The sequence below is a fragment of the Notamacropus eugenii genome, chromosome 2 (genome assembly GCF_028372415.1).
Source record: "Notamacropus eugenii isolate mMacEug1 chromosome 2, mMacEug1.pri_v2, whole genome shotgun sequence".
Taxonomy (NCBI): domain Eukaryota; kingdom Metazoa; phylum Chordata; class Mammalia; order Diprotodontia; family Macropodidae; genus Notamacropus; species Notamacropus eugenii.
The window spans coordinates 73,606,733-73,678,821 of NC_092873.1; the positions used below are offsets into that span (position 1 = coordinate 73,606,733).

Genomic DNA, 72,089 nt, shown 5'->3' on the forward strand with positions numbered 1-72,089 from the left:
TAACACTAAGTATGTGAAAGAGGAAAAAGATGTAAGACCACTTAAAATGTAGAAAGGGGGCAGTTTATGAAGGTTTTAAAAGACAGATATAGGAATTTTTATATGATCCTAAAGGTAATAGGGAGTTAAAGGAGTTTGTTGAGTAAAGAGTGACATGGTCAGACCTGCACTTTAAGAAGATCAATCAATCAGATGAATAGAAAAGGGACTGGAGTGGGGAGAGACTTGAAGAAGACAGACCATCTAGAAGGTTATTATAAGAGTTCAAGTATGAAATGATGAGGGCCTGGACCAGAGTGGTGGAAGTGTCAGAGCAGAGAATGGGTCATAAAAATGAGAGATATCATGAAGACAAAGTTGACAGGACTTAGCAATAGACTGGATATGGGCAATGAGAAACAGAGTGAGAAATTGAACAGGACATTCAGATTGTGAACCTGGGTGACTTGGGAGAGTGGTGATGCCCTCAACAGTAATAGAGAAGTTAGGAAGAGGGAAGGATTTGGTGGAAAAGATAATGAATTTGATTTTGGACAAGTTGAGTTTAAGATATCTACAAGGCATCCAGTTCAAGATATCCAACAGGCCACTGGAAATTTCACGTGAAGTCAGATGAAAGGCTGAGGCTATAAATCTGAGAATCCTCAGCATAGAAGTGATCATTGAATCCACATTGCTGATGAGATCACCAAGTACAATAGTTTCAAGGAAGATAATAGAACTCAGTACAGAATCTTGGGGGACATTCACAGTTAAGGGGCACAGTCTGGATGAAAAATCAAGGAAGGGAGACTGAAGCGTAGTCAGATAGGTAGGAGGTCTACCAGGAAAGAGCAGTGCTATGAAACCCTCAAGAGAAGAGTCAGAGTGTCAGAGACTACTGAGAGATCAAAAAAAAATAAGTCCTTAGATGTGTCAATCAAGGATAATTTGGAGAGAACAGCTTTACTATGTAGAGTTAAGAAGAGAGAGAAGGGAAAGGAAGTGGAAGCACCTATTTTGAACTCAAGAAGTTTAGCCACAAAAGGGAGAACTTTAGGATTGTTGTCCTTTGGAACAAGTACAAAGATGAATTACGCTACAGGTTGGATAACACAAAACATACTCCTTTGGGTATGCTTTACTCACTAGATTTAGAATCTAATGAACCTAGATTTGAAAGTGACTTTAGTGATCATTTCACTCAACTCACATCACCTGTGTGGTTTAATGGAGAGCAATGGCTTAGAGACAGGAAGACATAAGTTCAAATCTGACTTCAGATACTTACTAGCAACCCTGGGCAAGTCACTTAACCTCCATTTGCTTCAGTTTCCTTAAATGTAAATTAGGATAATAATAGCACCTACCTCTCAGGATTGTTGTGAGGATCAAATGAGGTAATATTTGTAGTATTTAGTATAGTCCCTTGCACTTAATAAATGTTTATTTTTTTTTCCTTCCCCTTCTTCTCTACAAGATCTCTGACAGGTAGTTCATCTAGGTTCCATTTAAAGTTTCAAGAAGTGTTACTGAAGACTCATAACCTCCCAAGGCAACCTATTTTATCTCTGGACAACTGAGATACACACACACACACACACACACACACACACACACACATCACTTTATTCTATTCTCTCTTTATTTTTCATCAATTAAGAAAGGTGTTCCCAGTTTCCTCTGGAACTATTTTGTCATTTCTTATGGCAAGATAATATATAAATGTATATGTTTGTGGGTGTAGACATATACCTCTAAATGGACATAGAAAGATTTCTATATATCTAACTATATATAATTTGATTATCTTCCTTAGCATAAACTAAAACATGTAAGCTATACTGCTAGTTGGTGAGGTGGATAGCATTCCTGACCTGGAATTGGAGAGACTTCAGTTTGAATCCTCTTTCAAACACTTACTCTGTGAATTGTCATGTTCACAAGGCAAGTTATTTAACCTTTCTCCTCCTTAGTTTTCTCATCTACAAAATGGGGATAATAACTGCGTCAGTTTTGGCAAAGATTAAGTGAGATAACGTATGTAAAGTACTTTGAAAATCTTAAAGGGTTATATAGAAATGATAGCTGTTATTAATAATGGAAAGAGCACTAGATCTAGAAGAGTAAGAAGACCTAAGTTTGAATACTGCCTCTCTGTCATTTACTATCTGCTTGACATCGGGCAATTCACTTAATCTCTCTGAGTTTCAGTTTTCTCATTTATAAAATGAGTGATTTGGAAAAAAGAATTTTAAAGAAACCATTTCTTTTTTTAAAGAAACCAGAGAGGAATTTAGAAGGAGACAGGAACAAACTGGGCAGTTTTGTTACTATTGTGTTAAATTTAATGTACACTTTAAAGACTAATAAAATTCATCATTGCATATATAATCCTCTTTTTCTATCCTTTGTACTGTGAAATGTTCATATTTACCAATTTTTTGGGTCAAGTTTATCATGAAAACAGAAAATTAAAACAATAAAAAATGAGTAGATTGGACTAGATTATTTCTAAGGTCTCTTCCTGGTCTAATTTATGATCTTATGAAACATACCTAGGAATGTGTATGTTATATATGTATAAGAATATATATGTACATGACTGCATGTGTGTATGTGTATATATATGTGTGTGTATGTGTGTGTGTGTGTGTGTATGCACACAGATAGAGGGCACAGGATAAGCTGAATATAAGGGGAGAATACCTCAGAAATAAAATTTACTGTTGAGTGGAATGTACTAGGAGTAAAAGAAAGGGAGAGGTAGAATGTAGCAAATTATCTCACATAAAAGAGACAAGAAAGAGGGGAAGAGGGGGACGATGAAAGAAAATAAGTGAGCCTTCCTCTCATGAGATTTGGCTTAATTTTGTGGAATAATTTTGACTTATTTGTGGAATATCGCTAGGAAGCTTTCATTGTTTGCTCTTGGTTCTTTTCCTGGGGTCAAGCAGAATAAATTTAATTTCTCTTTCAAGCAAAAACTCTTCAAGTATCTGAAGACAGTTCCTTTGACTCAATTTCCATATGTTATAGTCATTTCTCATGGTTCACAGCTTTGAATGAATTATATATAAAGCAAAGACAAGAACATAAGAAAGCAGTTTCCCAACAGACATTCATGATAATATAGATAAACTGCATTTAATGTGTAATATTTACTTTTCCTCCCTCACTGCCTGAAGCCCATGTATGCTATATTTCACATCCATCTCTCCAAGGGTTCTTTGATACTTAAAAACCAAAAAGAGCCTATACATCATCTTCCAAGAAATTATCAAGGAAAACTGCCCTGATATTCTAGAAGCAGAGGGTAAAATAGAAATGTGAAGACTTCACAGATCACCTCCTGAAAGAGACCCCAAAAGAAAAACTCCCAGGAGTATTGCAGCCAAATTCCAGAGTTCTCATGTCAATGAGAAAATATTACAATAAACCAGAAAGAAACAATTCAAGTACTGTAGAAATATAATCAGGACAACACAGGATTTAGAAGCTTCTTCACTAAAGGATTGAGAGCTTGGAATATCATATTTCAGAGGTCAAAGGAGCTAGGATTAAAACCAAGAATCATCTACCTAGCAAAACTGAGTATAATACTTCAGGGAAAAGATTGGACTCTCTTTTCAGAGTGGAAAGTGCACTGTCTCAAGCTTCAGAAATATTTCTAGGGACCTTTAAATTTTTCATTTTTCCAAGTTTGTATGAGCAAAAGAGAGGTGTTTACTTCTCTCTTTGTGTGTACTCTGATCTGTGAGTGACCACATGCACCCTTTTCTGCCTGGGAACTATGAGAAAGATTCCCTCTTCCCCACTGCACAAGCTGCACCACACCAGTGCTCCCCCCCACCCCAGGACCACCACTTGGGACTGCTGCCTAGATCCAAGAATGGACAAAGCAAGAGAATTCTGCCTCAGTGACAGCAAAGAGATTTCTGCAATCCCCCTCTGATCAGCCACTAGATACCCCTACTGCTTGTGGATCAAGAGGTCTGGAAGCAGCTGCTGTCACTGCTGCCACAACCTTGGGGATAGGGCTGGTGCTGGACCATGCTCCTCTCTCACCTAGGTCCTACGGACCTTTCATACTGACCTTCTAAATTGTCTTTGATGTTTATGTGTTGAAAAATCTGGAAACAGTCACAGTTGCCAGTGATTCCATCCTCTGAGGCCTACTCTGTGTATTGCTGGGGCCCAGTCTGTGCTGGTGTGGCCCACACTGGAACTGTATTTGTCTCTCCACCCTGTGCAACAGACCTTTCTGATCTATCTTCCAGGTTGTCTTGCGCTAGAAATTTGTTTCTCTTTGTCATTTTGTAAGTTGTGTTGCTCTAGAATTTGTTTAGAGTAATTTTTTACAAGCACTTGGAGGGGTTTGAAGGAGAGCTCAATGAAGTCCCTGCTTTCACTTCACCATCTTCACTCCGCTCCACCAATTCTACTTTTTAAGGAGTTGTTATTTATTTTCCATTTTGTCAATTGTATTTTAAATTTCTTCTTCTACCTCTCTTATTTGCTTTTTAAAATTCTTCTTGAGCTCTTCTAAGAAAGCTTTTTTTGGGCCTGATATCAGTTCACATTCCCCTTTGTGGTTTCAGATTTGAGTATATTGACCATATTGTACTCTCTTGAATTTGTGTTTTGATCTTCCCTGTCACCAAGATATTTTTCTGTGTCATAACTCTTTTTATTCTTCTTGCTCATGGTGTTTGCTTTTTTTTTCTTCTGGCTTTTAAATATGATCTCTGCTTCTGGGACCCAGGATCACTGTCTCAGACTTCTTGTGCTGAGGCTGGGAGCCTGGTTACTGTTTTTTTGTCCTGGGGCCTCAAGTGCTGGCAGTTGGATGTTGTAGTGGTTTGGTAGTTTACCTGGTGCTGAGCTAGAAGCAATGTGTGCCTGGTGTTGGCACTTGCCTGATTCTCCATCCTGGGGCTCAGGATCTCCTGCTGCTCTGCTGAGGTGGGGCTTGCTGTTGGCTTGCTAGAATGCTTCCTGTTCAGTACAGGTGCCCTTCAGCCACAACAAGAGGGACCTTTCTCGTTAATCACTTTAGACTCTTGAGCTAAAAGGGTGCCATACCCTGTCTTTCTGCTGGCTCCATTATTTTTCTTGGAGCAATATTCTCTGGGATTTTCAAGGTCAATAAGGAAAAGTGAAAATGCCTCACTGCTTACTCTGCCATCTTGGCTCCCAGAAGTTTAAATAGATGACTTAAAAAAATTCAGTCTGTGGGCTGATAACCCCTGGAGTAGCTGTTGTCACTTCTGCAGGCCCTGCGCAGGACTGCATTTCTCTTTCACCCAGTTCCATCAGACCCCACTCCTGCACCATGAGGTCTGGGAATAGCCACTGCTGTCAGTGATTCAATCTGCCAACGTCTGCTCTGGCTTTGTTATGGTTGAGCGTGTGCTGGTGCAGCCTGTGTGCTAAGCTATGCCCCTCTCCCAGCCCAGTGAACAGATCCTTCCTATTAACTTTCCTGGTTGTCTTGGGCTGGAGATCTGCCACACTATGTCTCTTTGTAGATTCTGCTGCTCTAGAATTTGTTCAGATTCACTTTTTAGAGGTATTTGAAGGGGTTTGTGGGAAAGTTCAGGTGAGTTTCTACTTTCATTTTACCATCATAGTTCTGTCCCTGATACCAAAAACTTATCAAAGAAATTTGATACAAATATATTCCCCCTTAGACTATTTCACTTCTTTTCCTAGATATAGCAGTGTTGTACAGAAGTTTTTTGATTTCAATAATAAGGATTATCCATTTTATCTTTTGTAATCACTTCTATCCTTTGGCCAAGAATACATCTCTTAGCTATAAAATAATCTGTTTTTCTTTCAGTTTTTAAAAATTGTGTAATCTTTAATATTAATGTCACATATTCATTTAGAATGTGCTGTAGACTGTGGTGTAAGATGTTTATTTAAGCTTACTTTCTGTCAGGTTGTTTTCAAGTTTTCCCAACTGATTTTTTAAAATCAAATCAAGAGTTTTCCTTGGGTAATTCATGTTTTCCATTTTATCAAATACTTCATTATCCTATTCCCCCTTTTTTGCTTCCTTCTGGTGACTGCAGAAAAGATTTGTGTTATTCAAATTTCCTTTCCTTTATATTTGAATGTCTTTCTCCTGATTGCTTGCAGAACTTGTTTCTGAACTGAATTTTTTTATTTAGCCATCATATATCTTGGAATTTGAAGTCCCCTCTCCCCCCTCCTTTTTTCTCTGGAGGCAATCTATGCATTCTTCATTGGTATTTCATTTTCTGTGTTTAAAAGTTCTGGACAATTCTCCTGTATTCTTTCTTGCATTATGATGTTGAGGTTTTTTGTCTCATTGTTTTGTTCTGGGAGACCTATGATTCTTATGTGGTCTCTATGCATCCTGTCTTCAAGATCAAGTTTATTTTGCTTGCATAGTGAGCTTACTTTCTTTGAATATTATTTTTGCTTCTTTTAGTTTGCCCTCATTTCTGTACATTTTCATTCTGAATCCATTTCTCTGGTGACTCTTGCCATTATAAATTGTAGTGTTTTTTTTTTTAAATTTGGCCCATTCTTTTTGCTGTGCAGGCCATAAATTCTGTTCTCATTATTTTAATTTCTCTTTTAAAACAGGAACATCATTTTCCATGCTCTACACAAATTCCACAGGGTCCTCTGCTCATCAAGTGATACATATTTTTCCTGAAGATCTGGTAGCTATATTTCTTCCTGCTGTTAATATTTTCCCTTGTTGATTTATTTGTTTATGTTGTATGTCTTTGGTTTTTCTTCTTCCTAAAATTTTCAGTAATTTCAATATTTTCACTTTTGTTTTCCTCTATTGCTCACTTTCAAACTCTGTCCCCTCTGATAGTGGACGGCCCTTGGACCTGAATCTCAAAGTATCCCTGCCTCTTCCCACGCTGGGTAATTAATGGTTCACCAGTCTAGTGAGTTTTGGGAGAATGAAACTTGCCGCAGCTGGAAGCTAGGCTCTTTCTATTAGGCATGGTGGAGTAATGTACAGCCTCCTCCTCCCCACACAGTGACCTGTTCCTACTCCCTCTGTTTGTCACTTCTTTGCTCTGACACTGCTTGTGCTCACATGCTTATTTCTATAGTTTGGGTCTCCAAGTTTCTGGGAAGAGGGGGTGTAAGGTATGGAATTGAGCTCAATTTCAAGCCTGAGCGTATGTCCTGCCCTTTTCCCACTGTTCCTCAGCTGTCCTACAGACACTTTTTCTAGCATTAGATGTTGTCATGGTGACACTGCCTGTGTTATCCCAATAAATTTCTCTAGCCTGGAGCATTGCTTTTGTACTGACTGCTTGTCCTGGACTAAGCAAACCTCCAGAGCCTGGAAATCTGTGATCTTAATTTGCCTGGGCTTTAGTTTCCATATCCATAAAGTGGAACCTTTGGATTAAATGTCTTCTAAGGCCCCTATGATCCTATGATTCAGAACTTTTACATAAATGTGAATTATCTAAATTTTGTGTTTTCCGCAGTTGCTGTATATAGGAGCAGAACTGAATACAATCCTATACAACAAGAACTTACTTTGTATAGTAGAAAGTCTTATTGCTGTGCTTTCCTTTGGGGACTGAGAAACTTGGGGAAATGTTTTGGTGGGACTAGACTTGTTTTTATCATTCTCCATTTTCACTGAGTACCATTCTAGAGAAGACGGATTTCAACTTCAGAGAAAGGGATATAGTTTATAGCTAAAGAAAAATTTCCAGGTCTCGAGGTCTGAATAGATGACTGTAATAGCAATTTAAGTGGAAAGATCTTTCCCATTCATTAATAGGTTCATGTGACTTGCTTAAATCACCTGGAAGCCTAAGTCACATGTGGTGGGAGGAACTTACTGAACAGGTGAAACAGGAAGGGTGGAATAGAATCAGGAGGAAGTTAGTGAGAGCAGTGGAGGGGAGGGGGCAAGCAGACATAGCAAGGCTCATAAGTGTTTGCTTGTGGGAAGGCTCTGGTGGGGGTGGGGGTAGGAAGATCTGGGAAAGCCTTTGTCCCCAGTGGTGCAAATGTGTGTTGACTTCTTGGCTGCTATGACAGATCTGAATAAATGTTTTTTTTCTGTCTTCTATATGGAGAGTCTTTTATACTTTGCAATTGAGAACTATGCCAGCATATTCATAGCTGTCCTCAGTGCTGTGAATATTGCTTGGGCGATCCATTGACCAAGTGAAATTGTGATATGAATCACTTTGGAAGCTGTTTATTGAGGTCACCAGAAGATGACTGTTCTTGTATGAGACTGAAAAACAGGTCTATTACCCCAGAATATAGGGGTCGGATTGAACTTTTCTCCCAGTGGAATATTATCTTAGGATAGAATTTTAGAATCATAGATAGAAGCCTAGAATAAAATCTTGGAATCACAAACTAGAATTTTGGAATCATGAGTTGGAAAGAACCTTCAAATACAATCTGGACCAGTTCTTTGCCTTGTATAGATGATTAATGGTTCCCAATCAATAAAATATCCTCTTTGCCTTGAATTCTTAGACATTTCTAGTGACTCTACATTTCCTTATCACCTTCTTCATTGCCCCTGAGACTTCCTTATTCCTCAGGCTGTAGATAACAGGGTTTAGCATAGGTGTGAAGACTGTGTAGAAGACAGACACTACATCATCCTGTCCTGGTGAGTGATAAGAGGGTGGCAACATGTAGGTATAGATGAGTGGTCCATAGAAAAGGTTGACTACCGTTAGGTGGGAGGAACAAGTAGCCAGTGCCTTGTGGCGCCCCTCAGCTGACTTCATCTTAAGCACAGCGATCAGGATCAGGGCATAGGAGGTAGTAATAAAGGCAATGGGCACCAGCAGCACTATCACACCTGTAACAAATAGCACTTTTTCATAGGCAGCTGTGTCAGCACAGGCAAGTTGCAGCAGGGAGGGCACCTCACAGAAGAAATGGGCAATCTTCTTTGAGCCACAGTAGGGAAACTGTAAGGTTAGAATTGTCTGGATGGAAGCATTAAGTGAGCCACCAAGCCATGAGGTGATTACCATGAGGCAACATACCTGCCTGCTCATTAGTATTGGATACCGGAGTGGGTTACAAATGGCAACATAGCGGTCATAGGCCATGAGGGCTAAGAGCAGGCATTCCGCTGCTCCCAAGAACATGAAAAAGAACATCTGGGCTCCACATCCCCCAAAAGAAATGCTTGTCCAGCCATAGAGGAAGCCTACAATCATCTTGGGGACTGTGACTGAAGTGAAGAAAATGTCTAGAAAGGAGAGTTGACTGAGAAGGAAGTACATGGGTGTATGGAGCCTTAAATCCACCCAGATCAGAAAGACCATGGCCACATTACCTGTCATAGCAAGGACATAGATCAACACAACAATGCTGAAGAGGAACAGGTGCATTGGACTGTGGTTGAAAAGGCTGGTGAGGACAAAGCTAGATGTGGAGGAATAGTTCCAGTGGTCTGAGACTGCCCCCTTCTGGGTTTGGCTATGGCAGAAAAGGAGAAAAGTAGGGCACTTCGTTATGTCAGAGAAAGAACTCTGGCTGTGTTTATATACCGGACCTAAACTGGTGTAAAATAAAAACCAATTATGCAAGGGGTTTAATTTATGCTCCATAAAAATGTTTCTGGTTAACCTATCAGTTTCATATTAAGACAACTTAACCAATAGGAGTAGAATTCTTTTAGCCCTTCTCCCTACAGCCCCACCCCTCCCCTGCCCACTTCCCACCTATAAGGTAATGAAGTCAGAATTGCTGAACATTAGCAATACCCTAACATTCTCCCTGATTGGTGGTGGAGTTCTTTCCTTTTTTTCTCTTTGTCCTTTGCTCTCTCTGGCCAAATTCATGATTGCTTGGATGTAGCAACTGTCTCAGTTGCTCTTCACATTCCCAGTGGATTCCTAGCCCTAGCATGGATGCCTCCTTTCTCTCCTTTCACAAACTTAAGACTGAGGTTGCTTGTTCATAAGTATTTTACTCTCACTGAAGATGAATAGGAAAAAATAGAAAAAAATAAACTTATAGAGGTCACAAAGTTCAAGGATCTTAATATTTACATAGCAGATTACAGAATGTTTCATAAACATTATGCCAATTCCATCACAACAATCTTGTAAATTCAGTTGTACAAGTCAGTTGACAATCCATAATTATTTATTAAGCACTTATGTATTAGACACTGTACTACTTTAGGTCATATGATTCCATATCCTGTGTGCTTTTCAGGACACCACAGTTATTTCAGCAGTGCAAATCTAGTCAAAGATTGTTTCCTGGGCTGGCTAGCACCATTCTCATCAAGTCTTCTTGTGCACTTTTGGTATTCTGTTTTCACCCTTGCAACAGTAGTTTTTTAAGAGCTGTGCCATTTTGCTCCCAATCATTCCACCATCTGAGCTAGAAATCACCTCACTCTTATCCAGCAATTTCTCCATCCTAATCTCCCTATGTGGTCAGCTTCCACAGAGCCTCTGAAGAAGTCTAAATATGTGCTTTTCCCTGGTGGAGCTTATTTCGATTTCTGTTACCTTTCAGTATTCAAGCTGGTAGCTATTCTTTGTGGTTAATGTTTTCAGGTGCCATTAGTTTTTGACCTTACCCACAGTAAGGGACAGGAGCAAATCAAATCACACTTTTTCAGCTTCCCCAACACATCCTGCTATGTGTGTGTTTGTGTATATATATATATATATACATATATATATATAGGTATAGGGAACTCTTCCATGAAGAAATTCCTTCTACCACTGTAGATTAGGCTCCTGCGATTTTTCATCTTAGAGAATTGTCTGGGGGCAATGAGAAGGTAAACAACTTGCTTAGGGCCACGTAGCCTGTATATCAGACATGAGACCTGAAGCTGGGTCTTATTTGTACTTTGATATTATTATGAAGATGAAACCAAATTAAAATGAATATTTAGAATACCCTAGAACTTTGAAGGAAGTTATAAAAGGGCAACATGTAGCCTGAAGAAGCGAATTGTGGAAGTGGAAGGTTGACCCTACTTACTTTGGGGTGGCATGGAGTATGATCCTTAAAGTACATTTTATTTATTTTCTTTTTAGTATCAGTTGATGAAAATACTTTCTTCTCTTCCATCTTTTTCTCTTTGAAGCAAGTTGGTTTGTCCCTGGAGTAGCAGAAAGCCCCTTAAAGTGCTGGTCCTTAGGTAATTCCAAATTCCTTAAGGGATTCTTTGCATATCTGACTTAGGCTTCTAATATTGCTGTTTTATTGTTTAGTGGCTGAATGTGATTGATTTATGTAACTGTGAAATCCCCACTGGGCTCAGTTTTTGTAAAGGACCTTGAATAGTATGGAAGCTTAGAGGTGGAAAGAGCTGTAGTCATTTTGTCTGCCTAATACAGGAATCGCTCCCAGAGTATTCTTGGCATATTCAGCTTCTGCTTAAACATCTAATGAAAATAGGACCTTACAATATCATTGTAAGCCAACTTATTCTGCTATGCAGAAATTACTATTAGAAAATTTTTTCTTATGTTGAATCTATAAAAAACTCCCTGTGACTTCTACTTATTGGTCCTAGTTTGTTCCCATGGGGTTGAACAGACCAAGTCTAATTTCTCTTCCAAATGTCTGACTTTCAAGTATTTGGAGACCCTGACTTCTTGTCTTCTCTTTTTTCTGGTTAAACATTTCTAGCTGTTTTATTAAATTCTCATTTAAAATGATATATATCACCTTTCTCTGGAAGAACTCTATCCATGTCTCTTTTAGAATGTGACCCTCAGAATTGGGATACAATATGGGCAAATGTGAGATTTGTACTAAGTGCTTAAGTTAAACATTCCCAAGTTTCTTGTTTATTCTCCAAAGCTTCCACTGGATAAAGAAATTGCTTATATAAAAACTCAGAAATATGCTTTTAATCAATGAGTTAAATGTGAATTATCATATAACTGACAGATAAGTAGTAATTGAATTATCTTTACAATAAATTGGGGGGTTACTATTTAAATTAAATGAACCAAATGCTTATGGAACATATAGCAAGACGGTAAACAACCAGTCTTTATTGGAGAGAGAACAACTGGAAGGTTAGAATTCTTATGTATAAACATTTTACAAAAAAAAAAAAATAGCTGATTATATTTACAAACTGTAGCTATCACAGGAAGGGCAGCTTTTAAAGTCCGATTTAGGTCATTAGCAAAAGCAGTTACCAAGGGGAGTCAAGGGGAGTCACAAAGAGTTAAGTGTAAAGTACAAATAGGGTTAGAGGCTCTGGGTTCTAGTGTGAGTTCTGTCATTTGCTCCCTGTGTGACTTTGGACAAGCCATTTAACCTCAGTTTATAGACTTAATTTAGGGCTCATAGACTTGTAGTTGGAAAGGATCTTAGTGATCATCAAGTAGAATCTCCTCATTTTACAGATAAAGAGATGAGGCCCAGAGAAGTTAATAATTTATCCATGGCCATTCAGGCGTGAAGTATCAGAGCTGGGATTTGAACTTAGACCATCTGCCTCCAATAGCAAGTATATGCTTTCCAAATCTCCCTGTTCTCTCTCCTCATCTATAAAATGAGGGAGCTGGAATAGATGGCCCCTACAGTCATTTATAGTGGTGGTCAACAGTGTATAGTAAAGAGAAACCAGGTTTAGCTCCTTTCTAGCCATGTGACTTTGAGTAAGTTACTTTGTGGACCTAAGCTTTAGTTTCCTTATCTATAAAATGGGAATAATAACATTTGTCCTACTTATTTCACAGGGTTGTTAATGAGAATCATATATCACATATATATGGTGCTTTTAAGGTTTACTAAGAACTTAGCTGGTTGCTTAAGCCAAAACAAAGTTCAAATCCATCCTAGCCATGTGACAAGTCACTTATCTCTCAGCCTCAATGTCTCATCTGTAAAACAAGGGTAATAACAGCACTACTTCCCAGGGTTGTTGTAAGGATAAAATAAGACAGTATTTGTAAAATGATTTGCAAACCTTGAAGTGCTATATAAATACTATTATTTCTAGTGCAATATTTTCACTCAATGAAATTAGGCTCAAGGGATAAAAATAACTTCTCTAAGATCACACAACTGGAAGGTGGTGAAAGCAAGACTCAAACCTAGGACTTTTTTACCTAAGGAAAATGTGTTGTCTATTAGAACATACTGCCTTTGGGGATAAATAGGCTTTGCAAAGTGTAAGGATGGATACAGATGTCAACTATAATGATTAGAACATAGGAAAGCAGGACCATAAGATTTCGAGCTGGAAGAAACCTTAAGTTTACAGGTTTTGGCCTTCAAGTCTAACCTCCTCATTTTATAAATGATGAAATTGAAGTTCAGAAACTTACTCAGGGTCACATAGCTAGGAGTGTCTGAGTCAGGATTCAAACTCAGGTCTTCCTGACTCTGAAGTCAGGAAAGCCATCTAGCTATCTCTGATTCAGGCTGACTGCACAGAATTCAGCATGGAAGCAGATCCGCTCACAAAATTGTTCAACTATCCTTAGAAATGTTTGTGGTTTCTGCAATTTATAAGAACATCAAAGAAGTTTTTGACTTAATCATTTATGCCAGTGGTGCTTATATAGGCATATTATAAGCAGATAGATTTGCATGATTAATAGAAAAATAAGGCTAGAATTCAGTGAGACTATAATTTACAGGTGGAGTGGGGAGGCCTTAAAAATATTTCATAGGAGCTTAGGTCTTAATGATCATCTCGTTCAACCCTCATTGAGGTCCAGAAAGATCTCCCTTCTTAAATTACTGCGCATTTACTTCATAGCCTTGCAATAGAACATAAATTTCTTGAGGGCAGGGTCTGTTTCATTTTTGTATTTGTATCTTTCTCCAGCATTTAGCAGAGAATCTTGTATAGTAGCTATTTAATGATCAATTGAATTTTTTGAATTTTGGTAGCACATTAACCTAGCCATTTGCAATTGAAGACATGACTGTAAGCCATAATGTAAAATTCAGTTGGATAGAGTACAGTGAGTTTTCAGGAGGAATTCACAAGATAAGTTTTAAAATTTGGAATGAGTTACTAAAAGGATGTTTTAGAATCTCTGTCCCAGGAAGGCATTCTTGTGATTAAGACTGATATAAAATATGTAGGAAGAGGGAGATTTCAGCCTTTTATTTTCTCTCTATCCAGGTTGATAAGCACTTACCTCAGATTTTCCTGATTTGAGGCTTCCATCAGGATTCTCCAGACTCCTGCTATTCTCATTCCTCCTCTGTCCATTTCATTTTCTTATTCTTGAAGTTCTTGGCAATTAGTCAATTGATTACCCTGGGAAATCCAAAGGGGATAAAAAGGAGATGGAGTCAATTTCCCTTAATGTGGGATGTTACTGATACCACAACTGTTCTCCCTCTCTTGGTCCCCATGCTTCTTTTTCTTCATCTATCAACATAAATGACAATATAAATGAACCATCTGGAGAAATAGTAGCTAAATACACTAAATAACTTCCAGTATCATTTCTAGAACTAAGATTATATTTATTTATTGTCACATAATTCATCTGACCTAAATGTTCTAACCTTTGGATAAGCATTAGTATAATTGGTATAATTATGTAGAGAAACCCTCATAAGGTTTATGTAGAAGTAAGAAAATTTAGTTATGGGAAGGGGATCCCATAACAGATGAAAGATCTCTTCCTCCTAATGTAGCTACAAAAAGCATGCCCTTCACAGTAAGAAGGAGAAAATTAAATTGTTGATACAAAAAAGTAAATCTTCAATTCCAACAAAAGAAAGACAGAAAAAAGCTCATTCATTCATCCAAGTAAAGAACTATTGTAAAAGAACTATTATATCAAAACAATTGGTTTCTTCAGCTTTTGTTTACACAGGATCAAATAATAAATTCAGGCAATAATCAAATAATCATTCAATTTAGAGGAAAAGATGATTCAAAAGGAGTTTAATTGTTTGACTGAACTTTTCATTTTTCAGTAGTTGTGTTGGAGTCATATTTGATTCTGTTAAAGTGAAAAGCAAAGAGTGAATCTGTTTTTTGTTCATTTAGACAATTTTGATGACACAACTGATTAGTCATCAGGACTAGTTGGCAGAGTTTCCCCTTCCTTCCTCCCTCAAATATCTTTTTTTATGTTACAAAGACATGAACATAGACTGAAATAAGTCTGGGAGAGAAAATTAGTGCTTCTTACTTAGGCAACTTTTAGATTCCTATTTGACATTGTTACCAATGATGAGAAAAGACAGACTTTTCTCTGCTCCACAGGTTGACATAGGGTCCAGTTTTCTAGGCACACTTATGGTTGAACAGAAATTTAGGCTCTTTGTTGTTCAGTCATTTTTCAATTGTGTTCAACTCTTTGTGATTCCATTTGGGGTTTTCTTGGCAAAAATCCTGTAATAGTTTGCATTTCCTTCTCCAGCTTATTTTATAGATGAGGAACTGAAGCAAATAGGGTTAAGTGATTTGCCTCGAGTCCCATGGATAGTAAATGTCTTAAGGCAGATTTAAATTTAGGAAGATGAGTCTTCCTAACTCCAGGCCTAACACTATTCGCAGTGCTACCTCGCTGACACCGGTATTTAAATGCATAACTGTCTTGTAGCAGTTGGCTATCAGTTGAATAATCCCTTATATTTATGGAGCAATTTTTTTGGTTTACAAAATATTTTGCATACACGGTTTCCCTTGATTCTTTCACCTGGACTGTTAGATCAACAGTGCAAATATTATTATAATCCTTTTATTGATGGAGGGTCAAGAATGTGAATGACATGTCCAGGATCATGCACCTGTCTGACAGTGGCACACTCAGGAATCAAACCCAAGCCTCCTAGCTCTAAATTCAAAGTTCTCTATGTTACATCATGAATACATTTTTAAAATGAGTTATAAAATAAAATAAAATAAAGTTACCAAACAATTGAGACCAATTGTCTTAAAAATAACCAGCTATTGGACTGATTTTAATCATTTCCTTCCTCATTTTCACAATATCTCAATGAGGTAGGTTGAGCAAGAATTATTATATCTATTTTTCAGATAAAGAAACCAGAATTAGAGAGGTTTAATGAGTTTCCCAGGGACACACAGGTAATTAATGAACAGAAATGAGATTCATATCCAGATCTCCTGAATCCCAGTCCAGTATTCTTTCTACTATAGTAGAAAGTGGTATATACTTTCCTTCTTGTAGGTAAGTCATTTCATAACGCTTGAATAATAGTAGACTTTTCTCCCACATTTTAAAAAGAAATCATGGAATCTCAGACTTGGAAATGACTTTAAGGGCTAGTTAGTCTCATTCATACGTAAATGAGAATTCCCCCCTATAACATACTTGGAAAGGGGTCCTCCAGCTTTTGTTTGAAGACTTCTGCTAATGAAGGATCCATTAACTTACAATCCAACCCATTCTACTTTGTTTCAAGAGTTCTAATACAATACACAGTCCTTCAAATATTTGAAGATAGTTCCCCCTCCTCCCCCCAAAATCTTTTCTAAACATTCCTTATTACTTCAATTGCTCCTAATATGGAATGAACTTGAGATCTTTTACCATTCTGGTTGCCCTTTTCTGGATGTTCACCAGATTATCATTGTCCTTAAAATGTGATATCCACAAAAGGACACAGTACTCCGGAAGTGGTCTCAGTAGAGTCTCACAACAGAACTGTTACCTTCTCAGGTGGCCTTAATGACACTCAATTAGTTATCTTGAGTGTTTGAAGTTTATTACACTAAAATCATCATGTCTTTTGTTTTTCCAAGTGAATTACTATTTACTTACTTCTCTCCCATCTTGTGTGTAATGAGCATTCAAACTCAAGTGTAATAAATTAGTCTGTCAGGATATTTTAAAATTCAGACAGTCAATATATATTAGCTTTCCTTCAAAGGTTTATGTTCAAATTTGATAAGCATTCCCATGATATCTTTCTCTAATTCATTGATAAGAATGTTGACTAGCACGATGCCAAGCACAAATCTCTGGAGTACTACAGTAGAAACTTTGTATGTTGACACAAAGTCATTTTGAGTCTGACTATTAAACCAGTTTGGAATATTCCTTACTCAATTATAACATGGATTCCATCTCATCTTCTTCATAAGGGCAACATGAGAATCTTTGTCAAATGTTTGTTAAAATGTAGGTAAACTATAACCACTACATTATTTTGATGGTCCAAACTCTTAAGAAAATGATTCATGATTTTGTCAACCTGGGGAACTCCCTCCACCAATCTGTCTATAATTTAATAGAGAAATTTTAGGGCTTTAGAAATTCATAGAAATCCAACTGTTAAGTGTTTGTTTTTTCTTCAAAGTTTAAATAGCTAGTCAGTTTTAGAAGTAGAGTGTATAAAACCAAGTCCTCCTATATCCAAGCCCAATATACTATCCACCATGTCAGGCAGTTTTTGCACTAGTCTTATAACTGTGTCAAAAAGAATGAGTCTAGTGTGGATTAGAAGTATTGATAGTAGCACTGATTGATTGTTAGTATATCATGACCTGTTCTTAATGAAGCCATGCTTTTTGTTATCCTTCCTTATTTATTTACTTATCCATTTATTTTTTTATTCATTCATTCATTTGTTTATTTATTTATTTTGAATTTTCAATAACTGTCATTTTAATAACACTTGCTAGAATTTTGTTAGGAATCAAAGACAATCTCACTAGCTAGTTCTTTTTCATTCTTTTCCTTTTTTTTAATTGGGAAAATATTTACCTTTCTGTAATTCTGCAGTAGCTCTCTGGTCCTCTGGAATCTATCAAAAATTACTAATAATGGCTTAGCTCTTTTACTGACTAATAATATAGTTCATTTGGACCAGGTGAAATGGGTGCATCATAGGCAATAAGGTGTGCTTTTACATAGCTTATAAGAACTGTCTATGAGATTTGTACTGTTCTTTCCAATCCAAAGTTGTCTCCTTGGTGGAGAAATCAGAAGCAAAATAAGACTTAAGCAGCTTTGTCTTCTATCAGGTATCTGTCCAGGTTGAATAGCTTTCCTGTATCTTCTTTGGTCCTTTCTTCTGGACCCAATATAGAAAAAAAAACAACTCTGCAATTTTGTTGTTACCACTTTTCCTCACCAGTCTTGACTCAATTTGTTTTTGTAGAAATAACTGAATAAGACCTCTGAGGAAATCTCTAAAAACATGGAGTATTTAACTCAAGGAAGAGAAAATTTGTGAGCAATTGTTTAACCGTATTCTATTTCCTGAAGGTTAGGATATAAAAGCTAGGGGGAAACTAGTACTTTGCCCTGAGGACTTGAACAAAAGATTCAAACTGTAGCAGGAAGATTTAAGGTTAATGATCATGAAAACAACTTTGGCAAAGATTCTGGCACAGGTCACAACTTAGCAGAACCTTTGGTAAAAGGGTTTTGCAAATAGCAAGATTCTCACCTGTAGGTGTTGCTTTAGAAGGTGTCCATGCTACAGGCAAGAACCTGGGCAGGGTCATATCTTAGGTCTCTTCCAGACAGTGATAGCTTGTTTATAAGCATTACCAATGGAACTAATCAATTCCTTTCCAAAGACAGGTCAAAGAGATGTAGTTATTAGTGAAAATTCCAAGTTTTCTCATATTTTTAGAAAACCAAGGGCTGTGTAAGACTGGCATCTTTATTCATGTTCATTCTATTACAGATATATTCAAGGGCTCCAGATGCCCCCAGTGCTCAACCTTCTATTCCTAATAAATAGGCAAGATGAATGTGGGTTGTGTAGAAAGAAAGTAAGACAACATTCTTTCCATTGGTGTCCAGGGGGAAATGCTCCCTTGTTAGTAATTACTGATGTGATGGAATAACAGTTGCTGCTGCCTCCTCCTCATACTCCTCCCCCTTTGTCCTTGTCTATATCTCTTTATCTTTCTGTGCTAAGATGTTATTATCCTTTATTAGAAAAGATATAGTAGAAAGACCACTTGGCCTAGAGTTTCATTCCTGGCTCTGCTGAATACTAGATATGAGAGTTTAGGCAAGTGATTTTTTTGAACCTCAACTTCCTCTTTGTAGACAGGATCTTAGACCTGGAATGGACAGTATTGATCACCTATTTTAACCTATTCATTTTGCAAAGGAAGCCAAGGCCCTGAAAAGTTAAGTGACTTGGCCAACATCAAACATATTGTAAATAGAAGAATAAGTAAGATAATGTACATATTATTATGAACCCTAGCTCTGCAATCTTATAAAGAATGGGACTGAAGTAGACAACTCTAAATCCCTACAATATCCCTACTTTGTCTACATTTATTAGACTGATCATTTGGCTGAATTGAAGGGTCAGTTCAATGAAAATGATGGTTGGTTAGATGTCTTACCTAATAAGCCAATTTAAAAAAAATATTGTAAACACAGATGCAACAATGCATCTCAGTCCATAGCTATATGAATTGTACACAGAAAGTTGAGAAACCTTCAGCTAGAGTCTACCTTATTAGGGATGAGGCTACTCATTCCTTCACGTGGAAGAGACTCAAATTAACATTTAACTTCAATTTTGTCTCTGATCCAGAATACATGTGTAACTTGGATTTTCAGCCAAGCTTGAGGCATTTTGTATGCTTCTGTGTATGCTGAGCCATCTCCTCCTTTCTCGCCCTGTAGTGCATGGCTAAACTCATTTTGACTTCTTTGGCATCATTCATTTTGGATTTCTTTGGCTTCTGCACTAAGCCCCTAGCAATCTTATCAATGGGATAACTCATCACCTTGCAAGCTCCAATCAGCCTTGTTACTCACACTTCATCAATACTCTCTGCCCTTCTAATTAGAAGGCAGAGCCATAAACTCCTGTCCTCAGGCATCTCATTCTTACTTGGCCCCACTCATTTTGGACTTCTTTGACTTCGTCCTTATGCCTCTGTCTCCCAGCACAGAGTATCATTCACTCTTCACTTTTCAAGTTTCTTTTGTGTGTCTTCCCCCATTAGATTGTAAATTCCTTGAAAGCAAGGACTGTCTTTCTTTTTTCTTATTTGTATCCCCAGCGCTGAGCATAGTATCTGGCACCTAGAAGTCATTGAATTAATATTTGTTTACTATTGACTGTGCACACAGACTTAAGACTTCTAATTGTTGCAGAGAATGCTGATGTGATGTTGAGATGCATAAAGAGTGGAGTTAGTGCAAGAGCTTTTGGGAGACACATTCCTGGAGATGTGATGCCAGACTTATTCTTTTTTGGGGGGAAGGAGTGGGTGGGTGGACTGATTCAAGAGAGAAGAGAGAGAGAGAGAGAAATTTTGTAAGCTGTAGACATGTAGGGGAAGTCAACTCTTGAATACATATCCAATTTCTAACTTGTCTCTCTCTATAGAGAGACCTTGGAGAGAGAAATTTCTCCTTAAGTGAGAGTCTTTCTTGGTTCAAGGTGACATCTTGTTCCCATCAAAAGGGCTCATTCAGTCTTGTATATTTTAATCTGTATAACTTTTCTGGTCTCTGTTTTCTATACTGTTTATGAAATTTCTATAAATATATTAACTCATGATTCACTATATGTGATAATCTTTTGTATAAATAGAATTTAGTGGGAAGAGGGCAAGTCAAAGTGGATAATGTTGGGGTAATCCTCCTCCCTTAAGGACTAGTGAACAGAAAACAGAAAAGTGGCTTTAATGTTGACCGTATTGTCCCTGTAGATCAGCAATATTTAGAGAGCAAGATACACACACACACACACACACACACACACACACACATACATATAATTCTGGTATAGCATTTGACTCAGAGTATAGAGAAAAGAGTGCCTAGTTACCTATAGCTCTTCTGCTCCTTTCAGAGTAGGAATCATAGTGTTCCTTAGAGAAAGGTGATCCAGATTCTAGAGATACCTATTCATACCCTCTTCAAGCTGCATTTGAAACAATCTATATGGGCATTTGTTTTATATGGGCATGAGTATTGTATTAGGTATATTGTATGGAAAGGAAGTCTTCTTTCTCCTTTTAATTAGGTTCAATTCAGTTATATGCCTTACTAGCTGTATGACCTTAACCAAGTCATTTCACCTTTTTGGCTTTTTCATTGGTAAAATAATGATTTTGGACTAATCTTAAAATCCTTTCCAGCTCTAAATTCTGTAACTTTATAAACGAACCTTTACTGAAGAACTTTTATGTACATATAGTGGCTTAAACGTAGTAGCACTGAAATAATGGTTTAAGTTATCCATCAAACAAAGGTTGCATACAACTTCCCTTTCTTCTCTTCCTCCTCATGAATTCAGATTACTATGACTTTTTGAAGAAGTACCATCAAAGTGATATGATGACAAAATATTTTCCCTCTAGACTAGCAATATTTAGAGGGAAAGAAATATTTCATTCTAGTCTAGTATCATACTCAGAGACTTAGAGAAAAGAGTGCCTAGCCACAGCCCTTCTCCTGCTTCCTTCCTGCTAGGGAGGACCTTAGAGATAACTTTATACAAACTCCTGTTTTTATGGGTGAGGTTAAGTGACTTGTCCAATGACATACAGGAAATAAATATGGGAGGTAGGATTTGAACCCAGATCCTTTGATTCTGGAAGCAGTACTCCTTTCCTAGAACACAAATTTGTCCAGGCACATAAAGAGTGATAGACTTGACACTTGAACCTAGAATTCTCATTTCAATACTTTATTATATCACTCTACAAGTACATGAAAGAATATTATCTGTTATGTATAAGCCTGATGTTTACCCCTTTGCATTTACTTAATTTAGATTGTCAGTTGGTCAAATGATAGTACTAGGGGCTTACATAAAGGCATGTCAGATGGTAAGGCTAGGAGAACCTTAGGAGACAGAGGAAGGGCATGTGGTAAGGCCTGATGACCCTCCCTCTCACTGGAATGAATAGAACTGATCATTCACATCTCATCTAAGCCTGGCAGTCTGGATGAACTTGAGAAGAAAAGGGAAGGGAGAAAGGGAAAGCAAAGAAGTTTACAATGTTGTCACCACCCTCAAGGGAAGAGAAAACATACTCAGATAAATAGGATATAGATTAGAGTGTCACAAGATAGGTATACCACAGACTGCTATGCGAAAATAGAAATTACTTTCCAAGTGAAAACTGAAATTAATTAATTGATTAATTAATTAACTGAGCATTTATTCAGCTATTACTATGTGCAAAGTATTCTGCTAAGCATTGGGGATTTAAATAGAGAAGTAAGAGTCTCTGCTATGAAAGAGCTCACATACATTCTAATAAAAAGGCAATAAATATGAAAGGTTTCATATGCAAGTTAAATGGAAAATTCTCAAGGGTCTTGGGATATAGCCTATGTGTATTTACACAAGCCATTTGCCCTATGCAATCCTATAGACTTTATGTTAGATACAAAGTTACTTTTAAGTACAGAACAGAGTTTGTTACTTCTATGCAATGTAATTCTCAGATCCTGAGTCACAGGTAGAAGAGACTAATTCCCAGATAATGTATATAATTTTCCATAGTTCATGCAAATAATCATATTGAGAGGCAGTCTATGTTTCCCAAAAAACCATTTATTCAGTCATTTTAATCTATAAATTGGTGAATTCAATGGAAAGGTGCTTTCTTCACAATATATTCAATAAATATGTATTGATTTGAACTGAGCTATATTTTTAAAAACATTCATCTGATTGATTATGTGAACTACTCAAGCCTGTTTGAATATTCAGAGGTTCCCAAACTTATTTGGTCTAATGCCCCCTTTAAAAAATTACTCCTCAGTCCCTGAAGATCTACTTCCTTTAACTCTTTAATTTTTTTAAAATTTGTGTCATTTCAAAATAAATATGAAAAACTTTTTGAAAAAAGATGCATCACAAATTTTATAATTTTATGCAAATTTAATTTTTTTCCTGAATTGAAATTTTGAAGATTCAGTATTGTGTCAAGTAACTGCATAGTATTGTACTGTAAACAAGTCATTACACCCACATATTCCTGCCTATGCATGCTGGACTTCCCAACAATGGGCAATACACTCATCTGCCAACACTTGCTTGTTAAGACCTATTGGTGGACTTGATCACTGATCAGTTACAACATGCATTTTCTGTGTTTATTTGAAAAGTAATGTGATCACTATGACCTTACCTCTGTTACACAACAAATGAAATATGAATATTTTTCAAAACTTTCTTGTCTTCTCTTCTTTCCTTATGCTTCCACCACCCCCTTATTTTTCTTCAGTGTGCCCCTAATTGCATCTGAGCCTACTACTGTCTCTCTTCTCATTCCAGTGCTCCCTCAGGGGGTGGTATCACACAACTTGGGAATCTCATTTGAACCAAATGCTCTATATACTCAGACACAAATAGATAATAATAATAATAATAATAATAATAATAATAATAATAATAATAATAATAATAAAGACCCACACATTTTCCTTGTTACCCTTTTCTAATTCTGTCTGAATTTCCCCTTCTTCACTGTCCAACCTACTAAGGGAAGGGTGTGTTTTCTAATTCTGTTTTTCCAATGGATCATCAATAATCTCCAAGAAGACAAAATATGTATTGTAGACCATGAGATCTAACTAGAAACTGCCACAGTGGGAATTGTTAGGGGTTGCCCTTGAGACTCATTATCCAGAACTTGAATTAGGGAGTTATAGCTAGAACATTTGCTAAGCACCAGAGTTGCTGCTGTACAGAAACCCAAACATCAACAAATAAGCCACAGACGTTACCAGTCCTTTTCTTTCCATGCATGTCCATTTTGTGATGTGAGATTTTCACTTTGAAACTGGATCTACCTTGGAAGCCATGCTGTCTAATGGCTAGTATGCTTGAGAGGGAGTCTAGATATTTATGTTTTTAATTCTTGCTCTATCCTGATTTTCTACATGACTTTAAATGGTTTATTAAGCCTTTTTGGACCTCAGTGTCTTTCTATAAAATAGAAGTAATTAATCTTCCAATTATTCGTCTAGTTATAATGAAAAAATAACTATACTAAATGCATTAGCCATTTCTAATCATAGTACTAAGAATTTGATTTATTACAATCACAGACAGACTCTTGTCTATCTTTATATATAAGTAGTGACTAAGTGATGGCCCTTTCTCCTTTCCCTAAAATTCTGAAGCTTTTGCTACTCGTATTATCCATTTGTCACTGCTAAATGGCAGCTTGGCATAGTGGATGATCTCAGAGATGTGACAAGTCCTGGCTATGTGATAATGGCCAAAACACTTAACCTCTTAGAGACCCAAGAAACTGAAAAAATTATAGAAAAGCTTTCGAGAAAATTTGAACTCTAGTTGACTTGCCCCTTTCCTTTTGTATTCTTTACTTTGTAGTTTTCCTTTTTAAGTGGAATTCTAAAGGCACTGACTTGAATCAATGAAGGTAATTTCTGCATGAAGAGCTCCCCACACAGATGAAATTAATGTTCAAGCACCCCCACACTCCCCATATATGCTTGCGCTACTTTGTATATATCTTTTTATGTACATGGTCTATCTCACTAACTTGTAAGTTCTAAACAGTTTTGTATCAGTTCTCAACATTTTGAGTGATTACACTCTTAAAAATTATTTAAGACCCCTCCAAAGAGTTATCATATATTTCAGCTATGTCTATTAATATTTACCATATTAGAAATGAAACGTATCTTAGTATTATTATGAAAACAATTTTGACTTTGTGGAACCCCTATGACTCCCCAGGCTATACTTTGAGAGTGACTGCCTTAGTTAATAAACCTTACTCTGAGAATCTGTTGGGGATTTTTAGCTAAGAGGCTCAGAATATAGAATGAATATTTTTAAAGTATTTATGTAATAAATTAATAGTCCCTTTTAATAAATAAATATTTAATAAATAAACTTTACATTTTTAAATAAATAGATAAATTTTATTTAATTTATTATATTTAATATTTATCTAATAAAATTTAATATTTATTTAATAAACTTATTTATTAAATATCTAATAAATAAATAATTGCTTTTAAAATAATTATGAACCTTCCATAGGTCAGTTAATTTTCTTTTAAAAAACAAAATAATATAATGCTTCTGTTTTTATATCACAATAATTTTTAAATTTACCTTGAAACAAAAAAAAACAGTTAAGCTAAACCAAAACAATGACCACATGTGACAACACATATGACATTCTACACCTCGTTACTTAATTTTCATCACTGATTGTGAATTCACTTTTTTTCATTTTTCATACTGGTCATTCAGTTATTTTCTTTATTTTTTAAAATCAAGTTAGATAATGGTTTACCAGTTTTGTTTTCTCTCCATAAAAACAGCTCCTTAGTTTATATGCTAATTCAATGTTTGTCTTTTTGCTTTCAATTTATTTAATTTCTTTTTTGATTTTCAGACTTTCTGATGTTTAACCAGGCATCTTAAATTTGCCAGTTTTCTAGTTATTTTTTAGATTCATATCCAATTTGTTGATCTGTGCTTTCATCTTTTTATTGAAGAAGGTGTTTAGTGATATAATTGTCTCCCTGAGGACTATTTTGTCTTCATCCTTCAAATTTTGGTATGTTGTCTCATTGTCATTGCTTTTAAAAAGTTATTGTTTCTATGATTTGTTTGTTAACCCAGACACTCTTTAGGATTAAGTTATTGAGACTCAAATAATTTAAAATTTTTTTCTCAAACTATTTCTGATAGACTAAGCCCTTCACAGCAATGCAAGAATCTAAAACATCCTCCAAAGACTCTTGATGCAAAATGTCATCCACATCCAGAGAAAGAACTATGGAACCACAACACAGAATGAAGTAGACTTTTTTCCCTTGTGTTGAGCTGCGTTTTGGTTTGATTTTCTCATGGTTTCTCCCATTCATTTTAATTCTTGTATGCAATATGACTAATATGAAAATATGATTAATAAGAATGTATGTGTAGAACCCATATAAGATTGCATGCTTTCTCAGGGAGGAGCAGAAAAATTTGAAACTTGTGGAAGTGATTGTTGAAAATTGAAAACTAACTAAAAAAAAATTTCTTCAAAGACCCTTAATTGGATATAATTTTATTCAAGTTGGTAAAAGATGCACAAGTGCTTTTCTGCACTTGTTTACAAGGTAGTTATGCCCTAGTATATGGCTGATTTTTGTGAAGTTGCTATGTACAGTTGAAGAATAGGTATATTCCTTTCCATTACCCATTCAATATTTGTCAAATATCTGAAAACATCAACCTTTTCTAAAATTCTATTCAGGTTCTTCATTCCTTTTTCCTTTTGTTTTGGTTAGATTTTTCTAGATCTGAGTGAGTAAATTGAGGATTTCTACAGTTGTAATTTTACTATTTTTTCTTGTAACTTGTTTAACATTTCCCTTAAGAATTTAGATGCTATGTTACTTAGTGTGTTTATGTTTAATATTGGCATTACCTCAGTATCTATGTTACCTTTCAGCAAAATATAGTTTCTCTGTTTATCACTTTGATTTAGGTCTATTTTTGCTGTTGATTTTCTGAGATCATGATTGCTACCTCTGCATTTTTTTTAGATTAACTGAAGCATAATAATTTTTGTTTCAGTCCTTTGTTTTAACTCTTTATCTTATTTTAACCTTTTCTATTTCAAGTTTATTTCTTGTAAACAATATATTGTTGGATTCTTGCTTCTAATTATTTTGCAATCCTCTTCTGTTTTATGGATGAGTTCATCCCATTCACATTCAAAATTATGATTGTTAATTATGTATTTTCCTTTATCCTATTCTCTAGTACTTTTCCTTCTCTTTGTTTTCTACTTTCTCATTTAGAGTTTCTTTTGCTTCTGATCAGTCCCTTATCTGCCCTTGCATTTATTCCTCCCTTTCACTTAACTTCTTTCCTTCCTGTTTTTCAGTTGAATGAAATATATTTCTGTGTCCAACTGTGTGTGTCTCTATGAAGTCTTCCCTCCTTTGACCAGTTCAGATGAGAGTGAAACTCAAGTGCTGCTTACTTCTCCTGATTCCTCTTCTTTGTTGTATAGACTTCTATTTGTGCATTTGATTTATGTGAGATGGTCTTCCCATTCTTTCCCTCCCATCCTACCCTCTTTCTCTCCCTTTCCCTCCCATCCTACCTTCTATTTTTCTTCTTGTCCCTTTCCATTCTTCTTTTAAGATCCTCAAACTACAACAGAATCAATCCCAGGTCCTTTGTCTAATTATGCTCCTTTGACAATGATGACAATTCAGAATGCAAACAGTATATAATTTTGCTTAATCTTTTATGTTACGTAAACATGTTTACATTTACTTTTCTGTGTTTCACCTGATTTAGATTTGTAAAATTTTCTACTCAACTTTTTTTTTTTTCAAATCATGTACTTTAGAAGTCTAAGTTTCATTAAAGGTCTGTCTTCCCCCCTACAGGATCATATTCAGTTTTTCTGGGTAGGTTATTCTTGACTGTAAGTCTAGATCTTTTGCCCTTCTGTAATATCATATTCCAAAATCTCTACTGCTTTAAGGTGGTGACTATTATTTTAGTGTGATCCAGACCTTAGTTTACTACTTTGTGAATTCTTTCTTTCTGGATGCTTGTAGTAGTTTTTCTTTCTTTTTCTTTTTCTTTTTAGTTTCAAAAAGCTTTTATTTGTGGCTCCCCTAAAGGCAAAATATCCGAAAACAATCCACTGCAGAGATAATGTTTTATAGTAAAGAAATAGTATCTTTATCCCTTCCTTTCCCTCAAGCGTACAAGCTTTCATCTTATTATGAACATTTAAGAGCAATCTTCCAAGTCTAGACACATGACTTGTTTAAAAAAGGCACCCATAATTATAACCCTCCACCATTCCGTACAAGTCTAGCAGGCATTGTGCAGCTTCTCTGTAGTCTCAACCACATACTCGTAACATAACTAGAAAGCTCTTCTGCCCAATCTAACAAAATATTTTAAGGTTGTCTTCTGCTTCCCTTTATCTGCTAGAAAGAGAAGAATCTCCAAATCTTTCGTAACTGTGGTCAGAACGCTCAGCATTTGAGAGAAAAACCCAACCCTATCTGAAACATCCAAATTATTACAAGTTGTTGGTCACAAACTAATGGAGGTGAAGCTCAAAACTAGACATGTTAAACTGTCTCCTCCCTCAAATGGATAATTAGAAAAAGAGATGATTTATCCTATTCCTGCAATGCTCCCTTTCCTACTAGTTGGCTGATGATGGAGACTGCAACAGATCTCACAAAGATTTAAAATCCCAAACAGTGCCACCCCAAAGATAGCCAGCAGAGAGACAAGAGAGTTCAATGACCCAAGTGAAATGGTGGTAAAGGCACAAGGAGAGGAATCATGCGTGACTTTTAGTGCCATTTTCATTTAACAGGCCATTAGTAGAGTAACCCAAAGACTCCTGACTTCCATCACCCCAAGAGGTTTAAATCAATTACTGTAGGAAGACATGATTGGCAGGCTGGTATCCTTTTTCATAGAGACCTTCAAGGGAGGCCCAGCCAGATCCCAGCATGGTCTTGCTGGAGTAACCTAAGGCTGAGGGGTGTAGCGTAAGTGTTTCTTGCCTGAAGGGAACTCTTTGGTGAAGATGCCTTTTGGAAACAATTTTTTAGCTTCCTCTTCAGGCATAGTTGGAACAAACCATAACACTATCCCCACATTTCCAGTCAACAGGAGTAGCAACCTTCTTGTAAGCTGTCAACTGAAGGGAATCGACCACTCTGAGGATCTCATCAAAGTTCCTGCCAGTAGTTGCTGGGTAGAGGATAGACAGCTTCAACTTCTTATCAGGGCCAAAGATAAATACCACAAGAGCTGTCAGAGGCATGCCCTGCCGGTCTCGTTCATCTGGGTCTAACATGCCCAACTTGATGGCAAGGTCCGTTTGTGATCATCAATGATAGGGAAAGGCAGCTTCTCTGTGGGTTCGTCTCCATCGTATGCATTGATATCCTTACGCCAGGACAGATGGTCTTGGACAGAGTCAATAGAAAGGGCAATCATCTTAACATTCCGCTTTGCAAATTCTAGGGCCAGCTTCGCAGCACGGCCCAGCTCTGTTGTATACACTGGAGTAAAATCTCGAGGATGAGAGAAGAGAATGCCCCATGAGTCTCCGAGGAAGTCATGGAAACGGATGCGGCCGACCATGGTGTCCATCTCGAAGTTGGGGGCCTCATCTCCGAGCAGCAGACCTCCGGGCATGGCGACGGCGGCGAGGGACAGGAGAGGGAGGAGGAGACGCAGCCAACGTGGGCGCTCGTTCATGCCGGGAAGCCGCTCGCGAGGCTGCAGAAAAGAGGGGACCTCAGTAGTTTTTCTTTCACTCAAGAGCCTGGATTTTGGCTATAGTGTTCTTGCTATAATTTTTGGGCTTCTTTCGAAAGGTGGATTCTTCATATTTCTACTTTACCTTTTGATTCTAAGAGGTTTAGGCAGTTTTCTTTTAAGGTTTCTTGAAATAACATGTCTGAGCTCTTGTTTTTGGCCATGGCTTTTAGGTGTTCTATTGATGTTAAATCATCTCTCCTTAATGTTTTCTAGGTCAGTTGTATTAGATATGAGATACTTCACTTTTTCTTCTTGTTTTCCCCAAACTTTTGGCTTTTAATATTTTAATTTTAATATTTTAAATATTTCTTGATGTCTCAGGGAATCATTAGCTTCAATTTAATCATTTCTACTATTGAGGGAGTTGTTCTCTTGGGTAAGGTTTTATACCTCCTGTTTCAAGCAGGGAATTCTTTTTCTATATGTTGCTTCCATGGCTATAATTTCCTTTCTTCTTTTTTTTTTTTTTTACCTTTTCTCCTCTAACACTCTAATTCAGTTTGATAAAACAATCATTTTTTAGCTCTTCTAAAAAAAACCTCTTGTTTAACTCTGGACTTGTGCCCAAGTAGCTTATTTCTTTGAGGCTTTGGTGTCATTATCGTCTTATAGATTTGTATTTGAGCTTGTCACCATAATAACTCTTTAAGGTGAAACTATTTTTTTTTTGTTTGTTCATTTTTCCAATTTACTACTTGATGTTAAGGCTTGGCTCTGTGAATTTCTGAGAAGAATATCTAGGCTGAGCTTCTGTCTTCTAGGACTCTTATGTTGTTTCCTTAGACATTTAGTGTTTAATAATTACTGAATCTTGGGACAGCTCAGACCGGGGATCTGTAAGATATCAATGCCCCCAAAGTGGTGTGATCCAGTGAAAACCTACTTCATGTTTTTTTTTTTTTAATCTGAACTCTGCAAGTTCTTGACCCAGTTTTGGGTTTGAACAAGACCTCTGTTAGCTTTTCTGTGGTTGGAAGTTCCAGTATACTACAGTAGCAACTGAACATTGAGCAAATGCAGTGTTGAGCTTCTATCAGCCTACTTCTAGTGTCTCAGGTTCAGAATAACTGAATTGCAGGCCTGCTCTTTGGTCTATGATTCCTGTTCTGATTATCCCACTGCAGGCTTCAACATGGACTGGAAGCTAGAAATGCTTCTGAGCATTTCTCTGCTCCTGAGATCAGAGCCACAATTTGCTTCTGAATGTGTTTCTAACTCAATACACAGCAAGTGCCCATGACCATGACCAAGATGACTTTTCTCCATCATGCCCTGGAACTACGACACAGGAATGAGTAGTGAGTGATATAGCTACCAGGTGCCACTTATTCCTTTACCATACACTAGTTCAGGGACCTAATGAGATCTTTTCCTGTTTCATTACTTCTTTTTCTGGTGTATAGACTTGATACATTTTATTTCCTTGGGTGCTGGGTGATTCCATGAAGTGTGTTCCTGGCCAGAAACCATTTCTAGGGTCTGCAGATCTCTTTGTCTGACTCCCTGTGATGACATGGGCTAACAAAATGATTCTCCATGATTTTTTCCCCTTAGCTTTCTTGATTAGGATTTAGTCTGAAATATTGTGGAGGATGTATAGTGGGGGAGCTGGGCTATAGTTCTTTCTGCTACTCTGCTATCTTGACTCCTCCAAGGATCTTTCTAATACATCACAATGACCTCATGAACCTGACAACTTTAACCCCATTCTGTTCTTCATAGAGTGAAGGGAATTTATAGATTTATTCACCTATAACTTTGCTGATGAAACTTAACTATGGAATCATGAATAGAACTGGGAAGGATCTTAGCATAGCCTCTTAATTTTGCAAATGAGAAAATGGAGCCCTAGAGAGCTTGTCTTGTCCAAGGTCACCCAAATGGTTAGTAGTAGAACTAAGAATAAAAGTTTGGATGACTTGACTCTTAGTCCAGTGTATTTCCTACTGTTTTATTTTACTATTCTTTTGAGTAAATAAGTCACTGTTAGAACATGAAGATAATATTACTGGTATACTGTTAGTTAGATGAGAGCTGGAAGCAGTGGTGTGTTACATTGAGCTATTCTGTCTCTGTTTCTGTCTCCATCTGTCTCTCCCTCTGTCTCTCCATCTTTTTGTCTCTTTTTATGTCTCTTTCTACTTTCCTGTCTGTCTCTGTTTCTGTTCCTCTTCATCTCTCTGACTCTGTCTCTTCCTCAGCCTCATTTTAGTTGTGAACACAGCCCAGTATTGAACGTCAGATGACTAGGTTCAGACTGGTGGTTCTCTTTGATTCACATGCAAACTATGAATTTAGAATTGAGCAAGTAGATAGATTTTAGTCTCATTTAATAAGCTCAATTAATAGACCACAGAAAATTCACAGGAAATAATAAGCAAAGCATAAACTGTATAGTTTAAGAAATGATGTAGACACGTGGTGCTTTGTTTAACATTATAGAATAACTTGCAGAGTCAATAATACTTGTCAGTTAAGTACTATATATAAAAAATACTGTATAGAGGAGAGAGGTCTTACATTGTGCCCATAACTAGATGAATAATAAAAACTTCAGTTGCTCAATCAATTATTTGGGTGACACAATGACAAACAATTGCTTTCCCTTTCATCTCCCCCATGTTGATAAGTATATCTTTTAACTTCACTACTACCAGTCCTGTAGAAGTGGTTGGGAATCATTCTCACTCAAGGTCATTTTATGTTTCTCTTTATTTTGTGGGTTTCCTTGGCAAAGGATTCATCACTAAGTGGCCAGTATTCTGACAATGAGGTTCTCTGCAGATAGCGAAGTTCTCAAAAAGCAGTCATAGTTTCAAGCCTAGTAACACTGGGTGACTCCTAGTTCAGTTTAACTCTTCACAAAGGAAAAATCTAATTGGATGAAGAATGCCTATTTTCCAGACTTTTATAAGCAGCTATATAAACCACTCATAAAAGTAGTTCATCAATATATGCAACATATTTTATACAGACATTGAAGATTGATAATTAACTGAGTTCACAATGAGTTAAAATAGTTTAGATAATTAACTGGGTTCATTATAGGAGATGAAGAACAGGCTGGACTGCCATTAGAAAATTATAAAGTCTTTTAATATTGGTTTTCTTCCAATAATACTATATGGTTGTGATTTATGGGATGCTCTGGTCTCTGAAAAATTAAAATTGAGTCACACAAAAATAGTAATGAAAAGGCACATGAACGTAAAAAGAGGTAGATTACTCTTAAAGCAATAGTGAAGGATAATAAGTGGACAGCCTATTTGCTATATTGGTATGAACATAACATCAAGATGAAGGCTCTGAAAGTATTGGGTAGACCATTTGTGAGGGATTTATGGAAGAACATAAACATGATTGCCACATGGGGAAAAAGTGTGACTAGGATGTGATATGAACCATTGGAGGTGGTGTTCATTTTGAAGACCTTATATACCTATTAAAATATTGAAGTGATAAAGAAGCATTGGTTAGCATTTTGATGGGAACTGGCTGATTTTTTCAATTGCTTTGGTGGCGCATTGGTTTAACCTTTAGCTGAAATATGAAATATAGAAATATTTGCAAAGCTCTGACATCGATAAATCACGTGTCTCATTTTTTCTTTTGTTCCTCTGATCGCTTCTGATACTTTTCAAATAGCTAGACCATATTGTGGCATGTGTTTTACCAACTACAATGCTTTTTTTTGCCACTAGCTTTCAGTCTGGAGGGAAAATCTTACATGCCTTCAAGGTCACCATTAGGGAATTTTTGTGATGTTCAATACGGTATCTGACAGCAAATTTTGCTGAATTGGCTACAGAAAATACATTTTGAGATTCAAACTACTACCAGTTATAAGGTAGATCCAGCTCAGAGAAATGGAACTAACATGCTTCAGACTAAAGTAAAAGTTATTATATGTTATGACTATATGTCTTATTCAGGGCTTTATTGTGAAACATAAACTAAAGGGTGAACAGGTATAAACCCAACAGGAGCTGTAGAATCATATGCTCAAATCTAAGACTTTTAGAATGGAAAGGGATTGGGATTGAGTCTGTGATTTTATTGATGCAAGGAATTCCTGATGAGGAACTTCCTCTACCAATGCAGATTAATACCTTCTTTGCAACTTATAAACTTAGAGGGTTCTCTAGATCACTGAGGTGAAATGATTTGCCTAGGTTCACACAGTCAATAGAAGTTAAAGACAGGGCTTGAACCTGGCTTTAGGACTGACCTTTTATCTACTATGCCACACTTGCTTCTATCACTGGAAGGGAATCTTTGAACTGTCTCTGAGAACTGGAAGGCATCTAAAATACTATTTAGCCAAACTGCTTTAGTTAGCATATGGGAAACTGAAGTTCAGAGACATAACATAATTTGCCCAAATTCACACAGTAAGTTCACTTAAGTTAGGGTTCTCAGATCTCCTGATCAGTGCTTCTTTAGTATACTTTACTGTCTATGTGCTTTCTTAGTATATCAGGATTTGTCATCTGGGCCCTGAGGAAGTGGAAGAAGCAGGGTTTAAGAATAGAAGAAAACCTGACAACTAGATGGATCAGGAAAGGCTTCAGCATTTTTCAAGGAGGAGAATTTTGAGAGATGTTGGTGAGAGAGCAGTATAAGCATATGCCGGGCTTGAAGGTGTCCGATAAAGTACTGAATTCAGGGGTTAGCAATTTGGTCAGTTTGACTAGAAGGTAGAATTTGTGAAGGGGAATAATAAGTTCTGTTGTAATTCTGTAAAGGTAAGGTGCAGCCAGACTGTGAGGGGTCAAATTGAAAAGTTTATATTTTATTTGATTCCAAGGGCAATAGGGAGCTACTGAAGCTTTTTGAGTGGATGAAGAGTAAGAGAAGGCTGACATAGGCAAATGTACTTTATATTATTTTCTTAGTTACATAAAGGGTCACATACATAAAGAACACAAATGTTCAGGGCACACCTGTAGGGACATATAAGGAACATAAATGATAAAAGATCACAGATGGATGGGTGGCTAGTATCTCTAATGCCACAGAGCTGTTAATAACATCTGGTGAGGTCACTATTTTTCTCCATTTGGATTTGCTTCCTGCTGGTACCATGAGACTTGCAGATTCTGCTAAATTAGTAGTAGATATGTACATGTGGCTTTGCAATCTCTTCTGAGTTTTGTTCCCTACTGATCTCATGTAATTGTTACTTAATAGCTGGTCCTATGGTTATTGCTGGTCACTGAACAGGTGGTGGGAACAAGGTTATGGAGCTTTTCTCCAGCTTCTGACTTCAACAGTAATCTTCAGTTAAAGTGTGACCTTTTATCCATAAAAGGAAGAGAGTGAACTCTACCATTATTTCTTTAGTTTGAAGACTTTTTTTTTCTATACTCTGTTACAAAGAGCCCTCACAATTCAGTTGTCATACTACTGTACCTGTTCTCTCTCCCTCTCACTACCATTTTACGATGTAGCAAATAAAATATAGGAGGAACAAAAATGTTAGAAAGCTGAAAGAACTTCTTGATGACTTTGAGAGAGACTTCTGTAGCGAAGTTGAGGTAAACTTCATGACAAAGTGAACTCTGCTTGAGGATTCCATGTTGAGGACTCCCTACTGATCAAGTGAAGTGATAAGTGGCCATCATTCCCCTGATGGCTTCAAGTAAAAGACAGTGGAGATATGGAGACTGAGATACTGGAACTGAGTTACTAATAAACAGGAGTGAGATTTGAAAGGACTGGGACTGGGGAACTGAGAACAATTTACATTGAAACATCAGACCACAACCCACGAGATGCCCAGGCTCCAGTTCACTGCTCATCTTTCTCCTCTGAAGGATTGCTCAGGGAAGCCAGTTCCATTGGTTCCATTTATCTGTCCATCCACTCCAAATTCCATTTCTTCTTGTGTTAGGAGGACTGTGGGGAGAAAATATATCTAATTTTTTCTAGGCTACAGCCCACATTTGAAAAGCTTATTCCTTTCAATAATATTTCTGTTATAAAGTACTTGAAATTGCTTTTACTTTTTACTGCCATTGGCCATCATTTTGTCTGTTTTTGAGCATATAGAGCGTAATTGAAAGACATTTAACTAAAAAAAAGAAAAGGAGCCTTTCTTCAGCACAGGTTAAGGTGGGGGTGGGGAGAACTGGATAATTTTAAAATTTTAGTAATTTTCAGATCCTACCATAGATTTTTAATTATTAATTTAATTTTAGTTTTCACCATTCATTTTCACAAGATTTTGAGTTGCAAATTTTCTCCCCATCTCTCCCCTCCCCCACCTTAAGACATGCATTCTTATTACCCCTTCCCTTAATCAGCCTCCCTACAATCACACCTCTCCCTTCTCTTATCTCCTTCCCTTCTATTTTCTTGTAGGGCAAGATAGATTTCTATACCCATTGCCTGTATATCTTATTTTCCATTTGCATGTAAAAACAATTTTTAACATTTGTTTTTAAAACTTTGAGTTCCAACTTCTCTCCTTGCCTCCGTCTTCATCCACCCCTATTGAGAAGGCAAGCAACTCAATATAGGTTATACATGTATGGTCATACAAAACACTTCCATAACAATCATGTGGTGAAAGACTAACTATATTTTTCCCTTCACCCTATCCTGCTCCCCATTTATTCTTTTCTCTCTTTTGGCCCTATCTCTACTCAAAAGTGTTTACTTCTAATTACTCCTTCCTTCCATTTGCCTTCCCTTTTATCATCCCCCACCTCTTGCTTATTCCCTTCCCCCCTACTTTCCTGTAGTGTAAGATAGATTTTCATACCAGATTGAGTGTGCATGTTATTCTCTCCTTAAGTCAAACCTGGTGAGAGTAAGATTCACTCTTTCCCTTTCACCTCCCTCCTCTTCCCCTCCATTGAAAAAGCTTTTTCTTGCTTACTTTACATGAGAGTTAAATTATCTCATGTAATTTAACATTACATTCTATTTTTCCCTTTCTCCTTCTCCAGTATTTCTCTCTCACTCCTTACTTTTATTTCTTTAGACATCTTCCCTTCACATTCCCTTAGACATCTTCCCTTCATATTCAACTCACCCTGTGCCCTCTTTATATATATATATATATATATATATATATATATATATATATATATATATATATATATATATATATATATATATATATATATGCACCCTCCACTGACCCTAATACTGAGAAAAATCTCAGGAGTTACAATTACCTTTCCATGGAGGAATGCAAACAGTTCAACTTTAATAAGCCTCTTATGATTTCTCTTTTCTGTTTACCTTTTCATGTTTCTCTTGAATCTTGTATTTGAAAGTCAAATTTTCTATTCAGCTCTGGTCTTTTCATCAAAAATGCTTGAAAGTCCACTATTTCATTGAATGACCATTTATTCCCCCTGAAGTATTATACTCAGTTTTGCTGGGTAGGTGATTCTTGGTTTTAATTCTAGCTCCTTTCACCTCTGCAATATCATATTCCAAGCCCTTTGATCCTTTAATGTAGAAGCTGTGAGAACTTGTGTTATCCTGATTGTGTTTCCACAATACGTGAATTTCTGACTGCTTGCAATATTTTCTCCTTAATCTGGGAGCTCTGAAATTTGTCTACAATATTCCTAGGAGTTTTCCTTTTGGGATCTCTTTCAGGAGGTGATTGGTGGATTCTTTCAATATCTATTTTGCCCTCTGGTTCTCCAATACCATGGCAGTTTTCCTTGATAATTTCTTTTTTGGATCATGACTTTCAGGTAGTCCAATCATTTTTAAATTATCTCTCCTGTATCTATCTTCCAGATCAGTTGTTTTTCCAATGAGATATTTCACATTGTCTGCTATTTTTTCATTCTTTTTGTTTTGTTTTATAATTTCTTGAGTTTTCATAAAGTTAACTTCCATCTGCTCCATTCTAATCTTTAAGGAATTATTTTCTTCAGTGAGCTTTTCAATCTCCTTTTCCACTTGGCCAAGTCTACTTTTTAAGATATTCTTCTCTTCATTGGCTTTTTGGATCTCTATTGGCTTAGTCTATTTTTTAAGGTATTATTTTCTTCAGCCCTTTTTGGGTCTCTTTTTGCAAGCAGTTGGCTTATTTTTCATGATTTTCTTGCATCATCCTCATTTCTCTTCTCAATTTTTGCTCTACTTCTCTTACTTGATTTTCAAATCCTTTTTGAGATCCTCCATGGCCTGGGACCAATTATCATTTTTCTTGGAAGCTTTCAATGTAGGAATTTTGACTTTGTTGTCTCCTTCCAGTTGTATGTTTTGATCTCACTTATCACCAAAGTAAGATTCTGTAGTCTGATGTTTTTGCCTGGTTTTTGCTCATTTCCCCAGGCAATTACTTGGCTTTTGAGTTCTGTCAAGGCAGCTCTTTGCCTCCATTGGGATGGGTGTACTGTCAGCCACTATCTGTAGGCCTACAGCTCCAGAAACAGTCACTGATGCTACCCCACCTGCTACTGTGGCTGCTCTTGGGTCCTCTACTGTCTCCACTGCCCTGTGGCTGGAGCCAGGGTGGACTACTCTCTCACACAGGTCTGATGGGTTTTTTCCACTGACCTTCCAATTTGTCCTCAGCATTTTGGGGCTATGAAATCTGAAAACCACCACAGGTGCCAATGATTCAGTCTCTCTGAGTCCTGCTTGGGTTCCATCTATGCTGGTGCAGTCCATGCTGAACTGTGCTCTGCTTCCAGCCCAGTGCAATAGACACTTCCCTTGCAGGCCTGTCTTGGACTAGAGATTTGCTTCACTCCTTCATTATGTGGGTTCTACAGCTCCAGAATTTGTTTATATTCATTTTTTGCAAGTATTTGGCTGAGTTTAGAGGGAGAACTCTAGCAAGTCCCTGCTTTTACTCTGCCATCTTGGCTCTGCCTCCTAGTATAGACTAAAAAAAATTTACAGGTAGTTAATAATAGGATGAATACATAGAAAATAGAAACATGGAGTGTGTATGTGTACACTTAGAAATGATTCCAAAGTTAACAAACAGCAAGTAACATAAATAATTCTATATAAAAAGTATAATGGAAAAGGAGGACTGTGCATAAAACAGCTAATGTTTCTTATGCATAATTTCCTTTTCCATTTTAGGTGTGTGTTGTTGTTCATTTGTTCAGCAATATCTATCTCTTTGTGACCCCATGGACCATAGATAGCATGTGAGACCCTTCAGTCTTCCACTATCTCTCAAAATCTGTCCAAGCTCATGCTTGTTGCTTCCGTGATGCTATCTGTCTCATTCTCTACCATCCTTTTCTCCTTTTACCTTCAATCTTTCCCAACTGCAGGGACTTTTCCAGTAAGTCCTTTCTTCTTGTTATGTGGCTTCAGTATTTGTCCTTCCAATGAATAGTCTGAATGAATTTCTTTAAGTATTGATTGATTTGGTCTCCTAATTGTCCAAGGGTCTCTCAGAAGTCTTCTTCAGCACCACAATTAGAAAGTGTTAGCTCTGCAGTGCTCAGCTTTCCTTATAGTCCAACTATCACAGCCATACGTTACTACGCAGAAACCATAGCTTTGACTTATACAGATCTTTAGTAGCAAGGTGAAGTTTCTAATTCTTAGTATGCTGTCCAGAGTTGCTATATCTTTCTTTCCAAGGAGCAAATGTCTTTTAATTTCATGGCTTCAGTCAATGTCTGCAGTGATCTTTGAGACCAAAAATATAAAACCTGACACTGATTCTATTTCTCTGTTTTTCAGAAAATGAGGGGACAAATTGCCATGATCTGAGCTTTTTTTTTAATATTATGCTTCAAGTCAACTTTTTACACTCTCCTCTTTTATCCTAAGAAGTTCAATATGTAACTTCTAAAAGATAGCCATGTATTACAGTGGATAGAAGGCTGAGCCTGGAGTCAAGAAGATTCATCTTTCTGAGCTCAAATTTGGCCTCAGAGCTGTGTAACCCTGGAAAAGCCACTTAACCCTATTTGGCTCAGTTTCCTCATCTGTGAAATGAGCTGGGAAAGGAAATGGCAAACCATTCCATTTGTCAAGAAAACCCATAATGGGGTCAAGAGGAGTCATCACTGAAAATGACTGAACAACAACAAAATAGCTTCCAGAACTACTGTACCTGTCTGTATTTTTTATCTGGCATTCTGTTCTCTTCTGTGCATTAAAAAAATGCTTCAATGATCCTGTTTTCATTTTTTTTGGGGGGGAGAAGGGACAACCTTATCACTAACTTTGCTTCCCTTCCTCCTATTGATAAAAAAGAAAAGTAAACCCCTTGTAGCAAATATGCATAGTGTTAACAGCACTTTTACTGAGCCAGTCTCTAAACTGAGAATGCTTTGAGCTGCACAAAGCAGGCTTAGAGACAGGAATGCTAGTGATCAAGTAGTTTAATTAATCAGTTTCAGAGTGAGGAATGTTCTCTTAGCTGAAGTAAAAGCACAAGTTACACACTTAAGTCACAAGTGGGGAAGGAGAACTAAACAATTATTTAGTATTTTCCCAAGAGAAGGCCACAAATTCCACAATACAACAATTCTGGAGGCAATTTCTTTAGGGGTTGTGACTACCTCCCTTGGGTGTTGAACCAGAGTTCTGTAATAGGAACAGGTTTTACAATCTCTGATTTTCTTCACTTAAGGTGGAGTGATTGTGAGCATTGTCAGAGGTTTGACTAATCAATTCAAGCTGCATTGTGAGCTCTGACTCCCAAGTCAGAGAGGCAGCTCTTGAGAAAACTAAATATTAGTATATTCGTTACACATATCATCTTAATTAATATCAAAATTATAATTCCCTTCTCATTCCCTTCTTTCAGTAATAAAGGTCAGAAAGACCCTTAAAGACCTATGAGGACCATTCACTTGAAACATGATTTTGAAAGATTTCTTAGTTATAGAAATTTGCTATAAAAGAAAAAAAGGATATGTTGTTATCATACAACAAGGGAAAAACTCCCTTAATTCTTTTTGATTCCAGGCATGAGTCATATCTGACATAATACACGATTCTGTAGTTATAGAGTGTTAAAGCAAGGCCCAGGATTAATCAGGTAGGAATTTCCCTTTTCTAGAAAGGAAATAAAACAATGGGAAAATAAAGTCATGAAGATCTTACTTAGACTGTGTCTGGGTTGTCCTCATAACCTTTCTCAGGCACAGACATTTATCTTAGCAGTCTTTAGACTGCCTCACATTTCATTTTCTATTATTGGCTTTGTGACAATTCAGACAACTATTCTTGCAATCAAAGCTCAAAACAAATTATAATCCTAGGAATTTTTTTACCTTAAATAGCAACATTTTCATTAATCATAACTTAAGTAGATAAATACAACATAAAGTGAAAGAAAAAAATGCTACTTCCATGATCATTAAGAGACTGAGAAGATAGTAAGAATGACAAAAAAAGTTCACAGAGGGAGTAACTGCAAATCTCAACCCACATCAAGTTTCTTGGATTGGTGGTCTACATCAGTTGTTGTCTTCTTCTCATGTTGGGGATCTTGGCAACAGCTGTCCATTTCAGATGTTGGCTGTTTCAGATCCTGTTTAATCTTTAGGGTCAGGTCACTTGTGGGTTCTGAAATCCAAGTCAGCAGTACTGCCTTTTTGAGGTCTGACAGGTATATTCAGGACTCCACTCCCTGGAGTTTGGTTGCAGTGGAGTAGGTGAGCAGGACCTCAAAGAAGCTTTTCCACCATGGCTCCAAGGAGTGATTTCAGAGATAATGCTTCCAGTAGGCTCAGTCACTGAGTTGTATCAAGGACTGAGTTTCAGTTGGAATTTCTAAAGAACAGGACTGTTAAACAAACTGGTAAGTCTCTAATATTTTCTGAGCCAACCCAATACAGTATTGTAGGAGGGGGCCTCTGGCACAGTGGCATTGAGCATCCTGTTACTATCTCATAGGGACTAAGCAGGGCTAGAGGAAGGGCTTTGGGCCAGGGAATACAGAACTTCTCAGATAATTTAGCAAGGGAGGTTTTAAGTATCCCATTAACTCTTCCAGCCATTTCTGATGACTAGGGATGATAGGCACAGTGGAGGTGCTGAGTACTGGGCCAGGATGAAAGTAGCTTAACTAATGAAGGTCCTGTCAAAAGGGTACCTTTATCACTATGTATCTCTTTAGAAACCCACCATAATGGAAGGATTTTTGCTACCCCAGAGGCTGTGGTATTATGACAGAGAAACACTTCTACCCACCAGGAAAACATACAGAGCATAATAAAAGAATATTTTTATCCAAGGGAAAGTGGAAATTGAACGAAATTGATCTGCCATGTTTTAAAGGGTGCATCTGGGAGAGGAAACTGGCCATGAGCAGGCTTGAGAGACTTGGATGCATTGTGCTTGGGGCAGGTGGGACACATATCACAGGTGGTGAAAATTCCCCTACCAATACTTTTAGGCTAGTTTCACTAACTTATCTGGTCCCCAGTGACTGAATGAATGAAGGTGTTCCATCACAGGGAGGGATAAGTTCTTAGGGAATACCGTAAGTTCATTTGGACCAACCTATACTGTAGTATTATCAAGTTTACATCCCTCTTTTTCAAGTTTTTTCAACATTCTTTTCTGTGCAGGGGCTATCTCTTCTTTCTTTTTTTTTTAGACTAGCAGGCTTAGACAGATCTTCAGGACAAGATGGATATACTAATAAGACTGCTTATGGGAACTCGTACCTCAGGAATTGGAGGAGTTAAAGCTGTGGTTTTAGCTGCTTAGTCAGCCAAGTCAATTCCATGGGCATGAATGCAGTCTTTTAGGCTGTGCCCTGAAATTTTAATTACTGCTACAGCTTGAGGAAGCAGTAAACAGTCTAATAGATGGGAAACTTGTTTACGATTTTTAATGGGTTGTCCTGAGGTGAGGAAGTACTGATGTTTCCATAGCATCCCGAAGTTGTATACCAATATCTCATTCTCACTTTCCTCCTCAAGTAGATAGGTGGCAGGATTGAGTGTGTTACTTACACCAACTACATTCCCTCAGAGGTAAATAAATCAAATAGGAGAGCTAACTGCACAACAATAGGCGGGACTTTGATAACTTACCCGATGTCAGTAACATCTGAATCCCCCAAACTAGAGGGAACTTGGTTAAGAGCTGGGTGGTCAGAAGGGGTTAAGGAAAGAAATCTAAAGGAATGGGGACACTTCCAGATGAGAAGGTTTTCAGGGATAAAAGACACAAGGAAGGTGGTCCCTCTTGGGTCAAATGAAATAGTAACCTGTCCTAGTAAGTGGTTAGGGGTTTCAGGGACCAGAACAAAAGGATGAAAAAAAAAAAGAAAAAGGGAGAGTGTTTCTGAGATATGGGCTACAATGGTCTTATTAGCAGTCCCTACAACTGAGATACTCTCTTCTTTCCGGGGGAGGGGAGTGGGGAAGACAGAAGGGTTTAAAACTTAGAATGTGGCACCAGTGTCAACTAGAGGAGACACCTCTTGTCCCTGTATGAGCAAGGAAACATCTTCAACAGGAGGCGTGGGGATGGTGGGCATCACTTGTACATCCCCCTTCTTTTGTCATCCCTTCTGCCAGTCCTCCTAGTTATGCTGAGTAATTAGGAATTCAGGGAAGTCCCTCAATGCTTTCTGGCATGAACTCTTAGTCTCTCCTTACTGACTGAGACAATCGTGAGTTGATACAGATCCAGATACTGGGATGTGTATGAATTCAGGGTTAGTTGTAACTGCTCAGTAAAGCTTATGGGATCTTTTGTGGAGCTAAGACAGGATACTCCTTGGCAATAGACTGGAGTTCTCTTTGCTGCCAGGGCTTGAAATCACAGTCCTGATGAAGCCACTCTCCTGGGGGTTTTTCCTGGGAGAACTTTGGCTTGAACTTTGAAAGAGAACATAGAAACTGGGAAGCTGGTGGAGTCTTTTGGTGAAAGTGGGTATATATTTTAGGTAGTTGGGTAGTTTGGGGGGTCCTGAGGAAAAGGTTTTCAGATGATTTAATCCTTTTTTCATTGATTCTAATTTAGACCTATACTCTCTTTTCCTTGCCTCTGAATACCATTTTTCATAGCTGTCTCACTTAAGAGGCTGAGTTTCCTTATTTATCAGTTTCTGTCTAAAATACTCTAATCTGGTCTTATCAAAGTTGTCCCAATGGGGCCAGCAAGGTTTAGGGTCATCACTAGTCAAATCAATCCAGTTCTGGCAGTATGAGGGGCAGTCAACGCCATTATTTCTTATACATTTGACAGGCACATGCTTGTTCTGGGGGGTTGTTAATAGGAACTGCTGTATCTTCCCCTGTGACTTTACCACACATTAATCGATTTCAAAGGTGTATGCTCTAAGATAAGAACACCACTTACCTAACAAGTACACACATTACACAAATACAAATGCACTATAAAGGGATATAACAACACAAATACATAAAACACAAGTACACAAATACTAGTATTACACACTGTGCCAGCAATTCACTAGAATTATAGAAGTAAACATTCCATAATTCTAACCAGCTCTCATTTGGGATGTTAATTTCAATCTGTTTAACCACACACAAAAACAACCTTGCAAGCAACTCTTATGCAAACATTTTTTTTTTTTATTGTGTGCAGAAATAAAAACCTGCAGCCCATAGTTCAGACTGCATTTATAAGAGAGAGAAGAGAAAAAGCATAGACCATAGCTGGCCATCCATTATAAGAAAAAAGACCCATGCAAAAAGCAAATAGGTGTGCCAAAAACAAAACTAAAACAACACCCTTACCAACATGATCCAGATCAAGAAAAGTGACTCTGGAGCATTCTTCACAATAAAAAGCCAGGCTTGATCAAATGCTGGGCCCATAATAGTGGAGTGAGATTTGATATTGTTGAACTTGGCAGTCAAGATGAATTGGAACTCTGGAAAAAGATCCAGTGGCATCCGATCTTTCTCCCTGGCACTGAACAATTCAAGACTTCAACCTACATGTACCCCTTATAAACTTCTGACACCAGTTAATGTTAACAGGATTTTTACTGAGCCAGTCTCTATCCTGAGAATGAGGAAACAGCAGGCCAGAGGTAAAGTGCCAGTAATCAGGTAGCCGTTTAATTAATTAGTTTAATTATGAGGAACAGATTTGCAAACTGAGAATTCTCCTGATTGGAATCCCACCTTGCTGAAGTGAAGACTGAGATTATATGTTTAAATCACAAATGAGGAAGAAGGAGGGAAGGTGTATTACAAACATTCATTTAGTGGTTTCCTACAAGAAACCCACAAACCCCACAATACAGCAATTCTGGAGTCAAGTCTTTGGGGGTCATGACAATCTCCCTTAGAGTACAGAACCAGAGTTCTATAATGGAAACAGGTTTTACCATCTTTGATTTGCTTCACTTAAGGTCCAACGATGGTGAGCATTGTCAGAATTTTGATTATTCAGTTCAAGCTTTATTGTGAGCTCTGACTCCCAAACCAGACAGGTAGCTCTTGAGAAAACCAAATTAATTAGCATATTCCTTATATATTATAATGTATTCATTACACATCATATTGATTAATATGATAATAATTTCCTTCTCAAAAGTCAAGCAAAACCAATTCCCATACCAGCAGTGTGAGAATTTAGCACTTTTAGCCTATCACTTCTCTGTCAGGAAATGGGTAAGTAGCATGTTTCATCATGACTTCTCTGGAATTTGGTTGATTATTACATTAGTCAGAGTTCTTATGCCTTTCAAAGTATTTTTTTAAACATATTGTTACTATATAAATCATTCTTCTGTTTTTGTTCACTGCATTAGTTCATACAAGTCTTCAGAGGTTTTTCAGAAATAGCCCCTTCTGCCATTTAATATGCCATTGCATTCATAAACCATTATTTTACTCAGTCATTCCTCAGTTAGTTGATGGGCATCCCTTTAGTTTCTAGTTCTTTGTCAAAACAAATAGAGTTGACATATATATATGTATATATACACACATACATACATGCATACATATATATGCATACATATGTAAATGTGTATATATATATATATATATATATAATATAATATATATATTTATCTGTGTGGTTGTATACACACACGTGTGTGTGTATTTCTCTCTTTGACCTCTTTGGAGCATAGCTTAGATTAGTAATAGTATCACTGGATTTAGTGACTTTTTAGGAATAGGTCCAAATTGCTTTCTAGAATGTCTGTACCAATTCATACTTCCACTAATGGTGGGTTAGACTGTTCCTGTTTTCCCACAGTCCTTTCAACAATTATCATTTTCTATTTTTATCACCTTTACCCAATGTGATAGACATGTAAGGTGGGACTTAGAGTTGTTTTCCTTTGCATTTATCTTATAATTAATGATTTGGAGTATGTTTTCTTCTTCTTCTTCTTATTAATTTTTTAATTATTTTATTTAGCTTTTCAACATTCATTTCCACAAAATTTTGGGTTCCAAATTTTCTCCTCATTTCTCCTCTCCCCCCACCTCAAAATGCTGAGCATTCTAATTGCCCTTATCACCAATCTGCCCTCTCTTCTAACATCCCTCCTTTCCCTTATGCCCATCTTCTCTTTTGTCCTGTAGGGCTAGATAACTTTATATACCCCATTATCTGTATTTCTCTTTCCTGGTTGCAAGAACAATACTCAACAGTTGTTCTTAAAACTTTGAGTTCCAACTTCTCCCCATCCCTCCCTCCCCACCAATTCCCTTTGGGAAGACAGGCAATTCAATATAGGCCATATCTGTGTAGTTTTGCAAATGACTTCCATAATAGTCGTGTTGTGTATGACTAACTATATTTCCCTCCATCCTATCCTGCCCCCCATTTCTTCTATTCTCTCTTTTAACCTTGTCCCTCCCCAAGAGTGTTGACTTCAAATTACTCCCTCTTCTCACTGCCCTCCCTTCTATCATCCCCCCCACCCTGCTGATCCCCTTCTCCCCCACTTTCCTGTATTGTAAGATAGGTTCTCATACCAAAATGAATGTGCATTTTATTCCTTCCTTTAGTCGAATGTTATGAGAGTAAGCTTAATGTTTTTTCTCTTACTTCCCCTCTTTTTCCCTCCACTGAAAAGTCTTTTATTTGCCTCTTTTATGAGAGATAACCTGCCCCATTCCATTTCTCCCTTTCTCCTCCTAATATATTTCTCTCTCACCACTTAATTTCATTTTTTAAAGATATGATCCCATCCTATTCAATTCATCCTGTGCTCTCTCTCTCTCTCTCTCTCTCTCTCTCTCTCTCTCTCTCTCTGTGTGTGTGTGTGTGTGTGTGTGTAATCCCACCAACTACCCAGATACTGAAAAAAGTTTCAAGAGTTACAAATATTGTCTTTTCATGTAGGAATGTAAACAGTTCAACTTTAGTAAGTCCCTTATGATTTCTCTTTGCTGTTTACCCTTTCATGCTTCTTTTGATTCTTGTGTTTGAAGGTCAAATTTTCTTTTCAGCTCTGGTCTTTTCATCAAGAATGTTTGAAAGTCCTCTATTTCATTGAATGACCATTTTTTCCCCTGAAGTATTATGCTCAGTTTTGCTGGGTAGGTGATTCTTGGTTTTAGTCCTAGTTCCTTTGACTTCTGGAATGTCATATTCCATGCCCTTTGATCCCTTGATGTAGAAGCTGCTAGATCTTGTGTTATCCTGATTGTATTTCCACAATACTTGAATTGTTTCTTTCTAGCTACTTGCAATGTTTTCTCCTTGACCTGGGAACTCTGGAATTTGGCCACAATGTTCCTAGGAGTTTCTCTTTTTGGATCTCTTTCAGGAGGTGATTGGTGGATTCTTTCAATACTTATTTTGCCCTCTGGTTCTAGAATCTCAGGGCAGTTTTCCTTGATAATTTCATGAAAGATGATGTCTAGGCTCTTTTTTTGATCATGGCTTTCAGGTAGTCTCATAATTTTTAAATTGTCTCTCCTGGATCTATTTTCCAGGTCAGTTGTTTTTCCAATAAGATATTTCACATTATCTTCCATTTTTTCATTCTTTTGGTTTTGTTTTGTGATTTCTTGGTTTCTCATAAAGTCATTAGCCTCCATATGTTCCATTCTAATTTTGAAAGAACTGTTTTCTTCAGTGAGCTTTTGAACCTCCTTTTCCATTTGGCTAATTCTGCTTTTGAAAGCATTCTTCTCCTCATTCGCTTTTTAAACATCTTTTTCCAATTGAGTTAGCCTATTTTTCAAGGTGTTATTTTCTTCAGCATTTTTTTGGGTTTCCTTTAGCAAGGTGTTGACCTGCTTTTCATGCTTTTCTTGCATGTCTCTCATTTCTCTTCCCAGTTTTTCCTCCACCTCTCTAACTTGATTTTCAAAATCCTTTTTGAGCTCTTCCATGGCCTGAGACCATTGAATACTTATTTTGGATGTTTGGGATACAGAAGCCTTGACTTTTATGTCTTTCCCTGAGGTAAGCATTGTTCTTCCTCATCTGAAAGGATGGGAAGAGATATCTGTTTGCCAAGAAAGTAACCTTCTATGATCTTTTTTTTCCTCCTTTTTTGGGCATTTTCCCAACCAGTTACTTGACTTTTGGGTCCTTTGTCAAGAGCAGGGTATGCTCTGGGGACCTATAAGATGTCAGTTCCTCCAAGGTGGCACAATCAAGTGTGTTCTGTTCTGGGTGCGGGGAAGGATTTTTGTGCCCAGAATCTTAGCAGCCTTTCCTCTCCACAGGCACCTGACCTCCAGTTCTACCAAGTTAGCACTGGGGGGGGAGTGGAGGGGGTGGGGGGGATTCAGTCAAGCTGAGGGTGCAGAGCCTCCATTCAGTGCGAGACAAAGACCAGCTGCCTCAGGGCATCTACACAGGGCTGAGGTAAGACTCAGCTCTTCAGTGCCCTCAGGGGATTTTACGATCCAGCTATGTTCTCAGGCTGCTGTAGGGGCTGCCCTGAGAACTCCTGCCGCCTGTCTGATGTGAAGGTCCTTCTCCCTTCCTGGCCAGCTGAATAAACCCTGTCACTGACCTTTGGTGCCTGTGGGTTGAGGGATCTTCGGACCTTCTGCTGCTGGGACTGGGGATTCCATGACTGGAGATTCCGACCTGAAGGGCTGTTCATGAGCTGTGTGCATGTGGCCAAGGCTGGGCTAGGCTCCAAGCTCCTCTCTGCGTCTGGTGCAACTGACATTTCCTGTGGGTCTTTCAGGTCCCCCTGGGCTGGAAATCTCCTCTAATCTATTGTTCTCCACTTCTGCTGCTCCAAAATTTGTTGAGAGTTCCTCTCTACATGTGTTTTATGGGCTGTGTGGGGGCAGCCTCCTTATGTGTGTCTTTCTACTCCGCCATCTTGCCTTCTCCCCTTGGAGTATGTTTTCATGTGATTTTTGATAGCCTGGATGTCTTTCTCTGAGAACTTATTTATGTAGGCTGACTATCAATGGAGAGAATAATCGCTTGTTCTTTTGTGTTTGAATCAATGTCTTGGATATGAGACCATTATCAGAGAAACTTGCAATGACTCCTCTCCCCCTTCTAATTTTAACTGTATTGCTTTTGTGCAAAAGGAAAATGTTTTAAAGTTCCCTCTTGTTGGATGCTGATCTCTTCATCCTAATTCATTCCTGAGGTAACCCAAAGTCCAACTTCACTTCAACTCCAGGGCTTACTATTGCTTTCCCAGTGGTCATTAGTGGGGGACCTTATGCCCTGCCACTAAGTTGTTCTCTGGCAAATTAATGGCTATTTCCATCTGTTTTGAAGCTGAACTGTTCTGTATGTTTTGTCTCCCCTAATTAGAATGAGAGCTCATTGAGAACAAGGACTGGCCTGCTTCTTTTTTTTTGAGAGCAAATAGTAAAATATTTGGTACATAGGAAACACTCAATACATACTTTTCTTTCCATTCATTCCCTATGCTTACAATGGAATAGCATTCCCTTTCTACTTCTACCTCTTGGAATCCCTAGTTTCCTTTTGAGGCTCAGCTCAAACATTACTCTACATGAGGCCTTTCTTGATCACCCTAGCTGATAATCACCTCCCATATAATTGTGTTTTTTGGGGGTATATATGAACAAAGCCTCTATGGTGAGGGTAAGAGAATCAATCAGAGAGAGAGAGAGAGAGACAGAGAGAGAGAGATAGAGAGACAGAGACAGAGAGAGACAGAGAGAGAGACAGAGAGAGAGACAGAGACAGAGAGAGACAGGGAGAGACAGGGACAGAGTCAGAGAGAGACAGAGAGAGACAGAGACAGAGAAAGGAGCAGAGAAATACAGAGACAGAGAGACGGCGGGAGGAAAGAAGGAGGAGAGGAAGGGAGGGAAGGAGGGAGAAGGAGAGAGAAGACAGAGAGAGAGTTGTAGCTACATTGTCCAAAATTTCTCCAAGGTATATCACCTCTCTGTGTCATCACAATTCTCTTAGAAGTAAGCTCTTCATCTACTTCTATGCAGGTAATAGCATCAGAAGTGCTCTATGCATATGCTTGTATATCTTCACAAGATACTGGATCTTGTTACTATGCTTAGAATGATGGAACAGGCACAGATACAACTTGGCAGCTAGATGGCACAGTGGATAGAGTGCCAGGCCTAGAGTCAGGAAGACATCTCCCTGAATTCAAATATGATCTTACACATTTACTAGCTATGTGATCCTTGGAAAGTCACTCAACCCTGTTTGCCTCAGTTTCTTATCTGTAAAATGAGCTGAACAAGGAAATAGCAAACCACTCTAATATGTTTGCCAAGAAAAGCCCACAAAAAGTTGGAAAATGACTCAACAATAAAAACAATGAGAAGGATTTATACATAATTTAGATTGGGAAGGAAATTGTTTAGAAAACATTCTTATTTCTTTCTACAGTTTTTTCTACTATAATGAAAGAATATGTCATTTCTGATCATTACTGAATTTTTATTGGAATAACTAAAATTTAAAAAGTTACAAAAAATGGGAACAGAAGTTAAAACTGTAGAAATGAAACATAACCTCCAGAGGGAGATATTGATTCACATATAGAACCATTTTAATTGACTAATTTATAAGATCACAGATCCTGGAATTTAAAAGGACCTTAGATATAATCTGTTTAAAAATCTAAATCAAATGGAAGCTTATGGTAGTCATCAAAGACTTTTTTGAGACCACAGGAATAGCTGACATTTCCATTGTAGAAGGTATATTACAGGGTAAATTAGACATAAGTTCAAAGGGAAGGCACTAGTATTAAGGGGCACTTCTTTTTTAAAAAATTATTTTATTTGTTTTCAGTGTTCTACAATCACTTCCATATATCTTAGACTTTTCCCCCTCCGTCTCCTTCCTTTCCCCCTCCCTTTCCACTCCCTTCCTGAGATGGCATGGAATCTTACGTAGGTTCTACACATACACTCTTATTAAATACATTTTCACCTTAGTCATGTTGCATAGAAGAATTAAAATGAATGGGAGAAAACATAAAACAAAACAAAACAAAACATTTTTTTATTAAAAAGAAAATGGTCTGCTTCATTCTGTGATCCAGTTTCATAGTTCTTTCTCTAAATGTGGAAGGCATTTTGCCTCAAGAGTCCATTGGGAATTTTTTAGGTCCCTGCATTGCTATGAAAGACTAAGTCTACCAGAAAAATTCTTCACACACTGTGGTTGTTGCTGTGTACAAAGTTCTCCTGGTTCTGCTCCTTTCACTCATCATCAGTTCATATAGGTCCTTCTAGGCTTCTCTGAAGTCTTCCTGTTCATCATTTGTTATAGCACAATAGCATTCCATTACATTCACATACCTCAACTTGTTCAGCCACTCCCCAATTGTTGGGTATCCCCTTATTTCCAGTTTTTGGCCACCACAAAGACAGCTGCTATAAATATTTTTGTACATGTGGGACCTTTCCCATTTTTATGATCTCTTTGGGATACAGTCCTAGAAGCGATATTGCTGGGTCAAAGGGTATGCCCATTTTTGTAGCCCTCTGGGCATAGTTCCAAATTACTCTCCAGAATGGTTGGATCAGCCCACAGCTCCATCAACAATGAATTAGTGTTCCAACTCTCCCACATCTTCTCCAACATCTATCATCTTCCTGTTTTGTCATGTTAGCCAATCTGGTAGGTGTGATGAGGTACTTTATAGTTATTTTGATTTGCATCTTTCTAATCAATAGTGATTTAGAGTATTTTTTCGTATGACTATAGATAACTTTAATTTCTTCCTCTGAAAACTTCCTGTTCATATCCTTTGACCATTTATCAATTGGGAAATAACTTGCATTCTTCTAAATTCGACTCAGTTTTCTATATATTTTAGAAATGAGGCCTTAGAAGACACTTTTTGCAGAAAGTGGGACCTTACTTGAGACTTGAAGGAAACCAAAGAAGCCAGGTGGTGAATATAAGGAATTAGAGCACTCAGGCATGTGGGACAACCAATGAAAAAGCACTAAGTTTAGCAATGGCATATTCTGTTCTATGTACAATAAGGAGGTCATTGTCCCTGGACCATAGAATAAGTGGAGGGGAGTAAAGTAAAAGAAGACTGGAAAGGTATGAAGAGGCTAAGTTATGAAGATCTTTCAAAGTTTAGTAAAAGTTTTGTATTTGATCCTAGAAGTGATAGAGAATCATTGCAGTTTATTGAATAGGGGGTGAATGGTCAAAACTATGCTTTAGAAAGATGACTTCAACAGGCAAGTAGAGAGTGAATTGAAGTGGAGACACTTGTAGTAGGTAGACTAACCAGAAGGCTATTGAAATAGTTCACATGTGAGTGATGAAGGCCAGGACCAAGGTTGTGGTACTGGAGAAAAGGGGGCAAATATAACAGCTGGTCAAAGGTGGAAAGGACATGACTTGGCAACTATTTAGATATCGAGAGTGAAAGAGAGAGAAGAATTGAGGATCATACCTAGTGAGTAGCCACAAGGATCATGGTGCCCTCAACAGTAATAGGTAAGATAGGAAGACTGGAGGATTGTTTTGCTTTTTATTTTTTGGCATGGGGTAGAGGGGAGGAAGATACTGACTTCAATTTTGGATATGCGGATGGAGTTTAAAGTGTTTATTGGACATCCAATTTAAGATGATCCATAGGCAGTTGGAGATCTGAGACTGGAAGCTGGAAAGAGGTTAGGCTGGATAAATGAATTTGGGAATCATCAGTAGAGAGATCATAACTGAATCCACAGGAGCTGAGGAGATCAACAAATAAAATATTATAGAAGGAGAAAAGAAGATAGCCTTGGTCAGAGTGTTAAGGAACACACACTCTCTTAGTGGGTATGTAATGAAAATATGTATTTCCATGTGATCCTTTCCTGTTTCTCAGACTCCATTTGTGACCTGGGGTCCATCTTGTAACTCTCACTAGTAACGTTTAATTTGCTCTGGAAACTTACCAATTGGCTTGATGAATTCTTCTCCCTCCTTAAACTTTTACTTTACCCCAATCCTCAAGCTTTGGTACTCCCAAATTGTGCATCTGATAAGAGCCCCAGTGTTGGGGCACCTGTGGCTTCAGGGTCACATGTGGCCTTCTAGGTCCTTGGGTGAGACCTTTTGACTGAGTCCAGGTTTTACAGAAAAAAAAAATCTTTTATTAAGGGGATTTGCTTGAATTCAGTCAAAGGACTTCACTTGAGGACCTAAAGGTCATATGTAGCCTCAAGCCCACAGATGCCCTACCCTGGTTATCCCCTACCCTGTTTCTTGATGTAATGCCCCCACATCTGCCAAGGTCAGAATATTTGGTAGGCTGTCATTTACTTTGCATTGAAAGACACCACTCCACCCCCCCTTTCTGCCCAGAGTCAGTGCAGATGGGCAAGAATATGCTTGAAGATCCCTATCAAAACTCTACTCAAAAGTCTAGTTAGAGGAGCAATCACTGACAGTCCCTTGTCACTATGGTTGTCTCCTTCCCTCAGCTGATGTTCAGGAATCAACTTTTCCTTCCCACAGGTATTGCCTAACTTCCTGAGTTAGACATTCCCTGAATCTCCTTTATCTCCCCTTCCTTATTCTTTCCTATAGGTTTTCTGCTTGCTCTGATGTTCTCTGGACTTTGTTTAAATCCACCACTGACCTCTGGTAATGGTGTCAATGCACCTCCAATAAAGCCTCCTGTAGTGATTCATATAATTATCCTTTCCCTTCAGAATACAACTGAACCAGCTGTATGAGAAAAAGAAACCCCAAACTCTCAATACTAAAGTAAAAAATATGTTTTAAATTACTAAAACAATTAGAGAAATGCAAATTAAAGCAACTATGATATATGACTTCATACTCATCAGTTCGATTAAGATGATAGAAAAGGAAAATGACAAACAAACTGAAGGAACGTGAGGAAAAAGGTATATGAATGAACTACTGGTGGAGTTGTGAACTGGTGCAACTGTCCCATAGAACAATTTTGAACTATGCCCAAAGTGTTATAAAACTGTGTATACCTATACCGTTGCCAAGTCTATACCCCAAAGAGGTCAAAGGAAACAAAAGGGACCCATATGTACAAAAATATTTATAATAGCTCTTTTTGTGGTGGCAAATAATTTGAAAGTGAAGGGATGCTCATTAACTGAGGAATGGCTAAAAAAGCTGTGACATATAATTATGACAAAATGATGAGAATGATGAAGTAGGAAATCAAAAAATAATTGGAATAACAGGCTAGTTTGACCTGTTAGGAGTGCAAAATGAAGGAAGGCAGAGACTAATAAAGTTTTGTCAAGATAACTCACTGATGACAACACTCTTTGTTCAACAACCCAAAAGGCAACTCTACACATGAATATCATCAGATTATCAATATAGAAATCAGATTGATTATATAATTTGCAGCCAAAGGTGGAGAAGTTCTAATAGTCAATTAAAACAAACTGGAGCAAACTGTGGTTCACATCATGAGTTTCTTACTGCAAAATTCAGACTTAAATTGAAGAAAGTAGGGAAAATCATCAGACCCTATATATATGACCTAAATGACATCCCTTAAGAATATGAAGTAAAAGGGATAAATAGATTTAAAGGATTAAATCTGGTACATAGAATACCTGAAAAACTATGGACAGAGGTTTGCAATATTATACAGGATGCACCAACAAAAAAAAAAATTCAAAGAAAAAATAAAAAAAAAACACTAAATGGCTATCTGATAAGGCTTTAAAATAGCTTAGGAAAGAAGGTTAGTGAAAGAAGAGAGAGAAAGGGAAAGATATGCCCAACTGAATACAGAATTCCAGAGAATAGCAAGGAGATAATAAGGTTTTCTTAAATGAGTTATGCAGAGAAATAGAAGAAAACAATAAAATGGGAAAGATAAGAGATCTCTTCAAGGAATTTAGAATATCGATGGAAAGTTTCATGCAAAAATGGGCATGATAAAAGTCAAGAAATGGTAAGGACTTAATAGAAATAGAAAAAGATGAAGAAGAGGTGGCAAGAATACACAAAATAACTATGGAAGAAAACGCTTCACACACCAATAACCATAATGGTGTGAGGGAGGAGGTGGGAAAGCAAAAAGGAGGGAAGAAGTAAGGGAAAAGAGAAAGAAAAAGGAGAGGGTTGATTGAGGGAGATAGTGGTCAATAGCAAAACTCTTTTGAGGAGATAATGGAGGAAAGGAGAAATAAAAATATATGTGGCAGGAATAGGATGGAGAGAAAGATACAGATAGTAATCATAACTGTGAATGTGAATAAGATAAACTCTCCCATAAAACAGAAGCAGATAGCAGAATACATTAAAAACCATAATCCTACTATATGCTGTTTATAAAAAACATATTTGAAACAGAGGGATACACATGGGGTAAAAGTAAAAAACCGGAGTAGAATATATCATGCTTCAGCTAAAGTCAAAAAAGCATGGATACCGATCCCAACCTCAGAGAAAAGAAAAGCAAAAATAGATCTAATTAAAAGAAATAAGAAAAGCTCAAACAGAACAAAAGCAAAACTTAATCTAATTTAAAAAGATAACGAAGAGATAGGAAACTATATCCTACTAACAGGCACCATAGACAATGAAGCAATGTCATTGCTAAATAGATATACACCCAAATTCTTGGAGGAGAAGTTAAGGAAGTTATAGGAAGAAATAGACAGCAAAACTATTCTAGTAGGGAATCTCAAACTCCCCCTCTCTGAACAAGGTAAATCTAACCACAAAATATACAAGAAAGAAGTTAAGGAAGTGAATAGAATTTTAGAAAATTTGGATATGGTTGACCTCTGGAGAAAATTGAATGGCACTAGAAAGAAATATACCTTTTTCTCAGCACATATGCCAAAATTGACCAGGTACTAGAGCATAAAACCTGCACAATTCAATGCAGAAAGGCAGAAATACTAAATGCATCCTTTTCAGATCATAATGCAAAAAAATTATATGTAATAAAGGGCCATGGAAAGATAGAATAAAACTTAATTGGAAACTAAATAATCTAATACTGAAGAATGAGTGGGTCAAAAAACAAATGGTAGAAACAATCAGCAACTTCTTTCAAGAGAATGGCAATAATGAGACAACACAGTAAAGTTTAATGGGATGCAGAGAAAGTGGTTCTTTGGAGAAGTTTTATGTCTTTAAATACTTACATGAATAAAATAGTGAAAAAGGAGATCAGTGAATTATATATGCAACTAAAAAAAGCTAGAAAAAGAACAAATTAAAAATCCCCAACTAAATACTAAACTGCAAATTCTGAAAACCAATGGAGAGATTTATAAGTGAAATTAAGAAAGCTATTGAACTAGGAGGGCAGAGCCACAATGGCAGAAAAAAAAAGCAGGGATTTACTTGAGATCCCTCCCAAATACCTGTAAAAATTACTTTAAATAAGTTCTAGAGCTACAGAACCAACAAAATGACAGAGAAAAACAAATCTCCAGCTCAAGACAACCTGGAAGGACAACAAGAAGGGTCTATCACACCAGGCTGGGAATGGAGCACAGTTCTGCATGGGCCACATAGCATAGACAGGGCCAGAACAGGCCTCAGGAGACTGTATCACTGGCAGCTGTGGAAGTTTCCTGACTTCTCAACGCACAAACACCAAAGACAATGTAGAAGGTCAGTGGGAAAACTCTGTCAGACCTGGGTGAGATAAGAGTGCAACTCCAGCCCCAGAGCAGTGGAGGTGGCAATGGTGGTGGTGGCAGCAGCAGCAGCAGCAGCAGCAGGAGTGGCTGTTTCTGGAGCTCCGGGCCCACAAACAGTGGGGTAATTGAGTAGCTGAGCAGAAGGGGATTGCAAGGATCTCTTTGATGGCATAGAGGCAGGATTCTCTTGCCTTGTCCTGTTTGGATATGAGTTGCAGTCCTAGGTGGTGGTCCTGTGGTGAGGAGGAGTGCTGGTGTACACAGGTTGCAGCTGTGGTGGAGAGGGAATGCTCCTTACAGTTTTGGGGCAGAAAAGAGTGCTTGTGGTCACTCACAGACCAGAGCACAAGCAAGAAAAGGAATAAACCTTTCCTTTGATCATATCACTTTAGAAGAGCTGAAAACTTACAGGTCCCTAGAAGTATCTCTGAAAACAGCTGCACAAAACCCTAAATCTTGGGACAGTACACCCACCCCACCCCCACCCCACAAGAGGCAGCGTCCTACCATGACAAAGAGTTAGAAAGTCAAATATTTGAATGAGAAAATGAGCAAAAAGCATAAAAAAACCTCAGACTTACTTTGGTGGCAAAGAAGATCAAAACATACAACCAGAAGAAGACAACAAAGTCAAAGCTCCTACATCAAAAGCCTCCAAGAAAAATAAAAATTGGCCTTAGGTCATGGAAAAGCTCTAAAAGGATTTTGAAAATCAAATAAGAGAAGTAGAGGAAAAATTGGAAAGGGAAATGAGAGCGATGCAAAAAAATAATGAAAAATGAGTCAATAGCTTGCTAAGGAGAACCTCCCAAAATACTGAGGAAATAACACTTTAAAAATAGATTATGACAAATGACAAAAGAAGTTCAAAAGCTGATGAGGAGAAGAATGCCTTATTTTTAAATTTTCCTTCTGTTTTTTGATTTTTTAAAAATTACTTTATTTGTTTTCAGTTTTCTACAATCACTTCCATATATCTTAAATTTTTTTTTGCCTCCCTCCCCCTCCTTCCCTCTCCTTGCTCACTCCTTCCCCAAGACAGCATGCAAACTTATATAGGTTCTACACATACATTCTTATTAAATACATTTTCACCTGTCATGTTGCATGGAAGAATTAAAAGGAATAGGAGAAACCATAAAACAAAACAAAACTTAACACAAGAGAAAATGATCTGCTTCAACTGTGTGATCCAATTCCATAGTTCCTTCGCTGGATGTGGAAGGCATTTTGCTTCAAGAGTCCACTGGAAATTTTTTAAGTCCTTGCATGAATGTCTTATACCTGTGACATTTTTTTTAACCATCATTGATCCATAAGGATATTATGCCCAATTTCACTACAATAGCACCAATTTTTAAGGAACCTGTCTCCCAAGGAAGAATGAGTCATGGTTTATTTTTCAGAGGACACAGTTTACTTGCTGTTTTGGTCCTATAGTCTTCAGAATTTTATTGAAAGAGTTTTCTTTAGACAGTTGTTCATGCCACCAGGGGAACTGGCACAATGTATGCTTTTAACAATAAGACTGAAGTGTAATCCACCAATACTACCCTGGGAGGTCACACATCCTTGTGGCCATGTGGGCCAGTAGCCTCCAGGACCCGATGACATGAGGAGGCAAGTGCTGCCATGTCCTCTCCCTCTCCCAGGGAAAACATGATGTAATTATTTTCTTTTTAAAAATTTTTAAAATTAATTAATTTATTTTTAGTTTACAACATTCAGTTCCACAAGCTTTAGAGTTCCAAATTTTCTCCCCCTCCCTACACTCCTCCTTTTGCCCCTTCCCCAAATGGCATGCAATTTGATACATATATATTCACATTAAACATTTTCACATTAGTCATGTTGCAAAGAGGAATTAGAACCAATGGAATGAACCATGAGAAAGAAGAAACAAAACAAAAAAGAGAGCAGATAGTAAGTATGCTTCAATCTACATTTGGACTCAATAATTCTTTCTCTGGAGTGGATAGATATTTTCTGATGTGGATAGACCATGAGTCTTTTGGAGTTGTCTTAGAGCCTTTCATTGCTGAGAAGTCAATTCTGTAAAGTTACTTATCACATAATGTGGCTGTAACTGTGTATAATGTTCTCCTGGTTCTGCTCCCCTCACTCAGCATCAGTTCATAGAAGTCTTACCAAGTTTTTCTGAAGTTTACCTGCTCATCATTTCTTATAGCACAATAGCATTTATTATATACCACAACTTGTGGTATATACCACAACTTGTTCAGCCCATTCCCCAACTGATGGAGATCCACTCATTTTTCAGTTCTTGGTCACCACAGAAAGAGCTGCTATAAATATTTTTGTACATATAAGTCTTTTTCCCATTTGTATACTCTCTTTGTGATACAGCCCTAGAAGTGGTATTGCAAAGGGTATGCACATTTTTATAGCTTTTTGGGCATAGTTCCAAATTGTTCTCTAAAATGGTTGGATCAGTTCACAACTCCACTAATAATGAATTAGTGTTCCAATTTTCCCACATCTTCTCCAGAATTTATAATTTTCCTGTTTGGAATATGACCTATTCATGATGAAGTTCTGCTGTCTTATTTTAGTCACTTTACTTTTTTAAAAACTATTCACTGATGGTTCCTTTGGTAATGCATACTCGAGTCTTGCCAGAAATCAAAACTCTCTGGACTGTAATTTATAGATGCTTTCTTCTTCCATTTTAAAAATGACCATGACTTTTGCCCTCCTGCAGGACTGTGGCATCTCTTCTATTCTCCAAAATCTTGCAAAGACCATGGTAGTACAGCAATAACATTTATATATTCTTTCATTACTGGCAGTGAGATGATACTATGGATAGAACACTGGAGTTGGAGTCAGGGAGGCCTGAATTCAATTCTGCCCTCAGACTTACTAGGAGGACTGGGTTATTTTGATTCTTAGATTATTTTGACCTCTCCTGGACAATAAGAGAGCTCAAGCAAATGAAGATGATTAGTATACTCATTATTTATTACATTTCTACAGGTAGATGAACAAAAAGCAATGCAACCAAAACATTGATAAGCAAGACATAAAAACACATTTGTATGGCAGCTGGTGGACTTATTCGATAAATTCAAAAGCACAAACTTCTGAGAAAGGAAGTCTGACAAGAAATGTTGGGAAAACTGCAATATAGTTTGACAGAAAATAGGTTTTAGAGCACAATTTTAGGCAGAATGTTAAACATATATTATCTAAAAATTTTAAAAATTCATACCACTAAATATTTAGCTGGGAATAGAAAGTTATATGTTTTATAATGAAATATAATTGGAAAGAAAGGTAATGTGGTACATTTGACAAAGAACTGCATTTGGGGTCAAAAGAGTTCCCAGCACTGGTTGTCTTATTCTGGGCAAATTGCTTAACTTTTTGTTTCTTCATTTATAAAATTGTATCATTGGACTAGATGACCTCTGAGATTCCTTGAGATCTAAATCTATTATCCTATGATAAATTCATAGCCTGCCACAGCAGAGAGAATATTGTAAAAGATTACAAAAAAGTTTCATCACATAAAATTTTTAAAGACATATTTAAATAAAACTAGTTCAAACAGAAGCATAGAAAGTTAGAAAGGTCTAAAAGTCATGTAGTTCAATATCTTCATTTTACAGATGAGAAAATTAAGGACTAAAGAGGTTAAGTAGTCAGAAAGTAAGTGGCAACTCAGTCAAGGGTACAGGTTTCTCTCATGACTAAATTCAGTGATGCAAGTTCAGTATTCTTTGTATTTCACCACATGGCCTCCTTTGAAAAAAAGGGGAAAAAAGGATACATAAAGCAAAAAGATCTTTTCAATAAAAAATTATGACCAAGTGGGATTTATACCAGAAATTCTGGGATGGTTAATATAGGGAAAATATTAGCCTAATTGATTACATCAATAATAAAAAATTTAAAAATCATATGATTATATCAACGGATTCAGGAAAAGCTTTTGATAAACTACTAAACTCATTTCTATTAAAAACAATTGAAAGCGTAGATATAAATGGAATTTTTCCTTAAATTGATAAAAAACATTTATTTAAAACTATGAGTAAGCATTGTTTGCAATGGGATAGTCTTCTCAGTAAGATCAGGTGCAAAACAAGGATGCCCACTTTGTCCAATATTGTTCAATATTGTATTGGAAATCTTAGCAATAGCAGTAAGAGAAGAAAAAGAAATGGAAGGAATCAGAATATAGAATAAGATAGGAAAATTATCTCTTTTTGAAGATGATATGATGATATAATTGAAAAATCCTAAAGGCTGAACTAAAAAGGTAGCTTAAACAATCAATAATTTTAGCAAAGTAGTAGGATATAGAATAAATACACACAAGTTTTCAGCATTCCTATATATCACAAACAAAATCATGCAAGAAATAGTAAGAGATTCCTCTTTAAAATGATTTAAAAGATTTTGGCATAAGAATTCATTATTTGGTAAAAATTGTTGGGAAAATGAGAAAGTAATGTTGCAGAACTTGAGCACAGAGCAAAATCTCACACTGTTTACTAAGAGAAGGTCAAAGTAGATGAATAACCAAGAAATAGAGATAATACAAGCAAATTTGAAGAGCATGGAACATAATACTTATCAGATTTACAGATATGAGAACAATTTACAAATAAGCAAAAGATAGAGAGCAGAATGAGATGTAAAATGGATAATTTCAATTACATTAAATTAAAAATGAATTGTACATATAAACAAATGTAGTCAAGTTCAGAAGGAAAGCAGAAAACTGAAAAAAAAAAACTACAGACAATTTCTCTATAAAGCTCTCATTTCTCAAATATATAAGAAACTTGTCAAATCTGTAAGAATATGAGTCATTCCCCAACTGATAAATGGTCAAAGGATACAAATAGGCAGTTTTCCAATGAAGAAATCAGAACAATTAGAGTCGTATAAAGAATGCTCTAAATCATTATTGATTAGAGAAATGCAAATTAAAACAATTTTAAGATATCATTTTATACCTATTAATTGGCTAAAGTGAGTGATGAGAAAAGTAGCAAATGCTGAAAGGGATATGGAAAAACTGGGACACTAATTCATTGTTGGTGGAACTGTGAACTGATCCAATCATTTTGAAGATCAATCTGGAATTACGTCCCAAGAGTTATTAAATTGCCTATACGTGTTGACCCAGCAATATTATCCCTGTCTGTTTCCCAAGAAGATCAAGGAAGAAGCAAAAGAACCTGTATGTTCTAATATGTTTATAAGAGCTCATCGTGGTGGCAAAGAACTGGAAACTGTGGGGATGCCTGTCAGTTAAATAATGACTAAACAAGTTGTGGTATATGATTTTGATGGAATACTACTGTGCTATAAGAAATGATGAGCTCAGTAATCTTAGAGAAACATGGAAAGAGTTGCACAAAATAATGAAGAGTGAAATGAGCAGAAACAAGGGAATACTGTATATAATAACAGTAATATTGTTTTAGGAATGACTGAACAAATAAGTCAATTTCACTATTATAAATACCCAAATTAAGTACAAAGAACAAAGAAGTTAGATTCTATCTAGATCCAGAGAAAAAACTTATAAATAGAAGTATGTACACAATTACTTTTATTTTAAATATGTATGTATTTGTGTCTGATGGTAACCTCCTCTCAGGGTGGGGGGTAGAGAAAAATAGAAAAAATTTAAATGATAACCTGATTATATGTATTTCCAAGGAATAGTAAGTTTTATGTGATAGACCAGTTTCATGTTCAATCTTTTTTTAGTTATACCATGTTACAGTAATACTTGTTTTATTTCATAAATTAAAAAAATAAGCATCTCTGATAAAAGTTCATCTTTGAATTTTTACCAGGGATCAACATACATGCTAAGCTGTCATTTATCAATATGTAATCCAACAGTATGAACAACATTTCAAAAGAAGAAATGCAAACTATCAACAAGCATCTAAAACATTCAAAATTACGAGTAGTCTGACAAATGCAGTTTAAAAGCTTAGAGATGATGATGTTCATTAATTGAACAAAGATGAAAACTCAATGTTAGAGAAATGATAGAAACATAGGTATACTAATTGAAAGATGGTGAGATTGTGATTGATCTGAATATTTAAAAATAATTTTAATTATAAAAGAAAAATTATTAAATTTTTTCATATGGTTTTCCAGCAGTCTCACTACTGAACATTCCTACTTCTTGACAATAAAAAAGACCTTTAACAATATAGACTTGCTGCTGGGCTCAACAGAGCTAGGCTATTTCTTCTCTCCTTTTAAAGAGACCCTATGACTTCGGACCCATGCATTTGGCAAAGGTTCCAAGTCCTAGGAGAGCCTTGCTCTTAATGAAGAGTCAAACTCTTTTACTTGAAACCTTGGGATTTTTATATGCCCACACCTCCAAAGTCCCAGAGCAAACCATTTAAAATTAAAATTTGACTCTTGTCTAGGATCTTCTCAAAAGAGAGCATATTAGGTACAGAATAACTATTTATTTTCTCCACATAGAAGAAATGATTACAACACAAAAACTCACAAGTGTACACTGACATGAAGCAATAATTTATAGTTCGCATTATAATTTCCTTGGAGATTGATACTAAAAATAATTAAAATATGAGACAATTTGTGAGACTGATGAATTAGCATTTCACTTTTACCTTGCTTGCTAACTGTCCCTAAAGGCAAATTACATTTAGTACGTCAGGTCAAGAGTTTGGCTCTTTTTCCTACTGATCATTACAGCAATAGCTACAGGGCTCTTTTTCTGAATGTCAGCCATCATGGGCCAAGGAACCTAGGAACTCTAGGCAGTCATTGAGAAGTCTATTTTGATTACCTATGTAGGGAAAGAAACATAGTAGAAAAGGCAGTCAGAACTCAGAGGTCCAAAATCAAGCTCTCTTAGGCAGCACATTATTCAAAAGCCACTATGACTGGAAAGAGGGAGAGAGGGTTCCCCTTCCCTTCAAGGGAAGAGAGGGACAGGGTAAAGGAGGTAGAGAGTGAGGGAGAGAGAGAGAGAGAGAGAGAGAGAGAGAGAGAGAGAGAGAGAGAGAGAGAGAGAGAGAGAGAGAGAGAGAGAGAGAAGCATTCTTCTAGACAGCTCTCAAATTCTGGATGTTATTTTAAAAAAGTGTCAATATACTTTGGTGGAGTAAGTTCATCACTAATAACTCCCAACACCAGTGAAATCACAGGTTTAGTTTTTTAAAAAAATTGTTAGCAGTCTATATGCCAAATCAGGCATCTGAAGCAGCAGTTTGAATTATCTGTCTCATACTCATTTATTTTCTAGCAAGGCAGAATTACTTGCCCTTCCTTTACTCAACTCTACCTAATACACTATGTCTCAACAGAGAATGTTCCCTATCAGTTTAGATTGACCTAATTGAGAAAGGGGCAGCAACCCTTTGATTCAAAATTGATTTGTCCCTTGGAAAAGTCGGCAGGAAGAATCTCACTGATTTTTTTGAATTTTCAGAAATTGAAATATAAACAATTTTGTATTAAATTCTTAGGAGAATTAAACTGAACATGTATTCCAAGAAAGAAAAATGACTGTAAATATGTAACCTGATTACCTTCTGAAGTCTTTCCCTTGATTTTGCTGTTTCAAAATCTTTCCCTCTTAGCTTCTTTCAGCCCTAATTTCCCCCCTCACTTCTTGTAGTGGATTTTGTCTTCTATTTTACTAAGGAAATAAATGCCACATGAACACCCTTTCCTCCCTTATTTTACACCTCAAAATATAACTGCCTTATTCACTGTTTTATTCTTCCTTGCTTCAGTCTTCAGTAAAGAGATAGGACTTCCATTTGCCAAAAATCTCAGGACCTTAGCTTTAGGGCTGAAATGGACTATAGAGTCCAAATATTTAGCCCAACTCACTCATCTTATAGCACTATATACATATTCTTGATCCCACCCCCTCCTAAGTCTCTTGTGCTAGACCTATAGTCATGTCCTTTGACCATGACTTTTTCCCCAAATCTCTATCTTGAGACCCATCTTTCTTCTCTAACCCATTCCTTTGGTGATTTGATTTTCAAATATATATATTTGAAGAATATACATATTTGAGAATAAATATACATATTCAGTCATAATTCTCCCCCCCACCCTGAGTGCCAGTCTTCCATCATAAACTGCCTTGTAAATATATCTACCTTGAATATACCAAGAAGAGAACCTATTATCTTTACTCTGAAACCTGTCATTCTTCCAAATTTATGTATTTTCCTTCAGGGGCACCACTACTCCCCCAGGTTCAAAATCTCACAGTTATCAACTGTCCAATTAATATATCCATTCAGTTACCCATTCTTATCTATTTTACTTCCACAAAATATTGCATTCATCCCCTTTTTTCTACTCTCATAGGGGTTTCTGCCCCCTTTTCAATTAGGTCAACTTTAACTCATGGAAGGTCTATTTTGGACCCTTTTCTCCTCTTGTCTGGATTAGGGTAATAGCTTCCTTCTTTGAATCCTCCCAGTGTCTCCCTTTTCCCAGTCATTATCCACACAACTGCCAAATTAATATTCCAAAAGCTTGCATCTGATGATGCCATTCGACTGTTCATGAAGTTCTTATGGTACACTACTGCTCCTAAGATGGAAACCCCTTATGACATTTTAAGTTCTGAACAGTTTTATTAATAAGAGAGACTTTGACAGGAATATAAGTGCAGCATTCTATTTTCATGAGGACATAAACAATTCTTTGGGCTACAGTTATTATGTTTAATATCATTTTCCCAGCCTCTTTGAGATACTAACTATTTCTGGGACACCATCATGTAATAGGGAAATTATGCTGTTTAATTCATTATAATCTACCATTGCTCTTCAAATCTCATCAGGTTCTTTTCACAAGCCACACTGGATTATTAAAAGGACTTTGGGTTCTCCTTATGATATTTACTTTATCCAAATTCAGGACTGTTTCTGATATTTCTGAGTGCAATCCAGGTAACCGATACTGTCCAATAACCACTTTTTGAGGTGGTGGGAGGAAAGCAGATGTCCATTTGGCAAAAACCCAAAGCATTACTTTTACTACCTACACCTATCACCATCATTTCCCCATAGGAGTTTGCAAAGTTACCTCTGTAATAAATCTATTCCTATACAGGAAGACCTCAGAAATATTTAGGATTTAGTTCTAGTTGCAATTGTTTAGTCATTTTTAATTGTCTGACTCTTTGTGAACCCTTTTTGGGGTTTTCTTTGGCAAAGATACTGGAGAGGTTTGCCATTTCTTTTTCCAGCTCATTTTGCAGAAGAGGAACTGAGGTAAATGGTTAAGGATCACATAGTTGGTAAGTGTCTGAAGCCAGATTTGAAGTCATGAAGATGAGTCTTCCTGATTCCAAGACCAGTGCTCTATCCACTGTGCCACTTTGCTGTTATAAAGCAGATTCTGGACAATTGCAATTAAATAAATATCTCAATAAATCTAGTCCTAAAATTTTTTTAGTTTCCCAGTGAATATGAAAGTTATATTTACACTATACTGTGGTCTACTAAGTGTGCAATAGTAGTATATCTTAAAAAAATCCAATGTACATACCTTATTTAAAAACATTTTATTGCTAAAAAATTCCACCATCTAAGCCTTCAGAAAATGGTAATTTTTCTTTGTTGGTAGAAATCTATCCTCTATGTTGATAGCTGCTGACTCATCAAGGTGGTGATTGCTCAAAGTTGGGTTGACTGTGACAATTTCCCAAAATAAGACAATAAAGTTTGCCACATCATTTAACTCTTCCTTTCACTTGAGCACTTAGAGGACATTGTAAGGTAATTAATAGGCCTGATTTCAACATCGTTGCTTCTCAGAGAATAGAGAGACAGGGAGAAAGACAAGGGAATGACTGGAAGCTCAAATACTGCATTAATTGATTGTTTGCCGTCTTATAAGCCCAAATCAATTACAATGGTAGCATCAAAGATCACTGATCCAAGATCACTATAATAGACATAATAATAATAATCATGAAAAATCTGGAACTCTTTCAATAATTACCAAAATGTGAGACAGAGACTTGCTGCTAGAAAAGTAGCACCATTAGATTTGCCAAATGCTAGGTTGCCACAAATATTCAATTTGTAGAAAACACAGTATTTGTGAAGCACAATAGAGTGAAGGACAATAAAATGAGGTATGCCTGTAATGTTTTCAAGGACTGATGATATTTTTAAGATGGTAAGTGCTCAGTTTGTAACAGAACTTGGTTCCTTTTTTGTTGGAGTTACAGTGCCCCCATAACAATCAATGTGAACTTAGGGGGACTGGGGAACCTATGTGAATTTTCATGCTTATTGTGTCATGACCAATGTAAGAATACTTCTATGTATGACCTCCAGTCTCCCTCAATCTACCCTATTCTTGGGAGTCTCAGTTCCACCCCTCCTCCATTGTGGGTTCAGGCAACTTCCAGAGTGGTACAGTATTTTTGTCCCCTTCCTTGTGTCTGGAGCCCTAAATTCTTCAGAAGGGGCTGATGGAGTCTTTATCATATACTGCTGATGGGGCTTGAACATTTTCTATCTCTTTAGTAACACTGCATTATGTTATTTATCTACTTCTCACAGCATCCCAGACCATATCCAGTCAAGTGACATTCATTTCCTAGTTAAGTGTCTTTGGCCTATTTACTGCTAATGTCTTTTCTGACTCCTGTTGTATGGGTCTTAATCTGGAGCCATTTAGATCTTGAATCTCAGCCAACTTGAACAACGCTTTCTGAAAGTCATAGACTAATGCCCATACCAGGGGACTTTAAACAGATTACAGGGGCTAGCTTAAAAGTTTATTCTTTGTTTCATCTCTAATAGGTTTTACATATGGTAGTTTGCATAGTCATCTCCCTAGGCTTGGGCTTCCTGTACATTCCTCCATGAAATCTGTCCTACCAGCATATCAGTAGGGTCTAGCCAAGTGTCCCTACAGGCATTAATAATTCAATCTAATAAGGAATGATTCCCCTGAATTCCTCTTATGCCATGCAATCTCTGTCATAGGATGAGTGTGTATGATACTACCCATTTAACTTAATTTTACCTGTTTCATTATTAGAAAATGGAACCATTCACTTAGGAATGGATTCCTTTCATTTTTGATGGAATCTGAATGCTAAATCTATTAACTATCCTGCATTACTAAATCTTACCTTATTAAATCTATTAACTCTAAATCTTGTAATAGGTTGTACTGAAGATGGTGGTCCTTGATCATTCCACATATGCCTCCACTTTATCTAGCTGTCTAAAAATATTGGCCTAACTTGGTATGATTGTAGAGGCTCTGCATCCTGTATCTTTCCTTCAGATTCAGATGATATTTTCCACTCACTTAAATCAATCTCCACTCAGACCCGTGTCTCCACACTCCAATCCTTAGATGTTATAAGAGTTCTGATGTTAACTTTTGGTATTTGGAGCCCTATAGCCCTTGTAAAATGACATGCAAAGGCCATTTTAAAAACTACCACTACTGCAAAAAAACCAAAAACAAACAAACCCAAACCCTACTTTTTGCCTCTTTCACTCTTTTCAGCCAGATTCAGAAAGACATCTTCAAAAACTGGAAAGTGATAATCCACATATCTCTTATTTTTTCCAAGCTAATATACCTGAGCTTCATCAACTAACTATTGCTCTGTGACATAACACAAAGCAATTAACAGTGGCCAAGCTACTTTAGCAATTGCTGCTCTAGCCTGTTTGCCAACTACCGGCAATTTCATCTCAGCTAGCTGGGTATTTAACACTTGTAGAGGTTTAAGAGTGTCTCAGACTTTCTAAATAGCTCCACATGAATATACTATTCATGCTACCAGTACACATATGCTACCAGTACACATCCTATAGATGTCTGTCTGCAGATCTCTTCAATATTTTCCTCCCTTTCCCAGACTGTTTCCTGGAAGTCCTGCTAACTATACCAATCACTGTGGACCAGAACAGTGAAGTACCCAGTTATATCTGCTTGTGATGCAGGGATTATGAATAAAGAGTCACACATAGCCAGAATTATTGGTCAAAGCTTTATAAGGGGATTTATTTACAAGCGACCCCAGTAGCAGTACTTTGTGATGGATGGCAAGCAGTGAGGTGGTATAAGTTTTTGCAGGGGCTTTATCCATAAACTATTTTTATATTTTACTGAAATTGCTTAAGGTATTGGTTAAGTCAAAGTAAGCAGTAATATGTTGGATTGGAATGATTTACAGGGTAGAATACTCCTGCTGTAAATCCTATCTTGAAAAGATTGGACTACTTATGAAGCATAAATGAAGTGGGCTGTAAGTACAATCCTTGAAAAATTAAGTTTTATCTTTTAAATGGATGCAGGTGACAGTCAATGAACATTTATTAAATAATTATTATGTGCCAGGCTAAGCCTGGATGATACAAAGAAAGGCAAATGACATTTCTTGTCCTCAAGGAGCTCATAATCTAATGGAGGAGATGAAAAGGAAGCAGTTATGTACAAACTACAGACAGGATAGAAGGAAATAATTAAAAGAGGAAAAGAAACAAGAGGAGTTGGAAAAAGAGAGATTTAAATTGGGCCCAAAAGCAAACCAGTGACATCTGTAGGCAGAGATAATAAGATGGGGGAGAAAAGTATTACAGCATGGGAGATAGCCAGATAAAATGCCAGAACAGAGAGATGGAGTGTCTTCTTCACAAAATAGAAAGAAAATTTCTTTTAATTGTATCAAAGAGTACACGGTGGAGAGGGAATGTAAGGCATAAGAAAACTCTAAGGGTCTAGGAGGTTATGCAGGCTTTGAATGGCAAAACAGAGGTTTTTTATTTGATTGTGTAGGTGATAGAGAGCCACTAGAGTTTCTTTTCTTTTTTTTTTTTTAACTTTTAACATTTATTTTCACAAAATTTTGGGTTACAAATTTTCTCCCCTTTTATCCCCTCCCCCCTCAAACCCACGCATTCTTATTGCCCCTGTGACCAATCTGCTCTCCCCTCTATCCTCCCTCCCTGCCCTTGTCTCTGTCTTCTCTTTTTGTCCTGTAGGGCCAGATAGCTTTCTTGACCCCTTAACCTGTATTTCTTATTTCCCAGTGGTAAGAACATTACATTTGATCCTAACACTTTGAGTTCCAACATCTTTAGCTCCCTCCCTCTCCACCCCTTCCCCTTGGAAGACAAGCAATTCAATATGGGCCAAATCTGTGTAGTTTTGCAAATGATTTCCATACTAGTTGTATTGTATAGGACTAACTATATTTCCCTCCATCCTATCCTGTCCCCCATTACTTCTATTCTCTTATGATCCTTTCCCTCCCCATGAGTGTCGACCTCGGATTGCATTCTCCTCCCCATGCCCTCCCCTCCATCCTCCCCCCACCCTGCTTGTGCCCCTGTTCCCCACTCTCCTGTATTGTGAGATAGGTTTTCCTATCAAAATGAATGTGCATTTTATTCTTTCCTTTAGTGGAATGTGATGAGAGTAGACCTCATGTTTTTCTCTCACCTCCCCTCTTTATCCCTCCACTAATAAGTCTTTTGCTTGTCTCTTTTATGAGAGATAATTTGCCCCATTCAATTTCTCCCTTTCTCCTCCCAATATTTCTCTCTCACTGCTTGATTTCATTTTTTTTTTGAGATATGATCCCATCCTCTTCAGTTCCCTCTGTGCACTCTGTCTCTATGTATGTGTGCGTGTGTGCATGTGTGTGTGTGTGTACTCCCACCCAGTACCCAGATACTGAAATGTTTCAAGAGTTACAAATATTGTCTTTCCATGTAGGAATGTAAACAGTTCAACTTTAGTAAGTCCCTTATGACTTCTCTTTGCTGTTCACCTTTTCATGGTTCTCTTCATTCTTGTGTTAGAAAGTCAAATTTTCTTTTCAGCTCTGGTCTTTTCATCAAGAAAATTTGAAAATCCTCTATTTCATTGAAAGACCATTTTTTCTCCTGAAGTATTGTACTCAGTTTTGCTGGGTAGGTGATTCTTGGTTTTAGTCCTAGTTCCTTTGACTTTTGGAATATCCTATTCCATTCCCTTCGATCCCTTAATGTAGAGGGTGCTAGATCTTGTGTTATCCTGATTGTATTTCCATAATACTTGAATTGTTTCTTTCTAGCTGCTTGCAATATTTTCTCTTTCACCTGGGAATTCTGGAATTTGGCCACAATGCTCCTAGGAGTTTCTCTTTTTGGATCTCTTTCATACGGTGTTCTGCGGATTCCTTGAATATTTATTTTGCCCTCTGGTTCTAGAATCTCAGGGCAGTTTTCCTTGATAATTTCATGGAAGATGATGTCTAGGCTCTTCTTTTGATCATGGATTTCAGGTAGTCCCAGAATTTTTACATTGTCTCTCCTGATTCTATTTTCCAGGTCAGTTGTTTTTCCAATAAGATATTTCACATTATCTTCCATTTTTCGAATCTTCACGCTATGTTCTGTGATATCTGTCTTTCTCATAAAGTCCTTAGCGTCCATCTGTGCCATTCCAGTTTTGAAAGATCTATTTTCTTCAGTGAGCTTTTGAATCTCCTTTTCCATTTGGCTAATTCTGCTTTTGAAAGCATTCTTCTCCTCATTGGCCTTTTGAACCTCTTTTGCCAATTGAGTTAGGCTAGTTTTCTTTCTTTTTTTTTTTTTTATTAATTTTTTTATTTTTTTAATGTTTAACAATCACTGCCATACAATTGCGATTTTATCCCTCCCCACCCACCCCCCACTACCTCCCTCCCTCCCCACGACTGCATACAATTCTGTATAGATTCTACATATACTTTCCTATTGAGTATATTTTCACTATAGTCATGCTATGTAGTCAGACTAAGATAAATGAAAGAATCCGTATAACAAATCAGAACATGATACACAAACAGATACACATACACAAACATGATCTGCTACATTATGTGAGTGACTTCCATATTTCTCTCTCTGAGTGTGAAAGGCATTTTGCCTTGAGGTCCACCATTGGGATTTTTTTTTTTTTTTTCAGAAGTTCTTGTGTTATTACAAAAATCTAAGTCTACCAGAAAAAACTCTCACACACTGTGGTTGTTGCTGTGCATAAAGTTCTCCTGGTTCTGCTCCTTTCACTCAGCATCAGGTCATATAAGTCCTTCCAGGCCTCTCTGAAGTCTTCTTGTTCATCATTTCTTATAGCACAATAGTACTCCATTACATTCATATACCATAATTTATTCAGCCATTCCCCAATTGATGGACATCCCCTTGACTTCCAGTTTTTGGCAACTACATAGAGTGCTGCTATAAATATTTTTGTACATGTGGGACCCTTTCCCATTTTTATGATCTCTTGGGGATATAGTCCTAGTAGCGATATTGCTGGGTCAAAGGGTATGCACATTTTTGTAGCCCTTTGGGCATAGTTCCAAATTGCTCTCCAGAATGGTTGGATGCGCTCACAGCTCCACCAACAATGAATTAGTGTTCCAACTCTCCCACATCCTCTCCAGCATTTATCATTTTCTTGTTCTGTCATGTTTGCCAATCTTATAGGTGTGATGTGGTACCTCAGAGTTGTTTTGATTTGCATCTCTCTAACCAATAGTGATTTAGAGCATTTTTTCATATGATTATAGATAGCTTTAATTTCTTCCTCTGAAAATTGCCTGTTCATATCCTTTGACCATTTATCAATTGGGGAATGACTTGTATGATTATACATTTGGGTCAGTTCTCTATATATTCTAGAAATGAGGCCTTTATCCCCGAGCTTAGCTGTAAAAATTTTTTCCCAATTTACTACATCCCTCCGGATTTTGGTTGCATTGGGTTTGGTTGTGCAAAAACTTCTCAGTTTAATGTACTCAAAGTTATCCATTTTGCATTTCATAATGCATTCTATCTCTCCTTTAGTAAAGAATTCTTCCCTTCTCCATAGATCTGATAAATA

General features: G+C 37.1%; 1 protein-coding gene and 1 pseudogene across 1 annotated transcript; both read right to left on the reverse strand.

The window, feature by feature from the left end:
* Nucleotides 1-8,489: 8,489 nt before the first annotated feature.
* On the reverse strand, nt 8,490-14,182 carry LOC140522655 (olfactory receptor 2Z1-like). The gene is made up of 2 exons (XM_072637993.1): nt 14,124-14,182; nt 8,490-9,456 (listed from the first exon to the last, which is right to left on the reverse strand). The coding sequence occupies exons 1-2, from the start codon at nt 14,180-14,182 to the stop codon at nt 8,490-8,492; spliced, it is 1,026 nt and encodes a 341-aa protein (XP_072494094.1).
* Nucleotides 14,183-28,416: 14,234 nt separating this feature from the next.
* Nucleotides 28,417-29,164, reverse strand: LOC140523526 (peroxiredoxin-6 pseudogene; annotated as a pseudogene).
* Between the last annotated feature and the right edge of the window lie 42,925 nt (nt 29,165-72,089).

Excerpts from the sequence above, each read along its gene's own strand:
- LOC140522655 (XM_072637993.1), bottom strand. The coding sequence starts at position 14,182 with ATGAGAATAGCAGGAGTCTGGAGAATCCTGATGGAAGCCTCAAATCAG. Across the intron at positions 9,457-14,123 it reads TCAAATCAGGAAAATCTGAG|CCAAACCCAGAAGGGGGCAG; the intron begins GTAAGTGCTTAT and ends TTTCTGCCATAG.